General features: G+C 46.5%; 5 protein-coding genes across 5 annotated transcripts; 4 read left to right on the top strand and 1 right to left on the bottom strand.

The window, feature by feature from the left end:
* Positions 1-6,094: 6,094 nt before the first annotated feature.
* Positions 6,095-25,441, bottom strand: LOC135823095 (cathepsin O-like). Its single transcript, XM_065335929.1, has 12 exons — positions 25,174-25,441; positions 21,905-22,073; positions 20,771-20,891; positions 18,892-18,934; positions 17,701-17,714; positions 16,995-17,154; positions 16,454-16,530; positions 12,685-12,732; positions 11,921-12,021; positions 11,267-11,341; positions 10,459-10,551; positions 6,095-7,296 (listed from the first exon to the last, which is right to left on the bottom strand). Exons 1-12 carry the CDS (start codon positions 25,351-25,353, stop codon positions 7,262-7,264), a joined length of 1,116 nt encoding a protein of 371 aa, XP_065192001.1. The 5' UTR covers positions 25,354-25,441; the 3' UTR covers positions 6,095-7,261.
* An 8,465-nt stretch (positions 25,442-33,906) lies between these two features.
* On the top strand, positions 33,907-37,807 carry LOC135823088 (bifunctional albaflavenone monooxygenase/terpene synthase-like). The gene is made up of 3 exons (XM_065335917.1): positions 33,907-35,162; positions 36,055-36,255; positions 36,803-37,807. Exons 1-3 carry the CDS (start codon positions 34,139-34,141, stop codon positions 37,141-37,143), a joined length of 1,566 nt encoding a protein of 521 aa, XP_065191989.1. The 5' UTR covers positions 33,907-34,138; the 3' UTR covers positions 37,144-37,807.
* A 3,508-nt stretch (positions 37,808-41,315) lies between these two features.
* Positions 41,316-52,135, top strand: LOC135823079 (cyclooctat-9-en-7-ol 5-monooxygenase-like). Its single transcript, XM_065335913.1, has 3 exons — positions 41,316-42,824; positions 44,902-45,099; positions 50,794-52,135. Exons 1-3 carry the CDS (start codon positions 41,798-41,800, stop codon positions 51,132-51,134), a joined length of 1,566 nt encoding a protein of 521 aa, XP_065191985.1. The 5' UTR covers positions 41,316-41,797; the 3' UTR covers positions 51,135-52,135.
* An 882-nt stretch (positions 52,136-53,017) lies between these two features.
* LOC135823069 (uncharacterized) lies at positions 53,018-56,041 on the top strand. Its single transcript, XM_065335903.1, has 6 exons — positions 53,018-53,230; positions 53,707-53,779; positions 54,249-54,312; positions 54,632-54,744; positions 55,021-55,051; positions 55,538-56,041. The coding sequence occupies exons 1-6, from the start codon at positions 53,125-53,127 to the stop codon at positions 55,619-55,621; spliced, it is 471 nt and encodes a 156-aa protein (XP_065191975.1). The 5' UTR covers positions 53,018-53,124; the 3' UTR covers positions 55,622-56,041.
* Positions 56,042-58,872: 2,831 nt separating this feature from the next.
* LOC135823061 (uncharacterized) lies at positions 58,873-65,416 on the top strand. The gene is made up of 6 exons (XM_065335893.1): positions 58,873-59,131; positions 60,437-60,509; positions 61,985-62,048; positions 63,444-63,556; positions 64,517-64,547; positions 64,992-65,416. The coding sequence occupies exons 1-6, from the start codon at positions 59,026-59,028 to the stop codon at positions 65,064-65,066; spliced, it is 462 nt and encodes a 153-aa protein (XP_065191965.1). The 5' UTR covers positions 58,873-59,025; the 3' UTR covers positions 65,067-65,416.
* The last annotated feature ends 5,388 nt before the right edge of the window (positions 65,417-70,804 follow it).

Genomic DNA, 70,804 nt, shown 5'->3' with positions numbered 1-70,804 from the left:
ACCCTGCACTCACAAGAGAGCGAGCGCGCTTCAATGCTGCCAAGCTCTCCCGTACCTCTTTGATGGAAGCCTCCAGGTGTAAACTCTGGCCTTGAAATGGTCGATCATCCGAGGAACTGCAGCCTTGCTGTACGCCACCGCTTTCATCATCCGGTGAATCTTGACTTGCGAAAAGGTCTCCTTCGGTGCCCTGCTGTGCAGAGGGGGCTGCCTCATCCTTGTCAGTGCCATTGATGCCTGCTTATGTTATACGTCGCTTGTTGGCAAATCGTCTGTCTGGTCTCTATGACTGTTGGAAGCAGTCTCGTCCATAATTTCTGGCTTGTTTGAGCCAGTAGCAGCGTGATCCATAGCTTCTGCTTTGTTCTTGCCCGTATAGATAATAATAATTATTATCATAGTATCGAATTTGACTCGGAGGCACTGGCTTTTCGTACACGCCGTCACCATCAAAACGAAATTGAAAAGTTGAAATGAAAGGAAGTGGCTGCAGTGATGCTGGTGGCAGCGGTGGTGGTGGTGGCAGTGGCGGCAACGTTGCCGTGCGCTGCTTCCTGGATTCTGACCTGGGTGCGTGATGATGAGGCTTACCAGCGCTACTGCTACTCCTACTGCTACCTCTCGAGTACCTCCGGCAAGGACGGCGGCGGAGCTTTGGTGCAGCTGACTTGGCCCGGCGCCCCCTGTTTTAGAGCATTACTTTCCAGTACCGCTGCCGCCGCCGAACCCTGCTCATCTGGTGGGCCAGGCCAATCCTCGCGCCTTGAACGAGCGCTTGACGAGGTCGGCTCCGGAGATGTGCTCCACGCGCAACCAGTCCTCCGGCTTGGACCGCCGGCATTCACCTGCTCCCTGCCGGGTCCACCGGCTACGCTACGGCCACAAGAGCGCCATTGGCATTGTCGACAGGTTGAATCGTCCGAAGACGAGCCGTCATCAGAGTCCATAATAGCGCTCCGGGCTTTGCCAATGCCGACCAGAAAATTCGGAAACCGCGTTGCCAGCGCGCCCAGATAATAATATCAACACTGTCCCCAACAGCAAAGCCAAAGTATCGACGAAAGGAGGTCTTGCATGTGCCCAGAATTTGCAGCACTCAGACTGTGTCAATGTCACTCACACACAAGATGAAGTGTCAGTGTCTGCGTCGTTGCCCAAAATATGCCTTTTCGGGTGGGGAACAAACAGACGAACTGACACATGCTGCCAAGGCTACATGCCCAGCAGCCATGGTCAACGTGTATTATGCATGTCGTGCACCATGTGGTTACAGCGGCTACAGACGGACCAAATGTCTGTTACAGTGTGGGTGATGTGGTGTCGTATACATTATTGTATGTGCCACTGTGCGGTTGTGCAAGCCAGTGGTGGTGTACGTGTACGCGTGTGTGTGTGTGTGTGTGTGTGTGTGTATGTGTGTGTGTATGCACATGTGTGTGTGTGTGTTAGCCCTTTCCCAAAGATGCTCGCCACGTTTGCTGCAACTTTCCGTTGTTTTGGAAGAAATCGCAACTAACTAATTACTTACTCAGTACTTTCGCAACTTTATTTGCGAGACTTGGTCTAGATCGTTTGGCATCCATGTATTGCAAGAAATTACTGTATCTGACGTGGCGCTGTTTGGAAGGCCGCTGTAGTGTCACATTAAGTCAAATGTTCGAGCATTTAAATAATGATCTTGCAACGCGCAGCCTTGTATCACGCACTCTTTTAAAGTTGCCCATGCTCAGAACTGCCTTTGCCCGTCATGGTGCTTCCTTCCAATGGCAATGTGCTAAGCTGTGGAATGATCTACACCCTCTAGCTCGCTGTGTGGATAACTCCACCCGTTTTAAGAAACTGTTACCCCAATGCCTTGCTTTTCACGCTAGTACTTATGACTTTCAGCTATGCAAAATGCGAACATGATCACCTATACAATAGTCTATAATCATATCTTTTTGCATCTCTCCCTCGAGTGGGTCTATTGTTATTAGGCAATTGTCTGTTATAGTTAGGGTCCAGCGGATAATGCCGGCATTATATTTGGCATTATAAGTAGTGTTGAAACGAGCGTATCTATAACAAACGAGCGATCAGTTCCACTAACGAGCAAGCTATCGAGCGAGCTAACGAGTTTCATTGATGTGGCAAATATGATTTTTTGAATAATTTTTTTCTAAGTTCGATTTTTTCAGCTGGTTCAAATTATCACCGCCGGCATTTGGGGTTGCTGCTGCTTCACTTCGGACTGCTGTTTGGTGTCGAGGTGTCTTTTCAGCGCAGTCGTCGAGTAGCCTTTGTAAGAATAGACCGTTTTGCAAAGATTGCAAGTAGTCTTCGCTGCATCGCGGGAGAAAACTTCCAAACGACTGAGCGTAATAATTTTACTTTCACTCGAATGGAGAGGTGACCGAAGCATATCCTGTGACAGGTCAGCAGATGCGGAACAAGACATCAGTAGAGTCCACCAAAGCTGCAACTACAACAGAAACAACTCAAGTGTCGTGCAGGCATACAGTCACTGTAACTGCGAGTGATTTTCACTTTGCGCGGGACTGGACTCTCGATCGACCAGGGAGTCGTAAAATATTTTACGACTCCCCGGTCGACATGTACTGCCATGTGTACGGAGTACGGTGTACATGTACGGTGTTCATTAGTGCAAACGAGCTGGCCGCACAAACGAGCCGAGTTTCTGGCGAGCGAGCTAACGAGTATCCGGTGAGATCGTTTCAACACTAATTATAAGACTATTCGAGCATCGGAGCATTATGGAGCATTAGAAAGGAACAAAACGAGCATTATGTGAGGTTTGAGCGGCATAACGAGTTTCATAGTGGATAATATCGGGAAATCTCAGGTTTTTTGGCAACAATCGGCTACAATCATGATCATGAGATGTTGTCTGATGATTGGTTTTTGCCATGAAACTCTGAGTAACAACGAAACAGCCCTATTTTTCTCCTTGTGTGTACCTCATGCGTACTGCGCTCCGCCCATTCCGGGCATTTGAACACTATGCATTGTACCGGCGCATGACTTTGTGATTATTAATGTTATTTAAATTTTGAATAGGGCAATCCCCCACAGGCCTAAGGCCTTTTTACAGGGTACCCTATGTGATCACTGATTGGATAGTGTGTAGACACGTAACACGAAGAGTCCATAACCCTGTGTTTTTTTTTGTTTTTTTTTGTTTTTTTTTATTTACTTGAAAAGCACATAACCACCAGGAAAGCTGACAAAGAAAAAAGAGTAAGAAAAGACAGATAATAAGAGAGCTGAGAGAGAGAGAGAGAGTTGGGGTACGGTTAGGGGAGGACGAGACATTGAATGGTGGTCGCCACAGTCACAGATAGTAGCAGTGCTGGTGAGGCTACAGGCACTCCACTGACCATTAGGTCTCAGTATCGCCATGCCGGTAACGCACCAAGAGACAAAAACGGAAGAAAATCTGAAGCGCAATACATGAATGGTAATTACAATATAGGTAATAGGGAGAGTGGTGACCAAGAGAGGACAGTATAGACCGTTAGTATGGGGTGCTTCAATGCACATCCCCAAACCGAGAGGTGCGATCTGGAGAGAACAGTGAGACGATCAACATGATGGGCTTCAAAGCACGTCCCAAGACCATGGCTGGTCTGAAATGTGTTTGTTGACACCTTTTTTAAAAGCTGTGAGTGGAGAGTGATTGGCCAGACGGGGAAAGACGTCCTGTGTGGGTTATGGACTCTTGGTAACACCTTTAGCACTAACTCTACATAACTATTGCTGCATAAGAACGTTATGATTGTAGCGATGTGGTCAGGTAAATGTATACAAGCCATTTGTGAAGCATGCCCAACCGAGGCGCTAGGCCGAGGCAGTTCAAGTGGCACAAATCCGGAGAAATTATTTACGAGGTTTCTTTTACTTTTAGAATAATGGAGAGCTATGGAGGAGACATACGCGAAGTGAATATCAAACAGACGAAGAAGAGTTTTCTAGTTGTGCCAGAGGCTCTGGCGATAGCATCTCTAGCGATACTGAAGTAGACACTGATGCATTGCTATATTTGGACCAGGATGAAGGAGCGGCTATACAGAAAGAGCTCGTTCCAAAAGAACTGTCTTTGCTGAGTCCAGCTCAGGAGGCTCGAAAAGAACTAGATCTTCTCATGGACTCAGTACCAAGTCGATTGCTCAGCAGCGCCTGTCTTACTTTCCTCATGAAGCACGTACAGTTAGTTGTGGATGGTTGTAATGCCAGGCCTACAGTCAAATGCTATCAGAAAGGAAGAGTATTGTGGCAAGCCATACGTCTACACACCATCTCAAGGACTCGGAAGATATGAGTCACAAGCAAAGGATGTAAAGTGGCAAAATAACTTCTGACCACGTGTTTTCAGGATTTCCGCAAATTGGAGGGCTCTCCATCTGAGATCGGATCTCAGGAGCTGGCCTCACGTCTGGTGTTTCAGATGAAGACATCATTCACAGAGTGGACGCAGTGACAGCTTGTCTGCAGGCAGGAATACTATTTGCCAAGATTAACTTCATCCCAACAATGAATGACTACCTGCAATAATGGTTTCATCTCTCACTACATGAATAATTAGGGGAGGGATTTGATACACCGACTATTCTGCCACAACCCTGCATCAAAGTTGGAATGGAGAGCAATCAATGGAGAAGCGATCATGTCTTATAGTGCTAAGAAGTGGTGGAGCTCGTGAGAGATAAGGTGGTAACTTCAGATGCAGATCGACGATATGCATAATTTCCTGGAAGTTTGACAATGTGCAGACTTTCTTCCATTTTTGTCCCAAACCAAGAGCATTATATCCCTTGCTGAAGAATTATAATCAGCATTATAAGGCAGTTTCTGGAGCATTATGGTTTAATAGCATTATACGAACATTTTCGGAGCATTATCCGCTGGACCCTAGTTATAGTCACCACTATAAATAAATAAAATCAATCAATCAAAGCCACAGACTGTACATGTCGGACCAATGCATTTTCGTTCATTTCTCGCGTGCCTTCAGACTAGCCATTGGCAGACTATGCTCGGCCAATCGTCAAATCATATGCTTTTGATTATGCCACAATTATGCCAACAAATTAATATGCTGAATTATGCTGAATTATGCTCGGTTCCACTATGTATTCACGCTGTACATAGAGGATTGAGAAACCACGCCGCACACACGGCCATGCCCTAAGCATAATTTTTGTCTAAACCAAAAGATTATGGCGACCGTACACGTTGGAATACGTATATTATGCAGGAGCATAATTTTTTGACGAAATCCCAAGATTTTGCCAAATATTATGCCGGCATAATCCGCCAAGGGCTAGGCAGCGCTCATACGGTAAGACGGCAAACTCCCACCAGGATTGCAAATCTTTTTGAAATGGACTAATTATTTTTATTTGTAGAAGAGAAAAGGACATAATTTATTATGGATATTTTTATTTTATTACTATTTTATTATCAAATTTTTGATAGGGCAATCCCCGGGCCCGACAGGCCTACAATTTCAAAAGGCCTTCTTAGAGGGTACCCTAGAAATGAAAGTACTGAATTACAGTATAGGTGCATCGAAGAGCATAAGCGGAGTGTATTCGAGCGGTCGGAGCCAATGAAAGCAACTTGAAAAGAGACCAAAACGAGTTTTAGCTTGTGGTAGAGTGACAGATGAAGGTACCTAGAAATAATGACTACCACCGGTGTATCCCAGGGCAACATGCAATATGAAGGAAAAGCTGAGAACTTGGACAGAGAAATATGAACATGGTCATGAGAAAATGGGTAGGACCAAGAGTATATAAGCCCCCCAAGAGTGTGCAACTCTGCATATGGGGTCTCCGACGGCGAAAACTCACATCACGTGTCTCCGGTATGTTTCGTACTACGTACAACTAAGGGTAGCGTAATCCGAAAATCTGCCGCGATAATGCTGGCGATTTGCATACGCGCAGCCCGAGTTTCTGCCAGGGAGTGTTTTATTATCACTCCGCTGCTCGCTAAAAACAAGCTGGAAACGTACGACTGCGACACTACACCACGTGATGTGAGTTTTCGGCATCGGCGCACCATAGACGCACCATAGAAAGGGTATCAGGAGTTGTTGTGGTTGTTGTTTTCTTTATTAGAATTCGCTAAAACCAAACGGTCACGGTCAGAACTGTCCAGTGACAAGGGAGCGAATGATGAGCGTCATAATCACTATGCATCAAAACATCTCGGGGCAAGATGAGACAGACTAGAAGGAGGGTTTGCACAACACTAGTACATAGAGGGGAGTACGAGAAGAAAGGCACAGCAGATGTCTAAGCAAGAAAGCAATCAACGCCAGAGATGTTTTTGTGCACCAAAAACAGAGAGAGAGAGAGAGAGAGAGAGAGAGAGAGAGAGAGAGATAGAGATAGAGAGAGAGAGAGAGAGAGAGAGAGAGAGAGAGAGAGAGAGATAGAGAGAGAGAGAGAGAGAGAGAGAGAGAAAGAGAGAGAGAGAGAGAGAGAGAGAGAGAGAGAGAGAGAGAGAGAGAGAGAGAGAGAGAGGGAGAGAGAGAGAGAGAGAGAGAGAGAGAGAGAGAGTTGCACACTCTGGGGGGTGGGGGGGGGGTATAATTATACTCTTGGTAACTTATGACCAAACTGCTAGTATCGGTGCAGCATATTGGCAGAAAAAAATGTGCGTTGAAAACTTTAGATAAATAGAGCACTCTGACAGTATATCGACAATAGTAGTAAGGTGAAGCTCAACACTGTTCAAGTGGAAAGTTGCATTCTGCGATTGCAAGCCACCCGGCGATACATGCAACCGTAGGCATGACGGTCGGTAATCCCATGTGATGCCGAATATCATCAACCCTGATTTCTATGCATGCCAGAGAACACTTAGGGAGCAGGTCAGGTGTAGAAGCAGGTCAGGTGTAGATGGCAAACGTATGCTATCATAATAGTAAACCCACAGGGAGACACTTGGCATGCGCGACACAGTAGCATCGCTAAACTTCCTTCCAGTTTGTGTGTGTGTGTGTGTGTGTGTGTGTGCGCGCGTATAATATGTATGTGTGTGTGTGTATGAATGTGTATGTGTGTGTGTGTGTGTGTGTGTGTGTGTGTGTGTGTGTGTGTGTGTGTGTGTGTGTGTGTGTGTGTGTGTGTGTATGTGTTCATTGATCAGATGGACTGACCAATGGTGCCAAAATCTTTTAAAGACCAGCATGGGCGACTCGTGGCTAGCAAGTTGTCTTGATAGCGAACTATTCAGCGGCGGCATTATAGGTTCAAACTTGGACATACGCCGGCGAGCTTTCCAAGCCTACGCAGGGCACACACAGGGCACACATGGTACACACAGGGTACACACACCGGGCACGCAGGCAAACTTGTTGAGTGGTGTACAGTCGACACCACTTATAACAAACTCGTATTAATATAGCGAATTTTGTGATATAGCGAGCTGTTGTCCATGCCGTGACCCATACAATATTGACCCTTTGTTACTTACGAACTGTTTTCGTTTATAACGAACCATTTCTTGTAGGGCCGTGTGAGAAGTTCAAGAACCAAGTGCACTCATACAGTCATGGGCCACATGGCTGTCGTGACGTCTTGTTCCGATGGCATGAGTGCATTGCTCTTAGAGCGAACTTTGGCTATAAAGACCTACATTGTAGAATGCAATTCTTCTGCAGCACAATGGTGTTGGTTACAATTATCAGGAGTTGTCTGCACAAACTACACAAGAAATCAACGAGTGCGGCATGGCAGTTGCTGTGTAGCCGGCACAGACCGACAGACACTGGGCTGTGCCGCCGCCACACTGGTGCATGCTGCTAGCTTGCCCGTGTGCATTCGTTTAGGCACAACAGTGTACACCGAGTGTACTACTACTGTACTAGGCTGAGCAAACTGGCCACAGTTGCATGTATGTGCACATGTATACATCTAGCTACTGAAAGTTGAAACTGGATCGGTATAACGACCTGGCATAAAGCGGCAAATGCAGTGTTAGAACTAATTTTATTGCCCAAGTCTTTACTCCTCATGCAAGTGTGTTGTTCCCATTCAAGCAATAGGTTACGAAAAGTGACACTGAGAAAAGTGATTGGTACTGATTCCTTTTAGGTATTAGCTCCAATTCCAAAATTGTCCAGTCGTCCTACTTTCCCTGCCAAGTACGATGATGTAGAGGCAATGCAATATTGCAGGGGCGTAGGAAGGGTTTTGGAAGTGGTACGACCGAAGGTCGGTGCGGCCAAAGGCCGTGTTGGAGGGGGTGCGGGGACCTCCCCCGGGAAAATTTACAAAAAGACACAAAATCCTGCGTTCTGGGACTGTTCAGTGTGCAGTCGAGTCGAGTACAGTATACTTGCAGTAGTACTGTACTCAGTACTACTGCAGATGCATGGCAGATCTACGAGTACAAGTCTAGAAAAAGGTCAAAGTCTGATGCATATGCATCGATGGATCCTGATTTTTTTATTACGGTTTTGCACGTTCCGGACGGACCACACTTTTCGAAAAGTGGTACGGCCATAGTCGTACCAGTCGTAGCGGGTGCTACCCCCCTGTATTGCAACCTGTAACCGAGTCGCATGCTGACCACATCTCCCGTGAATTCAATGAACATAGCATGGCCACACAGTATCTAGATATAGCTTGTGCATGTGTGCATGTGTGCACGTGTGCACGTGTGCATGTGTGCATGGTCAGAATCATCGATCCGTAAGAAAATAATGCAAACGTATTGCTATCTAGGACGCAAGTAAGACTCGAATGGAGAACCAAGGATTAAATTATTTTCAAAAGAAAGGACCAAATTGGTACATGTTATCCGTAGATGGTGATGAAAGACGAAGGACCACGGCACAGGACGGCCACAGCCACGGCTCACTTCGAGAACTTCCGTCACCATCTCGCCAAAGCTAACATTCTTAGTTTGCTGTGATGTTTAGCTTGTTTTCGTCTTGAGTGCGCTCACCTTCCCCTTTCTCATGTTATTTCATAACTTAGAACCTTCCAAGTTGGAAGGCTGTTGGTTTGCGCATCCAAGACGTGATAGAGCTTATCCGATCAGGTTGTTGAATGCCGGTCAGTATCACATCAGTCAGTATTGTGCTAGCTGTTGCACCTTCTGACTACACAACATCTTACAACAGCTTGCTTATGGGGTATTAGCTGTTGCACCATCTCACTACACAACATCTTACAACAGCTTGCTTATGGGGTATTAGCTGTTGCACCTTCTCACTACACAACATCTTACAACAGCTTGCTTATGGGGTATTAGCTGTGCTAGTACTCGTTAGCAACAATCCGAACTAGCGCATACACCGCGCTGCATTACTCTGTGCTGCCTTCAAGACTGACGTCATGCGCTTTGCTTTGCTGCGTAATCACAAATGGCACTCAGCCCGTTTTGCTCAAAAGAAAACAAATCTTGCTTGCCCTGTTGTGTTCCTCCAGACAGCAGATCGTGCTTCCGCAGTGTTGCTTTTCCCACCATCCCTCCCTATCCAGCTTATTCACACAATCATTATGATTATCGTACACACTGATCGGGTCCACTCTCACAACTGGTGTTATCTAGCTATTTGCTGCAGCTCTGCCTTGAGCTATATTACATCCATTTAGCATTGCAGCTCTACGTTGAGCTAACAGCAGCTCTACTTTGAGCTAACAGCAGCTCTACCTTGAGCTAACAGCAGCTCTACTTTGAGCTAACAGCAGCTCTACTTTGAGTTAACAGCAGCTCTACTTTGAGCTAACCGCAGCTCTACTTTGAGCTAACCACAGCTGACTTTGAGCTAACAGCAGCTCTACTTTGAGCTAACAGCAGCTCTACTTTGAGCTAATAGCAGCTCTACTTTGAGCTAACAGCAGCTCTACTTTGAGCTAACAGCAGCTCTACTTTGAGCTTCAAACCAGTCGTTTCGAAACCAGCACCCCTCAATCCAAAGATGCCGCTTTGTTGACTTGTCACGGTGTGAGGGACGGTGTGAGGGACGGTGTGAGGGACGGTGTGAGGGACGGTGTGAGGGACGGTGTGAAGGACGGTGTGAGGGACGGTGTGAGCCGGGACGGGGGCTTATAGCTGTTAGTGTTAGTGTTGGACACAAACTACGGATAACATGTAACATTTTGGTCCTTTCTTTTAAATCTAGGAAATAATTCAGTGTTTGGATCTACATGTACATAACCGGGTGGTATTCACCATGCCAAAACAGAGGTTGCTGTGTTCGTTGGCACTGTGAAGGCTGCGCTCTCTGCTGTACAGTGTAGCATGGCAGTGCATGCTCTGCATGATACACTGTCAACTGAAATCTGTGAGCAAGGCAATCAAAGTGGGTGCTAGCTGCTAGGATCCCAGATTCCAATGTAACCTCACGTCACCGTCACAGACTGAGTATCGGTCCGCAGAGACTGAGGGGATATGAATTGGGGTGTTCTCAGCGGCTGCAGCAGGCGGAACTCTTACCGCACAGGTCCTTGTTCATTTCTATGTAGAGATAGCCGTTGTGACCCCAGCTACCACCCCATGTATTTCGCACTATCCAGTACGGTATAGGGCCTGCAGTGCACACACACACGCACACACGCACACACACACACACACACACACACACACACACACACACACACACACACACACACACACACACACACATACACACACACACACACACACACACACACACACACACACACACACACACACACACAGTCATAGCCGTGAATGCATTGTAACCAACATACACCGGCATCACCACATCAGACATTGCTGCTCAATGAAATCTGGTTGCACGAGTCAAGTATGCGCTGGGCGCTGTGCAAACCTAGGCCTGCGAACACTAGGATGTTCACTGATGCCGCCGGGACTGGCAGAGTTGACTCCCCAGATCGAATTTCGTTTGGCAGCACTGTAGTTATCAGTGTGTGGCCATCGTCATCATGCACACCTCACAATCCCCTCACACTCTCGGCCACAGCACACACCTGCGTCCATGAATCATGGGCCCGGCCGGTACCAAGTCGACCATAATATTCTGCAGTGTTAACACTACCCTGTCCCAGCCTGCCTGCACTGTGGATGAGAAGCAACAATGCAAACACAGTGCCCCGCTTAGGAATTGCGGTTTGACCCTGCATGGATGAGAAGCAACGATGCAAACACAGTGCCCCGCTTAGGAATTGCGGTTTGACTATGAATGAAGATGGTGGTGCATTCTACACTCAGTGCGGATGTATAGCGACAGATTAACACACAGCTGGTACACTACGCATACCTGTCGTATCATATCCCACTATAACAACGGCATGATCTAGAGACTGGGCAGTGCAGTGGTGCTGGATTATTCCGCCTAAAGACACATAACACACCAATCATTCCATACATGCACACACGACATTCCTTGTGATTTCAGAGACTGGTGGATAACCAGTGATCAACAGTAACATACTCATTCGATTCGTTAGAGGCCCTCTCGAAACATAGTACCCTCCCCCTCTCCCCTCTGTCTCCCTCCCTCCCCCCCCCCCCCCCCCCCGCCTCCCCCCCTCCCTCCCTGGTGTGCTGGCAGATGTGCTGGCAGGTGTGCTGGCATGTGTTTACACGGCAATTGAGTAACCTAGGAAGTAGCACATGGAAGCAGTTATCATTGCCAGTATCAAAAAGATGATCATCCGACATGGCAATGGTCCATCTATGGTAGCTAGGTGATGGTGATAATAGCACAAAATGATACAGTCATGAAACAAAAGTAGAATACAAGCCGGTCCAATGTTTCAATGTAGTCTCAGTGCTCCCCCACCCCCCCCCCCCCCCCCCACCCACCCACCCACTCTATTACTCCACGGAAGGATTCATATAAACAGCTGCAGATCTACTGGCACACCGGTATGAATCAGATGAGCAGCAGCAGCAGCAGGAGCATTCTCACCTTCATAGTCCTGCCAGCTGGCTGCATCCACAACAATGGCAACTGGTCCATAGTAGTATACTGCTCTCATAAGAAGACCTGACTCCGTTGCCAATGATATGCTGCAAAGCCGCATCAGTCATCCACACAAGCTAACCGGAATCAATGCCTTTGCGACTGCTTTGATGCAGCAGTGAGTCACATATGCATGTACACATCGGGCCGAACTCATATACGCCTCTGGCATGCATACATACATGCATACCGTTAAAACGTACTACAACGACTAGCAATACTATTGAAGTGCATACATACGAGCCCGTAGACAATCACTTAACAAAGACATACTGTAAATATACAAATTTTCGGCAGCTATTTAATTTCGGCTATATTCGGCACCGACCCAAAACGCCTAAATTAAAACGCCGATGAAATTTTTCACAGCATCTGTTGCACTATACCATGCCCTCTACCCCACGCCGAAAATAAATCGCCGCCGAAATGTCACAAATTGTGAGGTGCCGAAATTTTGCAGCGCCGAAATTTTGTATATTTACAGTAGCCACACACTGTATGTGCACACTCACCTACAACTCAGTGACCCGCTCTCACTGCCGCATATACTTGTACATACAGGTGCATGCCTATGCAAGCATGCACGCGCACACACACACACACACACACACACACACACACGCGCGCGCATGCACGCACACACACACGCACACACACGCGCATGCACGCACACACAGGGACGCATCACCACACAATATCAAGAATCTTACTTGAGTATGGACTGGTAGCTAGTCAATGTAACTGGGGATTTTGTCTCCCTAAAATCATCAGTGAAACAACAAGAACATACAATCTCAGTCAATGTATTCAGCCATCATGGTTGCTACCGTCTAGACCAACCAATCTGCCTACAAGTAATTTGAATTCCAACCGCCTTTCGGACCGGGCAAAGACTGAGTGGCCTGATTTCCGAGGGGTCTGATTATTGAAAATTACTATAGTGCGTTTCAAAAGTATAGACCTCTAGACTTTTTCGAATAATTCAATTTGGTTTGAGCTTTTTGAGAAATTTCTTCGGAATATTGCTCAGGCAGCTCACGCAATTTTTCGCATGTAAATTTCTAAGCGATTGGATAACAGACGCCCAATTTCGAAAATATTATGCACAAAGTGACCACAGATTTTATGTGGTATAGATGCTGGCCTAACGGTTTTTTGAAACCAGAGGTCTGGACTTTTGAAACGCACTATTAATCGACTATACAAGTACATTTCGGCCTCGCTTACACGACAGCGATTGAAAAATGTTTTCATCGAGTCCGTGTTTGAAACGTTTTTTGCTGTGTACACGAAAACAATAAGCGTTTTAGATGTTTACATTCCAACGCGTTGTCGGCGCGCAATGGTCACGTGCAATAAGTTGGCTTGGCAACGGCATGTTTAGAGCGGGAAATCCGGTACCCACTCGCACTTTTTCTTATTTCCCGCCACACCATTCTGGCATTTCCATGGCAACAAAACGTTTTTGCCATGTACACGAGAAGGAAACGGAACGAAAACGATTGAAAAATACGTTGAAGGCCGTTTTTGTTTTGAAACGTTTTTGAAACGTTTTTCAGCGTTGTCGTGTAAACGCTCTTGTCAAAATCTGTGGAAGCGAGTTCTTTTGAAAACGTTTTTCAATCGTTGTCGTGTAAACGAGGCCTTACTCCGTTTAATGAGGTGGTGGGAAAGCGAGCCAGAGGTTACACTTTAAAGGGGGAAATAGGAAGAGGTTTCTTGATGCATACCTGATGAAGGCAATTTTGCCGAAACGTAAAAGATCAGTGATTGGTAAAAGAGTTCGATATTTGCACAGTGAATGGGAAGAGAGCGAGTCTGCTCTAGAAACATCTTGCTATGAATGAAGCTGTAGGAAGCCTCGCCACTGCTACTAAGGGAGAAATGGACGCTTTTGTGGTGTACCAAGTAAACGTTTTACCAACACGGTGACTGAACAATGATATGTGTTAGTTAGGACCACAATGATATGTGTTAGTTAGGACCACAATGACATGATGACATGGTTTTTCTAGCATATTTCCCAGTAAACCATCATAGCACCACCCAGGGCATACCCAGCAGTACCGACAACAGCAGTGGCATCCGTTGTGAATTATGAATTCTGGACTCTCTACCTTCTAATGTGCTACTCTTCAGAAAGAAGGAAAACATCTTATTTCACCAGGGCTGCAGTTCATTCAACTGTAACATTCTGCTTAGATTCAGCAATAAGAACGCGTTTTTTGCAAATATGCTCCATTTCTGTGGTTTCGGAGAAGCCATATATTTTACGGGTCACAGTGGGCGGGGGAGATGGGGAGGGTGGGGCAGGGCCCGGGAGGGGAGAGGGTCATCCCAGCCTATCCAAGTTTTACTGTACATGGTATTGCCAAGACAGCCTTGCCATGCCTTGCCATGCCTTGCCATGCCTTGCCATGCCTTGCCATGCCTTGCCATGCCTTGCCATGCCTTGCCATGCCTTGCCATGCCTTGCCATGCCTTGCCATGCCTTGCCATGCCTTGCCATGCCTTGCCATGCCTTGCCATGCCTTGCCATGCCTTGCCATGCCTTGCCATGCCTTGCCATGCCTTGCCATGCCTTGCCATGCCTTGCCATGCCTTGCCATGCCTTGCCATGCCTTGCCATGCCTTGCCATGCCTTGCCATGCTTGCTGGGCCGCATGTGCTGGGTGTGAGGTATAGTAGTAGTAGTACAGTAGGTATCGGTTATAGCGTGGGTGTTTGAAAAACGACTTTCTATTCTTATTTCCGATATTTCTTACACACGATAAATCAAGTGTGACATATCATGTGCATGTGCGCAGAGGCAGGAAGATCATCGTACATACAAGGTAGTGCTACTGTGCATGCGGCTGGTCACAGTCACATAGGCTTACCATGTGGCTATGCAACATGAGTTACATGACCACAATAGTTGAACCTGTAGCACTACAACCCAACGCGAGTCAGATCAGAACGGCTTTGGACGGATGTTATTACTACAGGCGATATACTTTGTACTGATCTGGCATGGTTCGCTACACAAATTCCATTCTTAGGACCGATATATTCTACTGTACGATAAAATTGCTTGTAAGAATAAATGTGCACATGAAATCCATGTTATGATTATGAAAACATGAGAGTTCATTCTTGTAGGCAGTATATTCTTTTACACGACCACGCTATAATCGATACGCACTGTAGTAGTAGCAGTAGTATTCTTTTATTTTTCATCGGAAGCCTCAACAGTGATGAACACAACTCTTAAGAGGGCCGATAACAGAGTAGAGGGGTGTGGGGTGAGAAAAATAATAATAAGAGATGTCTAAACGAAACTAAACTTTTACTTGGAACAATAAAGGAGCAAACTCATTCCTAATAAAGCAGCAGTCAGCAGTAAGCAGTAAACACAGGTATACAATACAAGCAATGCAGATCAATGAGGTCATTGGCTGAAAAGAAGATCAAAATACTTCTGAAAAGACGCTGCGTCTTTTAGCATGGTCTTAATGGGATAAAGGCAAGAATTAAAGAGATGTTAAAATGAAATTAAACTAGGAACGCAGTAAACACAGTTATACAATACAAGCGATGCACATCAATGAGGGCGTTTGCTGAAAAGAAGATCAAAATACGTCTGCAGGGATGAATTTACTGTCATATTTTTGCATAGCAGTTTCTGCTATACGAAATCACAATTGTGTAGCAGTCTTTGATTTTGATTAGCATTTTCCTTTGAAGGTTGGGAGTTTACCACATTGTCCTTCTTGAGACGGCCTGAAAGCCCATTTGCACAAAAACGACTGAAGCATACATGTACATGCGCACCCAGATTGAGAGTACCTGCACCACATACATTGCACTGTATGCATGTTACTTGACAGCGCAGGCTAGGCATGGATAGTCTGTATGTATCGCAATTTTCTGCGAGTCACGGTGACTTTTGAGTAGCAGTACTGAGATCGATTTTGCATCGCAAACTGCGATGCGATACAGGATAAATTCATCCCTGGTCTGTATAGTGTGAGGCGGAGTGTGAAGCTGGGTGTGAGTGCCAGCATGAAAATAACTTGCTGCATTGCTGCCACCCCCCCCCCCCCCCCCCCAAGACACCGGCTCAGGGACGGAACAGAACAGTTCATAATAGTACATTGCATACATTTTACAGCGCAAGAATCACAGTTTGCACTCGTGCCAGTCAAAATGCCGTAGAACGGGTACTGATATTGGGGACGTAAAACTGTGTGCAATTTTGCGAGATGCTACTCTTCACAAGCTTTGAAATTCTCAAGCCAGTCTCAATTTCTAAAATGCGTACATGTCTTGGTACATGTCTTGGTACATGTCTTGGTACATGTCTTGGTACATGTCTTGGTACATGTCTTGGTACATGTCTTGGTACATGTCTTGGTACATGTCTTGGTACATGTCTTGTTGCAATTGCTATTCGTTTTACAGTGCACATACATACGATTATGATATCAAAGTACTTACACCTCCCGGCAAGGCAACACTCCACCTTTGCTATCGTAATATGGATACTCCGCATCCAAGTCAACTTTCCGAGATCCCTAGACGGCAGCATTGATGCACAGGCAACACATACAGCACACAGCAGAAGCCAACAGACTCGTGATGGATAATAACACCGGCACAAGTCAGATGTGCTCCGTAAGGTGTATGCAGTGCAGGCATCACATTAATAATGCCGCACAAGTCACTATGTGGATTCAGATAACATCTATAGATTATCTACACTAAGGTTGCTATTACGTATGTATGTTGCGCATAATTCGAGGAATCCGTCTGCGTTATTCTGCGAGAACAGCTCAATGGACGCGTCCTTAACGGTCACAGCTGATAAAAAGTCGGTTGGCCGGCAACTTTTTCGCCGACCTGCCAACTCTATTGCAAGTGAGCGAAGATCTGCAGCAATGAATTCAACTGAATTCAGAGTGGCCTGACATGTCATTTTAGTATTGGAATTTTATGCATAATATCAAATCAAACCAAATCAAATTATATATATGTATACCTGAATGAGCCAGTTGTAGGCAGTTTCATATCGGCCACCGTTACAGCCGCTATTGCCAGTGCCAATGTTGCATGAGATGAGCTGCTGGACGCTGAGAGAGTAGAGACGAGAATACTTGATAGCCCAAGCACTCTCTATAGTTTCAATGGCAGCAAACGCCCTGTCATGGCAAACAGCACAAAATGCACACACCAATAAACAAACCGACAAACACACACACACACACGCGCACACACACACGCGCACACACACACACACACACACACACGCACACACACACACACACACGTCTACACACACACACAAACACACACACGCACACACACACACACGTCTACACACACACACACAAACACACACACGCACACACACGCACACACACACACACGCGTACACACACACACGTCTACACACACACACACACACACACACACACACACACACACACATCTATTATACTAATAAAAGGTGTGCTTGTGTTGAGGAGGGGGGGGGGGGGGGGGGGCTTCCATAGAATCTCAGTGGACAGATGCGAAGAACTCAAAACAAGCTTATTTTTTGTTTTTGTCTTATTGACGTGTGTCATGGTACTACATTTGCTGGTGAGTGTGTGGCCACGAGACAACACCAATGGAAAAGAGACAACACTAATGGAAAAGAGACAACACTAATGAAAAAGGAATGCAATCAACCCGGTGTCACCTACCAGCAACTTCCACACTGCCACATGCAATTCAGGTGAAGACGGACAAGTAGAGGAGAAAGTATCAGAAAAGTTGGACACACACATCATATCCGCATGGACGCACACAACCACCAACACGAGCGTGCGCACATGCATGCACACACACACACACACACACACACACACACACACACACACACGCACAGGAGTACATGTACATGGCTGTGGGAAATATGACTGTGACTATACGTATCCGGTCCTAGCAGACTGAGACGTATGGTAATGCTATATATATATATATATTTGACAAATGAATGCAGACCAGTACCAGTGCATAGACATGCTACGGAAATGTATGGACTGGACTCAGTAGGCAGTTTGGCCCCTATATATGGTTAGCCCCCTATATAGAGTTCATTGGTCCAAAATCCACTGCATGTATACACAGTTCAAACCTGGAATCAAGTGTAGACATCAGCTTGTAAGAATCAACTGTAAAGAGTTCACCTTATTAGCCCAAGCCTTACAAAAAGTTCAAAACTGGATTCCACTCGCTATAAAGGGCACAACCAACCATGCACGTCCTGTACAATGTACACCGCAGCCCAGATTAATATAATCAAATATACCCTACACACAGCTCAGCTGCTGGACAAAACTCTTGTTCACCTAACTTGTCAGACTGGAACTGTGCTGAACCTTTCTTGTTCTCAGATTTCTGCAGTTTCACCCAGCAATGTCTTCACAGATACACTATAACAAGTTACGCTTTCCGGATTGGATTTTGAACCGGCGTTTCCTCTTCCTCCTTGGTTGCCCCAATACAGATGACTTCCAGTAATTGCACAACAGAACTGGCAGCCATGACTAAAGTGAAGAAAAGGATGCGTTGCTGCGATGCAAATCGAAAAGGCGTTCTCTTTCGTACACTAGAATATATATACAAAACGTCTACAGGGGAGTACGTTAGTCAGGGGAGTACGTTATATAATTGTTGAACCGTCCACAGCCGGGCACTGGGTTTCTCGGTTTGCAGACCATGCAGCTCAACTGCAGCACAGCAGTGGACTTGCTGAACTGCCGTACAGGGGATTCTGGACCAGTAAACTCTATATAGGGTGCTGGACATCATATACTGCATGAGCCTTCTTCTGAGTCCAACATATGCCGGTGCTAACTTATATGATACTGCTGAATTTGATTGCTCCGTACCGACTTCTGGTTCTTGATTTCAGTCACCACGGATTGATTTCTCCTGCAGGTGGTGTAATCACAAAGATTGTGGACAACTTAAAAAAAAAGTGCCAGTGTAAGTGTCAATGCGGCGTGGGTCGATGAGTATAGCCATGAGCGGCCATGCTGTCCAGTTCAATATACAACGTAGCTAGTCATGCTGTCTGGCGTGTTATTCGACACGCCTGCTCAGATTGTCTGCGATACATTTGGAAGTGGCCGTCAGGTTGTCCAGCATATCAATGAACAAGGTTGCAATTGAGGCCATGGTCAATTGGTGGGTATGTGAAGAAGACGTGACCAGCCCTACAGTATGTACCGTATTTTCTGGAGCATTAGCCGCACTTTGAACGCATACAAAATTCAAAAATTGCCCCGTGCGGCTTAGAATCTGCAGAGTCATGAATGTAAAGCAAACCGACCAGCACTACAGCGCTCCACGGATATAATGTATGTATTGCGTCAATCGACCTCGGTTCATGTACCATTCTACTAGCATGGAGCTTCTACATGGTGTCAGTTCAGAGTGAAGGAGAAACTATGATACGTTTACTAGAACTTCCGTCGTGCTTCAAGTCTCAACTAAGCACTGGTAGTGGTAACATCTTGTATGCACACTGTCATCTAATAGACTGTATGCACTTCACCTAAATAGACTGATTTGATCATATAAAGTTCGGATAGCCAAAACATTCACAGTCTGCTGTGTGGCTTTTATAATTATTGGCTCCAAATGTCAACAGAAATATGAATTTTGGGCCCGAAAAAGGGGTGGGGTGTGTGTGTGTGGGGGGGGGGGGGGGGGGGGGGGAGAGGAGGGTGGTGCGGATTAGACCCTGGTGCAGCGAATGCTCTGGAAATACGGTACATGTACTAGTCGGCAGTCAGTAGTGTTACGATGCCGGGCCAAGATCAGTGTTCTATACTGGTCATCAAAGGCCACCACAGGGAAAATCCTGAGCTGCAACTCCTCAACTCAAAGTGAGTGCAACTACCACACTATCGAGTATCAACCCATACCGGCAGATCGGCTGCAATAGCGGCGCCACCATGACAAGTCTCACTGATACCATGTACCGTGCCACAGCCACACAGTGCCTCAAAGGTATAAACTGGCCGACTGGCCGGCTTCAGTAGGTAGATAGCACTGATATTGCTATACTCTATAGTACGGTGACTAAGGTACTGCTACATCTACTAGCCAGGATCATGATCAGGTTAAACTGAACAATAATCTCTGCCTTTTCCACACAAATCCCTATCTGGTAGGGCGCACTCGTCTGGTTTCGGGGGAAATGAGCACGTTCGATTGGGAATATAGGACAAAGAGAGCGGCATCTGAGCTTCCAAGAACCAAGACAACTAAGTCCAGCGCCCCGGAAGACCGCACGTAATGAAAGTTTGATTTATATATTGGCCATATTTCTTCAATCTGCAGACAAAACTGTTCCGTCCTTTGTGGACTCATCAGCGCAGCACAGAGGAAAAGAGACCGAACCTGATAGCAACGAAAAATATATTTTCCGAAGCCAGATATATTTCCCATGTATTCAGGCCTTGCCACCTCATCCCATTGTACCTGATGATTTCATGTGGCTCAGGCATTACCTTCTTCTACTTGATAATCAGTGTCATCAAGTGCTACTGGTATTAACAAATGAGAACGGAAGGGATGTTTCCAATCCACCCAGTCATCAGCTGAACAGCCATTGAGGAGATACCGGTGACAAATTACTTGTAGTGCAAGCCAGCCTGAACGCTACATACCGGCACGGCACATTCTAATCAGTGCTGCATTACAGCTAGACCGTTGGCACACGTACGCATGCATCACTTTGTAATACTGGGTGTCACTTACCAATCCCACTTGTCTGGGGGAGTGACCATATCGGCATGTTTGGACATGAACTCATCAGCTGTCAGTGCTGAGCTTCCAGCAAACTGGCTGACATTACCTCTGTGCATACACTGCTTGCTTGCTGAATGCACAGCAACCACCATCACCACCGCCGCCGGCACCATGGCATGTCATGATGGTTAGCACAGCAATGGAAACAAACACACACACACACACACACACACACACACACGTGCGCACACGAACACACACACACACACACACACACACACACACACACACACACACACACACACACACACACATGTAACAGTGAAACCTGTCTAAGGCGACCACTCAAGGGACGAGGAAAAGTGGTCGCCGTGGCCAGGTGGTCTTCTTATCGAGGTTCAATGGGTCATGTGACCATATCCACATGTGATACATCATGTTGATCATTGCATCACAGTGCACACACCTATGCTACTCTGGCACGACTCATGTGCCTGGGGTCCTCAGACCTGTCAAATGTTGTGCATGCACCATGTACATCTACACTTCCTGCACTGATGTGTAGATCTACCATGCCTGGTGCACCAAGCAATGCATACATTTACATGACTAGCAGTGAGACTAGAAAGATGAGAAACAAGGACATGCACTTTCATGAATTCAAAGCACCCGCCACAAAGACATTACCGCATAGCATGCACACACATGTGCAAGCGATACAGGAGAAGAGTGAATGATACTGTTCACTGTTAATGTGCGCTTGATTCCTTTGAGAAAAAAACGTTCTCTCTCTCTCTCTCTCTCTCTCTCTCTCTCTCTCTCTCTCTCTCTCTCTCTCTCTCTCCGAGGATCTCTCTTTCTCTTTGCAGAGCCAGTAATGCACGATACGATACCCTTTGGATAGACGACACCCAGGGTATATAATTTTCCAGCTACCTCAATATAGTTATCAGTGGTTGCTTAGATTAACTAACAGAAATCTGCAAAGAATAGAACTAACAAGGCTGTGCGTTACAAGATGACATCACTCCTGACAACATGACATCACTCCTGACAACATGACATCACTCCTGACAACATGACATCACTCCTGACAACATGATATCACTACGATGCACAAGAGGATATGCCTCCATTGCTTACCAATGAATTCCTGTGTTGATAAGTCTGAGAAGCTGTTAATACCATAGACAGGCCGGCCAGGTGATGAGCGGTGTCTGTCATTGATGACGATGGTGTCGTTGACTTGACTCAGTCTCTGGTTTTCCTCTTCACTCTGTGCATTCAACAATGCTACCCTGGTAAGGCTGGCCTGTGACAACATACACACACACACACAGACACACACAGACACACCTTTGACCTTTGACGCCCATCGCCAGAGGCGATGATAGCAATGCTACGGCAGAAGCCATAGCAACTTGTGCTGGGATTGCACCATTCAACAGCTTGCAAGAATTGACCGTCACTATTCAGCCTGGTCTACACCATACAGCTATTTGAAGTGACTTTTTCTGGCCAGTGAATCCCTATTTTTGGTCTTTTCATTTTTTTTCCCCGCACACACATCACACCACATACTCCGGCATGCACTGGCTGTTGGTAACCACCCAGGAGAATGAAGAAAAGTCAGGAAGAGTCTGAGAAAGAGAAGAAAGACGTGTGCAACCATAATCGTCGGGAATCGAACCCGCAACCTATCGATTGGAAATCGCTGCACATACCACTGCACCATATTGGACACACACAGACACAGACACAGACACAGACACACAGACACACAGACACACACACACACACACTGTACTGTACTGTACTGTACTTGTTGCTCACTGCCAAAACTGGTCACGTGAGTCCCCCCGGGAGAGGGGGAGAGACTCAAAAGGAATCTTGGAAAGATGACTCAATTGGCTATTGAACCGCCCAACGGCCGACACCCCCTGAAACCCCCAAGACTCTGGGTGGACTTGAAAATGATCCCACTTATGGGCTCACCACACCTTAGTAAGTGGGTGAGGACAAGGTGCAGAAAAAGGATTGACGGCATCAGGTATCCGTCCCGGGATCCAACTGCAGGTACCCCTGCCCCCAGTTAAGGTAATATTTGCTACTAGTGTGAAACACACACACACACACACACACACACACACACACACACACACACACACACACACACACACACACACACACACACACACACGCACCGGTCAGTCAGGTCACCGGCATGTGGGTAAAAACCAAGCAGAGTAAAGCTGGCAGCTCTCTCATTACTACTACTTTTGAATTCATTTGTTTGAGGGAAAGGTGCAAATGGGAAAAGTCTGAAGAAAAAATACTTCTTTTGAAGTATGATTTATGCAATTACGTTAGATAAAGCGAAAGGCACACCAACAACAATGACACAGTTGAAACGATGTTATGTTTAGAAACAAGCTGAATGCCCACGCTATGCTTTGCTTGTACCGAGGTTATCATTTGTGCTATTCAAACTGATAAACATGTCTTTGCAATACAAGAACATGAACCCCATACTCGTATTGCGAAGACGTTTCTATCAGTTCGAATAACACACATGATGACCTAGGTAAACACAAAAGCATAGGTAGGCCTTCAGCTGGGCAGCTCTCTTGTTCCTTTTTTAATTGTTTACCACACAAGCAAATTTAATCCACACATACTGTAAACCGATTGCTGTCTCCTCGCAGATTAAAGGTTCCGTAGAGTTTAGGGCGCTGAGTCGAATGGTGTTGGTCCCACGTCACTACGTTCAAGTGATATTTCGATTTGAATATGTGAATCTCGGGGGGTGCGTCATGACATCATGCGGCTGCCCCCCCCCCCCCCCCCCCCCCCCCGCAAAGTCATAGCATGCAGCTAGGTCAAAAAGGGGTGCGTGAAAGCAACAGTTACGCTACGGTCCTAGATGTTCTTCTTTTCTTAAAATATTTCCACGCATAACATTGGATTCGAACTCGTCCTACCGCCCTGCATGCATTCCCTCGATACACACCGCATGCACACACATTCTACCAAGTTGGTTCACGCTATAGTCCCACCGTTGAAAGCCCTATTTGAACATGGCAGCCAGCTGTCTTTGACAGTACGGTAATGGATATGTACGGGATAGCGCACCAGGCATGGCGCGTTGCGTGATTCTTGTTGACCCTACGGACCACACATACGAAATACCGTAAAAGCCCATGTAACTGTTATAGGCCCGGGGCGTAAAGAATAGCAGCCTCGACATCCTGGGCATATACAAGTGCACGGGTGTTATTGTTGGAACCGGGCGTATACTTGGAAAAAATGTTGAAATTCTCCCCTTGCTCAATAACTGCATCCAGTTCCTTTTTAGCTGAGTATGACACTATTAATAAAGTGTCCATGCTTCCATAAACCAGAAGCAGTGTTATGGTTCGGAAGAGCGATCCTGAAGCACATCCATCAGCAAAACATTAAGTACTCACTGGTACTGAGTATCGGTGCCTGTGCTGGTATTGAATGCCGGGATTGAACTGGTATTGCCGTCCAAACCTGGGCATGGGTGCTATCTTGAAACAAAAGTGTTGACTTCCCCTGACTGGGTTTGTACACAGATGGTGGGTGTAATTTTGAGTAGGCACATGCACAGGCTTTTACGGTAAAGCGCTGTGGACCCTGGCTAGCACCATGCACTACTAATCGAACCGTCTTCTGCATAGCTTCATGAATAAAAGCATTTCAACTACGCCATGGTTGTTGTTGTTGTTGTTGTTGCTGCGTCTTTTGCCATAATGACATACCATAATTATTCCTGTCTCGTCTTCCTTCTGGCTGCTTGTATTTCACTCAGGTGAGAAAGAACAAAAACTGGCTTGTTTCCTAGAATCCAATCCAATACACCGCACCACCACACTGCGCTCTTGGCTCCACGGATGAGCTCAGGAGGAGCGAAACAGCTGTCCGGAGGGTCATTGCCAATATCAATCTATATACCGGAATTGTCCTCGCTGTGGTGATGGTGATGTGAGTGCAGAGTTTGGATCGGCCAAGAGCGCAGTGTGGTGGTGTTGTGTATTGGATTGGATTCCATAATGCCCGGGTCGTCGCTACTTCTTCTTCTCAATCTGTTTCCTAGAAAGTTGCACACTTACATGTATAAGTCTATATTTGGTGGAAAAAGAGGAAAATACTGGGCCACAAGTTACGCGAGTCCACCAGCTTGGTAGCAGTCAGACGTGCCCAGCTTAGTACTCTTTTTCCTCTGAATTTATCCCCCTCAATTGATACCGGTAATGACTTAACGTGTACGTTTGTTTACGTACAGTGCGCCAGCTACGTTTAAAGTCATTTCAGCTATTACATGTACTGGGTAGCAGGCTGGCCCTCGAGTATCCCTGGCCTATACTCGTAGTACTGTGTTTTGCGCTTACTTTGAAATTGTTTAACCTCTTCACATACTCGTCGCTGCCAACTGCATAAGGCTTCTGATAATCCTGCATGTAGCGATGGAAAACATCCACTGACCACGATGAAGCTTGATCATGCAGAGCACCATTACCGCTGCTCGCTAGCAGCAAGACTATAGTCAACGTAGTTTGCAGGAAAGCCATTTCACCAAAATTAATAATAACAGAAAACTGTAAAAAATGAAAACGACAAGCTGGCTAGGCCGTACAATCCTACAAATGAAGTACAAAATGCACTGTCAACCGCTAGCGCTACTACTACTACTGAGTAGACCCAGGTGCTCGAAGTCCGTACACTTTTACAGTGTGTGTTTGCCGAGCTGAAACTCACACTAGCAATCATCACTTGCCAGAATCCTGCTCGTGGATGGAAGGTATCTTGTCCAAGTTTGTTCTGAGGCCAGGCTCGATTGAACCAGGCCATCTTTCGATCCAATCTGTTTCTCTGAAGTTCGCTGCTTTTTCATATCAAATTTTTGTGTCGCAGAGGGTACTCTAAGTCCGTACTGATCAGAGGTGACTCGAAATACACACATATTTCTGCTAATTGCTAACTTGCAATCCCTCGGTTACGACGAAAGCACCGAAGGGATATGTTTGGCATGTGCCTCCACCAGTATTTCTTGCAAAAGCGTAGTTTGTTGCCGAAATGCAAGCTGTTTTTAGTCGGCTCAGAGAAGAAGCAGCTGCGCTGTGAAAACCGCGGGAAAACAGTGGTGGAGATGCCAGGAGTGTCAACCTTTCTGCAAGGATTGGTGGTTCTCTGTAAATTCTTCTCCTCTGGTCATTGTCAGCTCTAAGCTGGCTCTTGATGATTGAGTGAAGGTCTGTTTGACGCTGTGTCCGTTCGAAATCGGTCTTGGCAAAGTTGATTTTTGCATGAAATGTAACCCAATTTGTATTTCGTATGGACACTCGAAAACCCACTCGCGTGGTATGGGACTTCTGCTTATCGTAGATCCCTGAAAATTGCTACGCGAGGAGAACATACCACACTGTCCCCTCCATAAAATATTTGAGTCGAATACAATAACAGAACATGAAATTATGGGCGTACGAACTTAGGATACCATGTACGGACTTCGAGCACCTGGGTCTACTACTACTAGTACCGCGGTACCGGTAGTACAGTAGATCTACTACATCATGTAGCGTGAGAATGTCAGAAAACAGTCTGTCGTAAAACTACTTATCGGTATGCACGTGACATTCACACTAGTGTAGATAGCGGCCGCGATAGTATCACTATTAATATAGCCATAATAGTCTATAGTCCATTCTATGGCGATACTCGCGACTCGGTATGCTTGAAAGTAAGTAAGTAATAGTTGTATGGCCGCAAGAAACCAACCCGCGATTCACACAACAAGCGAATAGCAATGATTTTGGTACTAATACATGCATGTAACTGATACCAGTACAGACTCTAAGTCTTGTTAGTTTGACAAAACAAGGTGGAGGACACTTAGCGGAAACAGTGGCCTTGCTACAAGTACAAGTAGCCCTTTCCCAAAGGTGCTCTTTTAATTCGCACTTAGTGTATTGTATTTGTATTGTATTTTATTATTTTACTTGGGCATTCCCAAAAGACCCTAAGGTCTTCTTACAGGGTACCCAAGATGAATGAAATTGTTAAATTAACTTAAGTTCCTGGCGAAATGAACTGGGGATATGATTTGTGCGAAGGGGTTCGGGAAGCGCATTAAAGCGGTCAGCACCAAGGAATGAAATAGATCTGTATCCAGCTTGAGCTTGCACAATGGGTAAGGAAAGGGAATAATTGACTTGGCCGCGGGTTACTCTATCTGTGTGAGCGCAGTCACGGCGAAGGGAGAACACGTCAGAGAGGAGTGAACTGCAGATATTGTGGATGCAACGGAACACGAAGAATATGGACTTAGTATGATATCGTTTGTCTAAGCTAATTATGTGGTATCGCTCAAGCAAGTATGATGTCCGCGTGAATGTGTCATGCTCAAATATTAGTGCTCTCTTACTTATGCGTAGCAGCTGATCTCTCACTTTGTCAGCGAGGCAGTGGACGTAGGCAGTGCTGGCGTACTCGAGCTTGCTCTGGACTACTGACAAGTATAACTGCCTTCTGGCCTGGACAGCAAGGTTCCTCCTTCCACGTCGAAAAGCACCTAGTTTCTTTCCGATGTCTTCCCTGAGGGAGTTAACGTGGGCACTGAAACTTAAAGTTGAATCGAGAGTCAGTCCTAGATACTTAACTTCGTCAGACGGGGCAATAACAGTCGAACCACAGACAATGCTCAGGTTAGGTGGAGGATGTGAGCGTCTGCTGTGGATCAGTAGTACATGTACTTGGCTCTTGCTGGAGTTCAGGAGCAGGCCGCGATCTGTGAGGTGCTGCTTCACCACTGAAAAATCTTCTTCTAAGTAAGACATGAGAGTTCGTGGACACTTTCCAGAGGCATACAGGGTGGTGTCGTCTGCATAAAGAAGGCATTGTGAACGCAATGGCAGAGTGGGGACAAGTCGAGTGTAGATGCTGAAGAGGGTAGGGCCGAGGACGGAACCCTGGGGAACGCCCCTACAGTTGTAGTGCAGGTTCTACAGTCACTTGTGGTTCCGTTCACTTCTACGCGTTGCTGTCGGTGAGACAGATACGACTTGAACCACTCAAGAGCATTTCCACGGATCTTCAGATTGTGAAGGTCATCTATTAGCGTTTGGTGGTGGACGCGGTCAAAGGCTTTGCTCATATCGAGCAGCAGTACAGCCGTATAGTCTCCGGTATCCATGCTTCTCTGCCAGTTATTGATGGCAAGTGTTAAAAGGTCCTCAGTACTGTGGTTCCGCCTGCGCAAACTGTTCATTTGGAATTGCTCCGGGTGTGATGTCCAGATGGTCGTGAAGCTGCTGGAGCACTAGCGATTCCAAGACTTTGGAGATAATGGGCAGTAGCGAGACTGGGAAATAGTTGGAACTGTCGTAGGGGTCGCCTTTCTTAAACACAGGACACACAGACGCTAGTTTGTAGGCTGACGGTACCTTTCTGCTAGACAATGACTGGTTGAAGATGGAAGTTAAGAAATTGGCCAGCTCGGCGGCATGGTGTTTCAAGTTGTAAGCTGGTATGCCATCTGATCCAGATGCTTTAGTGGTATTCAATCGTTAGAGAATCTTCGTTACTGCTGCTGTTGTAACGGGTTGGAACTCGAGAAGGCAGTTGTCTAAACAGTCGTCTGCCGGAGTGTCTGGGGTGGTAAGAGCAGCGCGGTGTTCATCATGGACGATATTGCCTAGGGTATCTGACAAAGATGAGAGGGAGGCTTTCGGTGTGGGGTGGGATTTTCTCCTTCCAGTTAGTTGATTCAGCACTGCCCATTGGAGTCTAGGATTTCCTGTAGCAGCACTGAACTTATCTTTGTAGTACACACTTTTCAGTTTGCGGTTTAGTAAAGTTCCTTGACGACGTATTGCACGATACTGCTGTCGGAGGCGGTCATCCATGGGGTGCTTTATTAAGGCGCGATGGGCTGAGCTTCATCGATGAAACATCTGTTTCAGCTCTGGGGTGACCCAGGGGTTAGTGCTTTTCGCGTCCCTCAAAATATGCTGAAAAAGTGCTCTTTTTTCAGTGAAGGATAGCGAGGATACATGTTCAGATATGAACCCAAGCTGAGAAATGAATACGCGCTCTTCCATTTATGGGTCCACGAAAGGCAAAACAGGAAGTAAAGTTCAAAAACCCCACTTTTTACAGAATTCGCATTTGATACCATTTGCCTCTGGTTTCGTCTGTGCTAGGGCTTGGCGGATAATGCCGGCAGAAAAATTGGCAGAATTCGGTACTTTTTCTGGTAAGTTTCATGCATGTTTGGTATGTGGATAAAGAAATGGAGCAGAATTCGAGGAATTGCCCGCCATAAGGTTTGTATGGTTCTGCCAATTTCGGTGCAAAAAAAGCAGAATCTGCCACCTTTTCGAGCATTATCCGCCAAGGCCTAGTCTGTGCTCTTTTCATCCTCTTACTAGTAGTTTTCAGTCCGCTATTGGGCGGCAGCACTCCAGCTCTGCTTTGCACTTCTCTTAAATAGACCTTGTTATAGTTCACACATGTTGTTAGTTTGACAGCATGAAACAAGGTGGAGGGCACTGTGTTCGGAAACAGTGACCTTACTACAACTATCCACGGTTGGCAGAGCCCCGGTCCGTTGGGTATTGAACCCGGTTCTGACCCTCACTATGCTACAACTTGTAGGGGAGTTTTTAGACTTCTCCTTACGTCAGTCGTGTATTCTTTGATCGCTCCTGGATGTCTTCCTGATAGTCATGTAGCTACTTTAACCTGAATTGTTTTTCTTAAATCTTTTTTTCTTCCAACCAACTTCTGCCCATGGCGTCTCTCTCAGCTCGTCAGCTGTCAACAGTCACTGTCACCACCATGACACTGTCGTGAGAAGGTGCTCTCTGTAGACGAGGTTGGTGATGTCCCGACGCGGCCATGGGTAGGCCTTCACCACGTCAGAACACCCCCGGCTACACGTTGGTTACCTCCACTAGTTCCGCTGGGAAATAACTTGTTTGTTGTTGATGTTGTCATGCAAACTAGTACTGGTCAAAAAACTTGAATTTCATCTACAAACCTGAACAACCACAAGTTCCTCAATTTTGCTACACGTTGGTTGCCTCCATTAGTACCGCTGGGAACTAACTCGTATGTTGTTGATGTTGTCACGTAAACTAGTACTGCTCAAAAGGAGAAGTCTAAAAACTCCCCTAGCATAATGAGGGTCAGAACCGGGTTCAACACCCATATGGTTCAGATGGTCCCAACGGACCGCGGGGCTCTGCTAACCGTGCGCGTGGATGGTTGTACTACTTGTAGTTAGCCCTTTCCCAAAGGTGCTCGCCCTTTTTTTCGGCCTTTTTGGCCCTTTTTGGAAAAGCCCGTTTCTTTCGCCCTTTATTGCGGTTTTGGTGAATATCGCCCTTTTTGAGCTTTTTTTAATAATAGCTGAAAAAGTGCTAAAATCTGTTTGCTCATGCATGCGGTCACAGTTTCCGAGTGCTCGATGTGGATGGGTCTTGGCACGCCACATTTTCGGGGGGGGGGGGGCAACAAGTTGGTGAAGCTTGTACCCGGTGTACAGAATGCTGTAAAAAGTTTTTTTTGACGTAATGATTACCAATGATCAAGTCAAAGGAAAAAGAAGTTAAAATATTGAACTAGTTTAGGAGTGGGTTTGCTCCCACACCGGAGCTCGCGCTATTCCGCCGACGACTTGACACTTGACTGACTCACGACTGCCATCCAGAGAACACGAGAAGTCCATCGAACCTTCGACTCGGCAAGCCTGCAAGAAAGCACCACTCCCTGCTCAATACACAGTGTTTCGGGGAATTCACCCCTCATCAGTTGAGCTTGAGTAGGCTGCTCCTAAACAAAATCATCGCCGAAGTCGCAACCTCTATTTCGTACTATTGAACAAGTATTGGGTTACTGTATTATAATAGTACAGACTACAGACTTGTTCATGTCTGAGAATCTACTACTAAACACACTGTACAATGTAGGTCTACATGATTGTAGTGCAGACTGCACGTGCATCCACCGCCAGGACCACCAGACATGTCAAGTACCGCAATAGTACTGTAGTAGTAATACTAGGAGAAGAGAAGAGAAGTAAGTATGAGTTCTTGGTTCGAAACGTTGGCAATAGAGCCTTTCAGGAGTAGCGCAGGAAGTATCTTGCCTTCTTGGCGCTTGGAAAGACATTTTTTAAGTGCGACTCAGACTCTATGTCTGAGGAATCATTCGAAAATGCTGACCAGTTCAAGCCTGAGCGTTGGTAAAATGATCTCACTGGTGGTGCCAAGCGTCCTGGAGCCGTCAACATACCGTTTGGCCTTGGCCAGTACAGATGTTTTGGTCAGCCACTTGCCCTGGTTGCACTGCGGACACTGGATGCTGTTTGGATACAGCGCTATCGCTTTGAGTTTGAGCTACTCTCGGAAGACATTGAGCGCACTTACCATGCAACATGCAGCCCGGGTACTAGTAACCTGCCAATCAGAATGTTCCCACGCTGTGTGGCATAGGTCATCCAGTGATCGTCACCTGCGAAGAGAACTAAATATTGTTACTTTACAAACTACTCTTTCAAGGTGCATGTACTCTGCTAACATCCTCTGCAATTACATTTTTCATGTTGTGTTCTCGAAATGATCGACGACAAGGGATGTACGACTGACTCCACATGCGAGACGCAGTATTGCTCCTGGCCTTTTATTTCTCTACCCAGTCCGCAGAGACGCAATTCGTCGATTCGTCACATTGAACAATTTGAAGTAAAAATAAAAGGGTCTTTTTGCACATCAATGATGACAATCCAATTGCCAAGTACATGTACTTGAAGAAGTCAAGTAGGCTAGGCTTGTGCTGAATGTGACAGACCGGTGACTGCTCCCAGGATGCCTGATGAGACTGGAGCATTCATGACCAACAGCAACAATACATGACCGTGATGCCCAGTCCTTCAGGTGATAACGTCAGCAGATTGCTCCTTTACAACTACTGTATCTCCCATTTTTATTGTACATTGTATCTCGCTAGTATTAAATCATCCGATGACATACATGCTTACAGTGTCCAATGACTGTGTATCCTAGACCCTCGCAGTATAACTAACTATTACAATGTACTTGTGGACTCTCATACTATTATTATTATTATTATTATTATTATTATTATTTCACAATCACGATGACATAGTGCCAATAAGCATGTGATGCGGGCGATTTTAACCAGCCATGGTGCTATACTATAATGTGTGTAGATGACCTGGTTAGACCATTGGTGCTGTCGTGGCTGCCACTGCCAGATCGACCTATACGAGGCGACGTGTTTTAAACAATCTCCAGCCCATGGTTGGGCGTTGGTTGGGCGTTGGCACAAACTGACAAAGCCTGTATAAACGGACAACACAATGTACAAAGAAGTCAGTTGCGGAAACCGGCATCATGTCAGGCCCAACGATAACAGGAGGTAACACTACTAGCAGTGAGGAAAGATGTAGCACTCACCCTACAATGTAGTCACACTCTCTTTGAAGGGCTAAAAGGAAAGCAAGCTCTAGTAATAGCAAGAGTTCATAACCCCAGTTATGTACTCTTGGTAATACATAGTATAAGGGAAAGAGTAGAGGCCGGGAGTTGGGTCACTTGGGAGCTAGGCCAGCGGCACGGGCAGGGAGCTGTGCTAAAGTCAGCAAAGAGTAAAGACTAAGTAAAGTAGTTACCACTAAGACAGTATTGATTCAATGAAGTATGGAAGCTAACGCTAAGGGTAAATGTAAGCAACAAAGCGGAACGGCAGAACAGCGGACTGGCAGCAGAGACAATAGATGATAGCTCCGTGTCTGTGGTAATGAATAATATACACGTAGGCCTTACGTCGAAGAGCGGCTGCGCGCGAGAGGTTGGCTTATCGTAATCAAATCATGCAAATGGAAAGGAAAGAATAGTGCATGCCCTATTGAACATACAGTGTACATGAGAAACTGTGGTAGAGGCACGCACGTGACAGGTAGTAACTGAGGTGCACACTGCACTGCATGTGATAGAGAATTACTCTTGTCTTGGTAGTACTAGTAGTAGTGCCTCCAGCTCCATTCTACCCCTCTCTGATCCCCTTCGCTCAGCCTTAAACCTTGTCTATCCATCCCAGTCATCGTACCTTATGCGATTATCAGTTCTCTCCATCTTCCTATTTCCACGGTGCACTGCTTTTACCATTGTTATGTCCTATATCAATCTCAAATTCTCCCCATCATCGTTTGCAAAGGTGCTTCCCTCTTAGATGCACTTGTTCTTTTCTCCTACGTATCGGCGCACATGAGTAACGATGAATCCGAGACCTTTGGTCGGAGGAGTTACTTTTGCCCCGGCCCCACTTCCATCCAATATACCACCGCCCCCGCTGTGCAGCATCTCAGGATGGTTCTTTGGTATTCAGTTTATTAAACAGGGTCACCACTGAGCCTGATACTAGTACTAATAGAGCAGTCTAGTCATTATCAGCGACAGGCTCCATCGCGAAAGAGATATGAAGAGGATGATGCATGAGGCCCGGGGTAGCAGCAATAACAATGTATTGTTAGTGTATTGACGTGTGTTGTCGTGTGGCAGTGACACTGTGCGTCAAAGTCGCTTTACAGGCCACGATGTCCATGGCCTATCGGTCAAAGCCACCTTGGCTTGCGCAATTCAGTGGTCATGCACAACCACAATGCTTCAGTGCACGGTGTAAAGTAGTTCGCACATCCACGTCGGTATCACCGGCTATATGTACATGTACAGTAGAGAGAGGGTCTACGTGTTGAGAAACACAACCAGCTTAGAACTTAGAGTCTAATACTAATACATGTAATAGAGAATTAGTATGGCCCTATGGGGTTTGCTGGGGCCAGGTCACCACCGGCCAGGTCACCACCGGCCAGGTCACCACCGGCCAGGTCACCACCAATAGGCACCATGCCTGATTCAGTGATTGTAAACAGGGTGGCAGATGCAGCGCCTAAGCCTAAGGCTAAAGTCGTAGACTACTACTACTAGTGAGTGCGTTTGATTATGGCCACGAATGGATTCACGAATCGATTCAAGTGCATAATAGAACGCAGCCAGTGTGTGTACCATTGGCATTACCGTGGCATAGCTGGAGCACTGCATGCATGCCATCCCTCCCTCTTTCAAAGTGGTCTATCGCCTCTACTGCCAGTACTGGTCAGACCAATGCTAGATTCTACATTGTGTATAACTAGTATAAGCCCACGTAGTTCGTGTAGTGCGCAGACAGGCAGTTCTGGATTCAGGATTCAGCAAACCACTCAAAAGGTTGTTGCGCCGATATCTTCCAGAACAATTTTATTTGGCGTGTATTTGAGATACAAGCTCATGTACGATGGCAATGCCGTTGGAGGTTCCTGTGGCAAAGGCGATCCTGTACGCATTGCTGCCTATCCTGATAGCGTGCTATTTTCTATTGAGAAAGGGGAAGACGTACGTAAACCTCCCTCCCATGGTGGAGAAGGGATACAGTAACTGGACTGGCCATGTCAGGTTTATCCTTGCAAAAGGCGACGAATTTGGTCTACCATGGATTCCAAACATGAAGAAGTTGGCTGATAGCTGCTCAAATGGTGTCATGGCTGTCTATAGCTTCGGCCCAAAGTGGCTGACGAGACCTACGTACCTTGTGAAGGATCCTGTGCTGATTTCATCCATGTTAACCAGCAGCAAAGTGAAACGGTTCTCGAACTTGATGGAGGCCAGCAAGGCCACAAGTGGAGACAAGCACATTACTGCACTAACAGGGGATGAACTCAAGCGTCACCGAAAACTATTGACCGCCTGTATTCTTGCAAAGAGACCTATGGCAAGATTTGTTGAGTTGTTGACAGCTGGCGTGTGTAAATACCTCGACACTCTGCCAACACCAACCGTTGGTCGTCCACTGGATTTGAACCTGGCGAAATCCAAAGCAGTTGGAATCCTAGTGGTCGAAGCCTTCTCAAACTTTTCATTTGGTATCAACATTTCATGTCACAGCGAGGACCCAGTTGACGTGGAGAGATGCAAGAAACTGCACTCAGCCTTGCAGTTCATGTTCAAGGTGACCGGTGAAAGACTGGTGGCAGGTCCACTAAACTTCTTCCTGAAAAGGGACATATGGACCAACTACAAGTTATGGAAATTAGGCACGTTCATCCGGAGAGAATTCATTCTGCCTGCTCTGCACCAGCGTAAGGAGGATATGTCCAGCGGTGTTCAAGTACCAGATGATGCCATGACAATGATGCTGGAATCTGGCGATACCGACGATGCGCCATTCTCAGAAGAGGAGATCTGTGATGAAGGAATGGTCATGGTGCAAGCCGGATATGAAGCAACAGCGTACACGTTCTTATGGCTGGTCTATCACCTTGGTGAGTACGAATGGGCCTTCATTAGTTATACAGGCCACCCTTTCATTAGTTAAGTTATACAGACCACTCCTTCATTAGTTATACAGGCCGCCCTTTCATTAGTTAATAATATAGTCATACAGGCCATCCCTTCATTAGTTATGCAGGCCGCAACCAGAACAGAGCCTTTTAACAGAGCCGTAACACCGGGAATCCAGGTGACCTGGCCAAATGGGATTCTTGACCAGAAACAGTATTGACACAATTCCCCCTGATTGTGCACAAATTGGGTCGGTCGACATTTTCGAAATAAGGTCCAGCTATGGCCGGTCCTGCCGGACCGGGTGCACCTATTATTTGTGTAGCAGTACTACTAGTGTACGCCTTGATCCAAGAGGGTTGTGGGAATGTGGTGTTTCTCAAGGCCGAGTCTCACACAAACCGTGAGATTTAATTTTAATTTTTAGTACTGTTATTCATTCCCGGAGCTATGCAAAAGGCGTGTTGTAGTAGCATCTGGCTTAGCCAGAGTCCCTCACCTCTGTTTCATACTATGTGCGTGGGTCCGGGTGGGAGATCTTTAACCACGCGACTGATCACGTAAGCAACCAACTGCAACCCTGCGGAGGCCTGGTGGGTATCATTTTGTCTATTCTGTGTGTACTAGTATGTGCCAGACTGCCAACTGTGATCGTATATTACTAGAGACCGCCTAGGAGAGACCGCCTTGACAATAACACGAAATAGCAATAGGATTTTTTTTACATCCCCTCTTTTCTTCTCTGTCTGCCTATTTTTTTCTTTTAACCTCTCTGTCAATATCTCTTTCTCTCTCTCTCCTCCTCCTCCTCCTCCTCCTCCTCCTCCTCTCCTCCTCCTCCTCCTCATCTCCTCCCCTCTCTCACTGCTCCAGGGCAACATCCAGAGCACCAAGAGCTCTGCTTCAAGGAGATTCGAGAAGTTCTGTCCAAGCATCCTCCAGGTTCTCATCTGACCAGTTCAGATATAGAGGAGCTGACTCACCTTCATTGTGTTATCAGTGAGTCCATGCGAATGCAGAGCATCAATGATAGCGCAGCAGCACGTGATACGGATGTCGATTTGGAACTGGGTCGTAAGTGCAACCCATCACCCTATTACAGAAGTTCTCATTGACGCTCAACATGTTGCTGCCCTCTAGATTTTAATGTATAACTCTTCGATTCTCCATCTCCAGCAACTGTCTCTTCACTGCAGTAATTCACACTTTACACTCCACTAAACAATTCGGCCTGGCCCATCACCATGACAGTCAGCACAGGTTGAATTGTTTCACCCTGATGATGGACTAGGCCAGACAATTTCGTGGAATTCAAATTCATTCATACTTCACAGTGAAGAGACCATTACTGGAGCCAGTGGCGAAGTGAAGAGTTATACACGTGCAAGTGGCTGCATTGTAGTCTACGGACAGTTAGAAAAGCCCGCTGGATTTCAAGTTGTGTTCCTTTCTAGGCCGAGTTCTGCAACAAGTTCATACACACATGCTGACTAATGTTAGTGACTTACTGTAATGTATATGTTACAATAATGCAAGTAGGCAATTCCAACCCACCAGACATGTCACTTCTTGTTTCGTAACACTAAGTCTTAGCGCACTGATTTGCATCTATCCTGTACAGCATATACAATCCCAGCCGGAAGTACTATCTTGGCCGTTGGAAAGTGCAACTCTTTGTCTGAGGAATCATTCGAAAATGCTGACCAGTTCAAGCCTGAGCGTTGGAAGAATGATCCCACTGGTGGTGCCAAGCGTCCTGGAGCCGTCAACATACCGTTTGGCCTTGGCCAGTACAGATGTTTTGGTCAGCCACTTGCCCTGGTTGCACTGCGGACACTGGCTGCTGTTTGGATACAGCGCTATCGCTTTGAGCTACTCTCGGAAGACATTGAGCGCACTTACCATGCAACATGCAGCCCGGGTAACTTGCCAATCAGAATGTTCCCACGCTGTGTGTCATAGGTCATCCAGTGATCGTCACCTCCGAAGAGAACTTTCCGATCTATTCGACTTCTAAAGTCAATGCAAACCTTTTTTGAAGTGACACATGTATAGTTCTACACATTGCAGCGGGAGAACTTACTCAAGGTATTCTGATAAAATCCTCCCCAATTTGATTCGGCATGTCTCTCTTCCTCTCTCCCTGTCATAATGCCGCCTTTGTGTGGAACTACACTGACTGTACCCACCTTCTCGATCACTTTGTCAACGCCATTGTCGTGCGTTTTCACTCTACGGCAACGTTGGTATGTGGTCACACCTTATATGTTCATGTATAGCCTCCCTATTGCTTTGCTTATGCAGAATTCCCTAATTCCCTAACTCCCAGCATTGAATCGGGGGGGGGGGGGGGGGGACCTCAACTCATATTAACGAAGCAGCATCAATACAGAAGGAACGGACACGATAATTTACCTTTTTAGCTGAGCTGATGCTTCATATACATGTACTTCACATACATGTACTGCTATTTCTGAACTCGATCTTCAGCACGTTCCTGTTGCCTGGTCAATAATTATATCAATCCCGCACAAGAAGGTTTTACTTGTATTAATTTTCTTGAAGTACATGCCCTGAAGGGGCAACTTCAAACACAGACCACCTACATGTATTTCAGATTAACACAGCCTTTCGCCTCTGTTGTGTGTGTATTTCAGATTACAGGTCTACTCTTGTTAGTAGACAACCCAGGCCGGGATTTTTACAGGTTTCTCTTATACTGAACCAGCTACTTGTAGCTCGATCGATATTTTCAGGTCATTGACTCGAAGTTGTCTTGTATCGGGTTCCAATGGAAAAGTTATATTAAAGTTATAACGGGTTGTCTTGTAATGAGGGAACATCATTTCTGAGGCGGATACAACATGAAAGATATAAAACAGCAGAAATTGTGCAGGTCCTGATTGTATTCGTAGCAAGTCCTGATAGTACGTGTAGATAAAACTAGAAAGACACAAATCCAGAGAACTTGCAACAGCAACATGACCTTCAACTTGATGCCCAGTCCTTCAAGTGATGGGGACGGATTGCTACTTACAACTCCCCTTTCAAGCCCTTCTTCCTAACTAGTTACTTCTCATGACGCGCACGAGACTCTCGTCTGCCTTCATAATTATCATCTTGTGACAGTGAACATATGTACAATCATGCACGTGTACAGTCCATTCATCAGAAGCAGTCCTGCTGGGCTTTTGAAAGTCCGATTTGGGTCGAATTGAGGATCAAATCCCCACTTTAAATCTCAAAAATCTGGGTTTGGGATTTGCTTCTCCATACATTTTGCCATGGTATACCTTTCCTAATTTTGTAAAACCTGGCTTAATCTCTATTTCCCTGTTCTTGGACTTTTCTGGCCTCAAATTAAATGGTCACACAATGCAGGATGCAGGACGTATAGTACTGTTGTTTTCACGATATCTACAACAACCGGTATGTGCGGAAGACACCAAAAAGTTAGTTAGGGTGCCAGTTTCCAATGTCAGGCAATGAATGGACTGTAGCCTGCCTAGTGTAGGTGAACTGGTCAGAAGATGAAGTCATTTAAGGTACTAGTACTCTTTTCGCGGCTGTATCTGGGCCGACCGCACAAGAAGAGGCATTACTTTGGTCCCACACAAGCAAATCACTCCAAATTTTCTCCACACACAGATGAAAGGGTAGTGATTGCAGCAGCAGAAAATATATTGTCATGCTTTGCGAGATCCTTGGAAAATGTAAATCAGAATGTACACATTCTGTCGATATGACGGGCTACACATTTTCTTAAAAAAATGTCCAGGAAAAGACTATTTGATGGGTCCAAATTTGTTGGATCCAAACCATCTAGGTCTGGGGAAGGGCACCTGGGTCAGCAGAAGTCCATCCAAAGGAACAAAGGACGCACAATACACCTTATAAAACAACGTATATAATACGCGACCGTGTTGCAACATTTGAGAGAGGGCAAAGATTGTTCTAGTTAAAGTGTTGCTCTTGAAAACACCCAGGTGCCCTAGGCCTGGGCATCACCTTTCCAAAAATGTATACTTTGGGGGGTGTCCAGACACTTTATCCAAGAGAAAACTTCAGAAAACACACTCGCAGTAGGCTAAAAACAGTGAAAAAAAGGGGTCCAAAACAGACAAAAATGCAGGCATAAGCTGTAATGTCAGCAACAAAACCTCACCAAACCAAGCTAAAATCCACCAGCCTCATATGTGACACCTTCTTGCTCTGTTCTTTGCTCTTCCCAGCCCTTTTTCTTTCTTCTCCTCTTCTTTCTTGTGCTTTTTTGCAATGCTGAACTGGCCACTTCGGCATGTGCAATGCGGTCCGTATCCTCCTTCTTCAGTGCCTTGATGGTGTTATGGCCAACAGAACACGACATTTCTCTTAAGAACTTGACAAGGGCTCATGGCACCATCATTGAAAGTGCATGTAGCAAGATTTGCAGCGAGCTCCACCAAACAGCGACCTGCATTGACTTCCTTCGGGCACATGCGCCACACGACACCATTGAATGCTTCTTTGGCATTTTGTGTGGCACCAAGCAAGCACCGTTTCAGAAGTGCCTGGTCTGCCAGTCTTCGGTAAACAGGCACCAGCAACTTGTAGATGGCCTCTGGCTTCGGGATTTTCTGCTAACAGCTGCTGGGCAGCGTAGTTGCGGCTTTTCTCGCCAACCGTGTGTGCAGCCTCAATTGCAGCTTGTTGGTGTTTCTGGAAGTTCGTCTTGTTGACAGGCTTGGGGAGGTCCATAATGGCACAGAATTTCTGGAGACCAGAGTGTCCTCGGCCAATGGGCCTGGCAGCTAAAACGGAGCATCGGTTGACGTCAAAAAATCTTGTTCTTATGGACGATGAAAACTTGACATTAGCACCAGGACATGATTCTGATGAACAGGATATGACCATGTGTGATCCTAAGCCTTGCTGTCTCTCCTTTTCCAAAATGATACCGCCAACTTTACAAACTGCACACACATTTCAGCAGAATCTCCTGCAGCTGCTCCAAGTCGAAAATACGTTTCCCGCACCAGTATGGGGCTCATCAGCCTCGAAACAATCACTGTCATCACTGCTGTCACTCGTGTCTGGGTTCGAGGTCAGTGAGGTATCAGACTCCGTTCCAACATCGCCATCGCTGTCTGATGTCTCCTGCTCCCACCAGGGTTTGCAGCCGACGAGCTTTGCAAATGAAGAGCTACGTCCAATATCTTCTGGCTCCGCTTCCACAGGAACAGGGTTAGGATCGGGAGCTGTTTCAGGCTTCTTTCCATAATATTTCTTCTTTTTGGCAACGTAGTATCTACCTTTCCATTTTTTTGTTTCCCATCTTCAAGCTCGATCAGCGAGTGCAGAATAGTTGCTGTTTGTGATGCAAAAAGCGCAAGGGAACCCAGTTTTTACGCTGGGTCGCCATTTTGTGCAGTCATGGTAACGAATATTTGAATTTTTGCCACGTGGCATGAGTACTCATTTTTGCTCTTCTGACAGCTAGCATGGTCACGCTGCAGTGCGTACATCGTACATACCCACGCACTTCACTGGCCTGTAACTCTGCAAAGACTGTGCCGATTCGCCTCAAATTTTGGATTCCACAGGTTCAGGGCCTTGTGCGTCCACTGAAAGAGTCAAAAAAGCCGATTTCTAAACTTCGATTTTTGACCCTACAAAGGAGTACTAGTACCTTAATTATCAGCGACATGCAGGCTCCGTCACGAAAGAGACATGAAGAGGATGATGCCTGGAGAACGACAACGGTGGTTTTGACCAGTCAGTCTAGCGCCTGTCGACATGTCGTCTTGCCTGGCGCCGGCCATGCGCTACTTCTAGTCTACATGACTGTATGGTGACAAGTAGGAATACTGCTAGTTCATTGCTACTTCTTTGTGTCTCGGACTTGGACTTGGAGTTGGACGTGTCCGTAGTGTTGACTGTTGACTACAGTCAGTAGTTAGTTGAGTGTTGTGGCACAGTCCTGACCAGGGAGTCGTAGATCTACTCCCTGGTCAGGACTCAGGCCCGTGATTCTATTTCTACTCCTCGTGACCAGACTGATGTAGTGATGATATGCAAGACGTTACTGTACTTGCTTGAATATGTACTACTTATACTACTTACTAGTTATAGAAAGAGTAATGTTAGTTAGATCTACTGGGCACAATCTAGAAGTAGAAAAAGAGTTGCGCTGATACTTATCGGCTTGTATTGTTCCATTGCCGCTGACGGTAGATGACCACACCTCATCACATGTACTCCACCGGCCTAACTGTGTGTACATGTAGCTGGAAGTGGAACACAGACTTTTTTTGTTTTGTTCCACTGATCACTGCAGTAGTGTACAGTACTCAGTAGTAATGAGACCAACTCAGTAGTAATGAGACCAAGACTAGCTGGGTCGTGCGCTGTGAGCAAAACAAGCAAAGCCGCGGCGCGGGTTTACGTCCTCTTGTCGTCTTGACTCTTGTTGTGCAGATATACATGTAATCCGCAACATTTCTATGTGGCGTGTATTTGAGATGTAAATCTACTTATCCAGTATTTGAGTAAACAATTAATCATCACTGCAATTGTTGCGGGACTTACGCCGTTCCGAGCTCAACCGCTGTTCACAGTGTTGGCCAGTCCGTGTACGATGGCAATGCCGTTGGAGGTTCCTGTGGCAAAGGCGGTCCTGTACGCATTGCTGCCTATCCTGATAGCGTGCTATTTTCTATTGAGAAAGGGGAAGACGTACGTAAACCTCCCTCCCATGGTGGAGAAGGGATACAGTAACTGGACTGGCCATATCCGGTTCATCATCGCCGATTATCATGGTTATGATCAGCCATGGCTGGCGAATATGAAGAAGTTGGCTGATAGCTGTTCGCATGGTGTTATGGCTGTTTACAGTCTTGGGCCGAAGTGGTTAGCACGACCAATGTACATCGTGAAAGATCCTGGCCTCATCTCCGCTCTTCTTACCAGTGGAAAAGCAAACCGATTTAGCAATCTCCAGGAAGTTCAGGTAGCCACCTCTGGAAGAATGAGCATGGGGGCGTTAGTTGGCAAGGAGTTAAAGCGCCACCGGAAAATTCTGACCTTGAGTATCCTGGCAAAGAGACCCATGGCACGGTTTGTGGAGATAATGACATCTGGAGTGTGCGAGTACCTCGACACTCTGCCAACACCAGCCAGAGACTGCCCACTGGATTTGGATTTGGCAGATCCAAAAGTGATTGGGATCTTGGTGGGCGAAGCCTTTGCTAATTTTTCCTTTGGCGTAGACATTTCAAGCCACAGCAAAGATCCGGCTAATGTTAAGTTATGCAGGGAGCTTGAGTCTGCTGTCCGCTTCCTGTTCAAAGTGATAGGTGAGCGCCTGACAGTTGCTGGCCCTCTCAAGCTCCTCTCCGATCTCAACTTTATCACAAACTTCAAGCTATGGAGAACAAGTCGGTTTCTCCGTAATGAATTCATTCTACCGGCAATGCGCAAGCGCAAGGAAGAACTAGCCAGCGGCGCTCAAGTACCAGATGATGCGATGACAATGATGCTGGAATCTGGCGATGCGGATAATGAGCCGTTTTCCGAGGAAGAGATCTGCGATGAAGGCGTGTTTATGCTGTCTTCAGGCTTTGAAGCAACTGCATTCTCCTTGCTATGGGCTATGTATCACCTAGGTAAGACCCACTTGCAGTAGTTTGTCCTGAAATTGTGTCAAACTGGATATTCCTGTTTATTGTGAGTTACACTGAGATGGCCATGGCATGGGAGATAATCACTGTTGATACGGATGTACACACACACACCAGGGGCGTGCTCGGCCCCCCAACTAGGGGGGTGCACGGGAGCCGAGGGGAGCCCCCCCCGGCAATTTTCTGCAATTTGTTTGCAACCTTTCTTGAATTTTAGAGCATATTTGCATACATTACAATTGCAATTACCCAGATTGAAAATTTTTGGGGGGTGCACGTGCCCCCCGTGCCCATCGCCGAGCACGCGCCTGCACACACACACACACACACACACACACACACACACACCTTGGACCTTGGACGCGCTGCCATATTCTGGCTATGCGGACCCCATGGGGGGTTGAGCAGGTTCGGAACAGTAGGGGCGATGACGGGATAGGTCCTGTGGTCTACTGAAACGCCGACCGCAATTGCAAACGATGCAGAAGGAGCTACGGTCTGTGTTGGTTGCTCTGGCCGAGCCACGGCTGCACTTGTGACGTTTCATGCCTTGGCGCGATAGCACACAGCGGTTGCAGCGGGCGCAGTGGAAGCTGCAGCGTTCGCAGGACATATTGTTTGTAACCGGTGACTCAAGTGTGTCAGAAGATGCCTCTGCTGGTGATGTTGCTGGCGAGCACTTGTGTCGGGCAAATCCACCCTTGCTCCGGAACCATCTGTCGCACTGATCGCAGTGACAGCTTCCTGGCTGTTGGCTTACGGGTAGGGCACGCATAGCTGTACACTTGTGTCGCTTCCTGTCACTTACACGACTGAAGGAGCGGTGACAAGTTTGGCACACAACCGGTGATGGTCGAGGTCTGTTCTGCTTGTCTGGCAGACAACGGTAAGCCTGGCGCCATTTGGAGCGAGAAGAGGTGGCCACTTCATACCAGTCGTCAAGTGGTTTGACGTCACTCCGAACACAGTCTCGCCACCTTTTCCGCGGACCATGGGCAGGTCTCTTGTTTGGAAACGAACCGAACAGTAGAGCCTTCGGGATGCGCTCATCCTCCATCCTTGCCACATGACCAAGCCACTCACGTCGACACACACACACACACACACACACACACACACACACACACACATACCAACAAAACTATTAGCCAGTAGCCTGCATTCAACCTTGTGAATACCGACCTTGGGTATATCAAAGCACGGATAACAACACAATCTTCGGACTTAGTGGTGATTTGAATGCCTACTCAGTTCAACCTCATGAATAACGACAACTCGCAAATTACAGCGCTTTCTCTTGGATGGTTGTGGGTAGTTATTCGCAAGGTTGGCTGTATAATGCAGCATCTGTAGCGACATTAAACGTTGCACAGTCTCTTTCTCTGCCTGCTGCATGTCAGCGCAGTGGTTGCATATCCTGTATCTGGTAAACCTGGCATGGTCATTTGTCAATCATTTATAGTCAGGGAGCGGCCTGCTGGTACTCCGCACGCTGGTGCACTGGTGGGTAGAGCAATAGTTGGCAGTATGATAGTGGCATGTCACTGTGCCGCTTGTAGCACTTGTGAATGAGTGTTTGAATGCACATGATGTGTCTTGGGACATGTGATACATTATGCAATGGCTGAATGCTTGTGACGTGTCATTTCTAATGGAAAACTGCACTACAGTCATCATGTACTGCACAAGTTAGTTTTTGGGTCTGCCCTCGTGGCATTGAGCACTTTTTTCAAGGATTTATCAGCACAGCCTGTGTTACATGTACTACTATGGTGTCTACCAGGTCACAGTCTTTCCACATCAAGCCATGTAGAGTCCGTGGAACACAAGTGTGCTATTGGCTTTAATTGTAAATAATTGTAAATAATAATTGTAAATAATTGTAAATAATTGTAAATAATTGTAAATAATTGTAAATAATTGTAAATAATTGTAAATAATTGTAAATAATTGTAAATGCCGCTGTACTTTAAAAGTCAGTAGGCTCATATCACTCCCCCGGGTAATATTGAATAGAAATCATTCTTCTGGTTTGACCACCCATTCCCCCTTGTCGTGCTAGGTCGGTACCCAGAGCAGCAGGAAATCTGCTACAAAGAAATCCAAGATGTCATGTCCAAGCGCCCACCTGGTTCCCTTCCAACCATATCAGACATTGAGGAGCTGTCTCATATGAGTTGCATCATCCAGGAGTCGATGCGCATGAAGAACATCACCGATGGTGCAGCACGTGACGTCAACGTTGACGTTGAACTGGGACGTAAGTTGCACTTTAGCGTCTTTTGCTTCTTTTTCACTCGGGCTCTATGCTCTGTACCACAGGGCACTGAAAACTAACTGAATAGCAATGTTGTGATCAGTCTACTGTGAAACCTTGTTATCAGTCTACCTATTGTTACGGTCCAGCATAGGAGAATGAAAGCACACATGCATGTGTGTATAGTCGGACATGTACAAAATAGAATGACATGAAGCAGTCTCCTCATTGTCCGAAGAACAGAGGAAACGGTTGTCCATACCTAGAGTTTCATGCCAAGGCAGTTTGAAAATGATCCTAAGTCAATGGTCTAGGAATGACCACTGTTCACCGTCTGTCTCACATGTATTTACAACCGGTATAAAAGAAGAAGAAGATGATATTTATTTGCTGATGGTAGGCATTATTCAAATTCTGAACGACGCTTCAAGCAGCTCCACTGTAACAAAATAGGTAGATAGCAACACTGGCCAACACTCACTTACACTGCATTTCACAAAGTTAGTCGCAAGTTTTGGTTCAACGTTTTGGTCACTCTGACCATCTTCAGGATGAAGTAAGCAAGGAAGCAAGGCAGACTTTAAACGCTAAAAAAGTCACATGCCACAAGGTCACAATAGTGAAGACTGTCCTCACATATGATGTGAAAGATGAGGGTGGTAATGTGTACAATTTGTGGGTGCTAAGGTTTCACAAGAATAACTCTCATACCATTAACTGACAAACGAAGAGACGTGGTCATCTCAATAATAGGCCTTATGCACATTGTACAGATGCACGAAATCCCGTATAATCTTGTAGAATCCCGTAGACCCGGTTGGGTGTTGAATGTGCAGGACCCTATTGTGTTTACTGCTATTTCCACTATGAAATGGGCCATGAAGGCATTTCATACGAAATCTTTTCCCGGCAGAGATCTAGCTAGTCGTTAGTTCAATGCCAAAGTGAAGAAGGCTTGAAAAGTGATCGTTTGCCATGAATTGTGAGGCTAAATGGGTCAAACGCGCATGTATAGCACACAATGAACACCCAACCGGGTATGTACACACCTACGGCCATAGTACAGAACTTCGTACATCTGTACAATGTGCATAAGGACTATTGGTGATGGGGAGGGGAGCTGGGTTTGTTTGTCAGTTAACGGTGTGAGAGTTATGGGCCTTGAACATACGGCATCCCGAGAGTTGAGGCGAGCAGGAAACTGCGACGAGCCTAACTCAGGAATGACAGGAGGATAACTCCGAAGAGCGCAGCATCAGGGGTCACCGATGTAGGATTTAATGTCGGCACAAGACGACGGCTGCAATGGCCAACCGGACAACAAAGAATTTGAGGCCAAAGAGAAAGATTTTATTTTCTTGCGCATGCTTATTGATTTGTGCGTATGACGGAAGCGTCAGGTTGCTACAAACGTCATGACATCAGAAGTCAAAATCTAGCGACAAATACCGACTTTTGGATCCACTCTGCCCATGGTGAAGAATGGGATATGGTGGGTGGGCTCCTCGCGTGTCGCACGTTGGTGTGAGTATTCTGTGCCAGGAGTGGGTTCCTGACCAGGAGAGTACAGTCCAGTCACCACTGGCGAATGTGTCACTATGCTGTGAAGGAACTTGAAACAGCCAAACGTGTATGGATCCATACACATCTGGATCCAAGGCTGCGTTCGTTTTGTCCACTTGGTAGAGTAGAGTAGAGTAGAGTAGAGCGGATGTTGGAAAAAGAAAAGACAGTAGATGGTAGTCTACGAATGCAGATCTACCTATTTCGGTAGAACATCAATTTTACTGTGCGATGTACAAAATTTTGCGAAAACCAGCTCTCATGGCCACATAAGTTCAGAAATACTGTACCTCTTCCAACTTCACTTCTACCAGCCTCAAATCTTGTAGAGCCGGCAGAGAAAAATAGCATCCACCGTTTGGGGTAGAAAAAACGAATACATCTACCGAAAGAAGTAGTTTCTAATTAAACCTGTAGGCTGTAGATCAACCCCCCCCCCCCCCCCCCCCCCCCCCGGCCCCCTCCCATTGGATCCAAAAGTCAGCGTTGCAACAACTCGGACTGGCTGTGACGTAGCACTTCCAAGCCCTATTCAGAACCTTTTCCCACTGTATTTGTTCAAGTCACACCTTGCTCCTCTTCTTCATGTGTGAATCTATATATATATAGTGTATACACTGCACGATCAGGTCCTCACCAGACATACATCATCGTTCGTTGCAACTCTGAGTTTCATGAAATAAATCAATCATCAGGCAATAGAAACAAACTGATACAGGGCAATTAGATCACTACAGGTTATATACCCAGTCACACAGCAAGCACGAAAGAAGGCACTAAGTATAAGGTGAGAATATTTCGCGCTAAAAAAGCAGGCTTCATGTGACAATGCTTGGGGCTATGTATTTGTACTGTCTGCAGGTGTTGGATATGGTGTCGGGTATGGTGCATGAATTGGCAGAGTATCATGCGGCAGGCTGTTCACGCGATGCTCATACGTAGGCAGGGTGTTACATTTGGCGTATTGGGTAGTGCTCATTCTAGGTGACTCCTTGGAAGTTCACGAGTCGGAACTTGTTTGCGTGCCTGCACTTTGCGACGGCTTCGCTCCTCTTGTTCAGTGCCAGGGTCTTATCTGCAATGAGGATTCTGGCCTTTTCAGTTGTGCAGAGTTTGCATCTTTTTGTTGCAGGGTTGTAGGAGCTGGCCTTGTCTTTGATCTGCCAGGTGAGGTGGTACTCTTCGTTGTTGTCCTTCTTCTGCCACAGGTGTTTCAACAATGCGGTTTTTGTTCGGTGTTTCTCGTGTCGGAAAGACATAGTGTGATCTTTGTACCGGAGCTTGAATGTTGTGTCTGCCGAGCCGATGTTCACCTTTTGTTCCTCCTGGCAGGTTACGGTGGCTTCGTAGACGATGTGTGTGGCTTGGCAGTGGCCATCCAGCGGGCATTCCGTTTTTTCTTGCAGTTACATGGTTTTTCTGGGCTTTTTTCCGTGAGGTGTTGTTTGTTGTGGCGTCTGATTTTGGCTGCGACGTTGGGGAGGCAGGAGTAGCTCACTTTGATGTTATTGCGATTAAATATCTTTTTTAGCTCACTGTTTCTGAAATGGCGGTCAATGAGCCTCAGGAATCCGGCGGCGACGTTCGTTTTCACGTTCCGGCTGAAGGTAGGGTTGAACCATATGACCTTTCGTTTTCTGTTCCGCTTTTTTCTTTCTTCTTTGTTTTGCTCCGTTGGTTCAGTGTACTGGATTTCTTCTGTATATCCACTGGCTGAGAGTGCTGCATTGTACATGGGGGCTGCTTGGTTGAATGCGTCGATGTCTGAGGAGTTGGTAGAGACACGTCTGCTGATAGCCGCCGGAAGCTGTTTTAGTATATTCGGTGGGTGGTTTGAGTGGGTATGGATGTATCTTCGTGTGTCGCCTGGCTTCCGGTGTGGTAGGTACCCTCCCGTGGCTAGGTTGAACGTGACATCGAGGAAATCCACCAGCTTAAGGTTGGAGTCGATGGTTACACGGAGTCCGTTTGCCGTGAAGACTGCGGTCAGTTTTTTCGAAGTCGCTCTGTAGTGCTATCGGATGCATTTTTTATGATGGCTAAGCCGTCATCACGATAGAGGCCAATTTGTGTTTTGGGAATGTGCTCTGCGAGCTGGTTCAGCAGGTAGGCTCCGACCAGTTCGCACACCTCCGCACCATCAAACGATCCCATCGTGACATCAAACATGGATCCGTTGCCCTTCTTGATCCATGCTTGGCCGTCCTTGAATATCACGGACTTTCTTGCATGCATAATAATGTTTCTTTCTTCATCTGTGATGACAGTGTACGTTGCTGCAAAGTCGAGGGCCTTCTTGAGGAGTGTTTCACCGATCGACGGATAATACTGGACAATGTCGAAACAAACAAGTGTGTGTCTGTTCTTGTCGTCTATTCCTTTGAACCAGTCGATGACAGATCTGGTACTTCTCCAGAGGTTGATTTCAGTTGCCACACGTACAGCGCTCACCATGCGGTCGAGGATCGCTTTGCTGAAGATACCCAGTTCCGATTTTGCCGGGTTGATGAGTCGGCAGGGCAGGTCGTTCTTGAATCGGTCCTTGTGATCTTTAAGTGTGATGAAAGCCTCTGATTTTGCCATAATGTCTACGCGGTCGCTGATGTTTAGCTTCTCTGCTAGCTGTTTTGCTTTGTTGTTGATTTCGGTGTCCGGTGCCTGCTTGTATGTGGCTGTGACGTTGTCTCTCAGGAGTTTTTCATACTGAGGCTTACTGACGGAGTATAAGTTCTTGGTTTTGTCCGCCTTCACAATGATGTCCTCCGTGTTCGTTAGCGTCTTTATGTCCTCCAGTGTGTCCTGGAAGTCGTCCTTTACCCGGCGAAACTTGATCTCTGCCACTAAGCTCAACAAGTCCTCTTCAAATGCCTTCATCTGTGGCACTTGCGGGGGTGCCTTCTGGGTGGGGAAGCCAAAGGTCTCGGCGCCTTGCGCCTTGTCCTTGCCATTCAGGAAGAAGTGGGCCTTCCAGCGCATGCGGCGGATGACGCTCTCGACCTTCTCCACTAGGCACTTTCGGTATGCGCTTGCTGAGGGGATGGGTATGTTGCCGAGCGAAAACCCTAAATCCGTCTTTCTCGGTGGGTCCATAGTTGCGACATATGGGAGAGAGGGCTCTATCTCGAGAGAGAGAGCCTCCAATATATCAGTAGGGGTGATCCCGTCCGACGCGAATAGTGCTCAATAGTACCGGGGTACTAGAGCCAATACACACCGCACGATCAGGTCCTCACCAGAGATACATACATCATTGCAACGAATGATGATGTATCTCTGGTGAGGACCTGATTGTGCGGTGTGTATTGGCTCTAGTACCCCGGTACTATTGAGCACTATTCGCGTCGGACGGGATCACCCCTACGGATATAATATTATTATAATATACATTGTGCTTTGTGTTTTCGTGGGTCGCGTGCTGTCCTTAGCACCGCTTTGCTGTTTTCGCCTTGCTGCTGCTTTCGGGACACCTGAAGTAGCTTCATTTTCTGCTACCATGAGCTGCTTCTTTCATTGTCTCATATCATCTACCAGAAGTAGTTACTGATGAATTCTGGAGAAAACCGGGTTTCTGTCAAAACGAATCGGTGTCCGTTGGTTGTGGATTGGTTGTGTTTCTATCAATACTTGTTTTACCGTACTTTCCCACATACAAGCGCATGCGCTTATGAGCTAAAATTTGCTGCAAAATAGATTTTTGCTGTGTAAACATGTCCGGGTAGAAGCATTTGCGCTTATAACTGCTATGTGCTATAACAGGTTGTCTGTGTCCTAGTCAATGGTGTTGTCACTATGCTTAGTGGTACTTCAGTATTTTCAGGTCCCTGATGTTTCAGCAATAGTGTTCACATACAAGCACATGCGCTTGTAATTTGGGGGGGGGGGGGGGCTTATGTCCGGACATAAGCGCATGCGCTTATATGTGCGGAAGTACGGTATGTACATCATTATTTTGTTGTGAAGAAGAGGTTGTTGCGACCTCGGCGATACTGGCACAATTCCATCGTTTGTTGTTATTCATGGTGGGGGTATATCAGTATTGCTGGGCTTGGTTTCCGTGGTCTCTCAATGAACTGCAGACCAATGCTATGCAGAGTTTCAAGCCATGTGCTGTTTTTACTCTGCCCAACACTGCAGCATACACAATCCCCGCCGGAAGTTCTCTACTCGCCCTCGGTAAGTGCAACGCGATGTCTGAGGAATCATTCGAAAATGCTGACCAGTTCAAGCCTGAGCGTTGGAAGAATGATCCCACCGGTGGTGCCAAGCGTCCTGGAGCCGTCAACATACCGTTTGGCCTTGGTCAGTACAAATGTTTTGGTCAGCCACTTGCCCTGGTTGCAATGAAGTCATTGCTTGCCGTGTGGATACAGCGCTATCGTATTGAACTACTCTCTGAAGACATAAAGCCCACTTACCGAGCCACCTTCAGCCCAACTGTCCTTCAAGTACGAATGCACCCACGGGGTACACTGTAAAGACGGCCGGCAGATCGGATAACATGTCTACCGTGAGAAGCCCCAGGAGCGTGCAATTTTTCTTCTGCATATAGGGCTCCCGGCGGCACAACGGACATCATGTGGTCCACTGATGCGATTAAACTTTGTGCTACGAGTTATATTTACAGGAGGTGTTAGAGTCTTTACATTCTGAACATATTACTCCCTTGCTTGCTGAAAATGTTCCGGATGCGTACAGTGAGAATACCCCACAAAAACATCATGACATTGAGCTTTCAGTGCCGCCACTCCTACCTCCTGGCAAATCCAGGTGAGTTGCACACCCTTCTGGCTTGCCTTGTGATGTTAGGCATTGTTAATGCATTGTTGATGCTGATTTGATTATCATGCCTTTCGTAAGTCTCACTCAGTTATTTCACCCCAGGCAGTGCATTTACACTTCTGTAAACTATTGATTTAGGCTACAGATGAGCAAGGGCTGAAACTTACCCAACTGTTCTGCTGTGACCTCTGTGACGCACAAGTGCCAATACATGTACTTATATTCCCGTTCATTGTTCATACGCAGGTATGTGTACAAGTCATGTACTTTTATCAGTGGTACGTGATGAAGAATCTTTTCTTGTTTTCTTTGATTTATTTTGGAAGGAAACTTTAAATTTAACCGGTTAAACTGTGGAATGAATATGCGGGCTCTGCTCCCCCCCCCCCCCCCCCCCCAATTCCAAGTTCTGATTTTTTCCATCATCGATCACTATTGCAACAATCTCCTCCATACGCTCTCTTTATTGATATTGATCACTATTACCAAGAATTAATGTGCCCCCCCCCCCCTCCCCCCTCCCCACACACACACACATTTACTGTTGTGTGACTCCACTATTTCAACATTTTAAAAGCATAACAACATAGAGCATCTTTCAAGATTTCTTTTGAATCTCTCTACCAAAGTAACCGTTGCATATCCCACGGGAAGACCCGCAAGACCAGTTTCTGGCAATGAGCAAGTACTCGTACAAGTGTGCATGGCTATGTGTGTGTGTGTGTGTGTGTGTGTGTGTGTGTGTGTGTGTGTATGAGCGTGTGTGCGTGTGCATACGTGTGTGTGGGGGGGGGGGGGGTGCGTGCGTGTGCATTGTGTTTGTGTCTGGCATAATCATGGCATAACCATGGCATAATCTTGCAGCGTATGACTCTGAGTATGTTGAGGTTGTCAGCTGCAGTTGAGACATCAGCTCCCTGCCAGTTCACCGACCATGGCGGCGGCGGCTACGCAGGTAGGATCTGTTAGTCGATCAATGTCATGGTCGTAGCACCGGAATTCAACTGATCTGGCCAATTCAGATACTTGAAGGGAAAGTGAACATAATTTCAATCAGGGACTGCCTGGTTTTCAACCCTAGATCTGCATGTACCGCAGTGCATGAGTTGAGTGTGTCGACCTTTTCGTAATCATTGAATGTCCCGTCCGGCCGCACCGGGTGCTACAGCCCTGGATTTTCACCTCGTGCTGCCAGGTAGAGTCTGCATGCAGCGTAGCCTCTACAGACTACATCATGTAGATCTACACGATCAATCATTGGATAAACCGAGCAGATTCATCGACGGAATCTTTATGACAGCAAACACCTGCCACCAGTGCCGGATCTGGGCCGTTTTTTTTATCATATCACGCGAGATCAACGGGCTAGGCTAGGCACGTGGTGATCACAGCCACGATTTGTGCACAATGGAACATACTGTGCCTAGTCTGCATGCATCAGCTAGCATTGCATTCTGTCATCAAAACGTCACATTTGGGGGTAAAGCAACAGCTTGTCTTGTCAGCTGACCTCCTTCACCGCTAAACGCGTTCAGCTCCTTCACAAGAGGAACTCCAACGAGAAACAAATCGTAAACACGTAAAAGGTATATATTTCTGAAACAAATCCAAAGGTCTTGCTTCACAAAGGCGATTTGCTGCTAGTGTTATCTTCGGTGCAGTCTTCACTATTCTTTTCCTGCAATCATGATCCGTGTTGCTCTGTTGCTGGCATTCGCCGCCAGTGCCTACTCTCATCTGTGTTTGCTGGCACCGCATCAGCGAGGAAGCAGTGCCGGATTCAACACACCCGGTAAGGCCTCAATGATTGGGAACATTACTGTCCCAGTGCTTGGGTAGATCCCATGCCATGGGTTTGCACGTCTACTACTAGTAGTGATGCCGTTCGTTATTCAGAGAAGAACTGAAGTCTCTCATTTGTGCCTTCGCCTTTCGGTTGGTAATGTGTTGCCCGATACATGTGATAGTCTTACATAATGGGTATCAGGTTGACGACACTGAGTCTACTGTGGAATGTGGGTGGGCTTTTCCTCTTCCACATAGTCATTGCCTTGATTAGCAGGCGAGTCTAAGGGATCAATGGTAACCATGTGTACCATTCCCTCTAAGCAGTCCACCTTCCACTAACCGACATGTGTACCCACTAAGCAGCCAGCGGCCGCCTTCCACTAAGCAAAATTTTGCTTAGTGGAAGGTGGACTGCTTAGAGGGAATAGTACAGATGGTTGCCATTGATCCCTGTCTCACAACCTTTACTGTGGTTTTCAGGTGCTGACAATTGCGGATTGACTGCTTCACCATGCGGAGGACGTCCTCTTGGAAGGCCCTCAGTTGCCCTGCCGTAAGTCACTCAGCCCAGGCAAGGCAATGCGATTTGAGAGTGTACACAGATCCACCAGGCTAGCAGGGATGCCAATCCTGGGGGCACAGAGTGCTTGGGTGTGTCTGTACATCCGTTTCCTCTGTGTGTGGATTTGGCTCATGTGTGAATCTGTCTGTACATTCACCATGGTTACTACTACAATCATGATACATGTACCACTGACCTGTATATATACAGTGTACAGTGTACTAGTACAGTAGTAGATCTACTGCAGTACTGGGCTACATGACATTCTACTGCAGTACTGGGCTACATGACATTCTACTGCAGTACTGGGCTACATGACATTGTACGAGTATGATGATGTGTTCAACTGTATGGCTGGTTGTGCTGTATGTCATGCACATCCCGCATGCCTATGGCTGGTTGTGCTGTATGTCATGCACATCCCGCATGCCTATGGCTGGTTGTGACTCTTGCGCTGTAGATCTGGTGAGAAGGTTAACATCACTATCCAGAAGAATCTCAACCACTTCAACGCTGACAAGCCTGTAAGTACAACTGTACATGCACTGTACATGCACTACATGCCGTATGCAGCAGAAACAATTGTCGAATGAACAGGAATACATTTCAATGGCTAGATTAAATCATGTGGTTTTACAATAAAGACCTGCCGAGCCATGCAATACTTTTGATAGCGATGTGAAAGTTGATATGTTATGAAATGACAACAATATACGTGCCTGTGTAAGATAGTCACGGTACAAAGAAGATCACTGGTATACATTTCGGGTCGGAACAATGTGGCATACACTTGGATGAAACCTTGACTTGTCGTCCCTGTCTCTGATCTCCATATCCCACCAGGGTCACTTTCTTGTGTCGTACGGCAGTGACGAGAAAATGCAGGCGATTGGCATGACCCCAGATACCAACACCAGCTCGCCATGGATCTATGAACTCTCCGTAGAGATTCCAAGGTAAACGATTAGGTTGAATGAGCTGTTACTGTTGATGCGGCTGCATGGATATCAGCATCAGTGAGCCGGTGAGAGGAGAAAGTGATCAGCTGATCATAAGTTTACATGCTGCAAGGTCTGGACACTCGAAGGACATTTAGATTTTCACCAATCATGGCTAAAATAGTGAACCTTTGTCACGGTCTTGTTCAGGTGATTCCATATCCGTGTGACTCTGTTCCTCAAGCGTTTCCTATTGTCGATGTTTGATTGGTTTTCTCTTGTCCTTTCTACTAGGACGGAGAAGCATGAGATGGGCATAATGCAAGTGAGTACCCTGTACATTGAACTTCCTACTACTGAAGGTTTTAAAATAATACTGCTGTATCAGTGTGTGACACTGTGCCCTTTAAACAATGGGTTTGAGCTGCTATTGATCATACAATTATGTACACGTATACCAAAGTCAATCTCCGGACAGCTAGTATGCCAATTTATTACTAAGTCTAGTCTTTTGTTTGTTTTCCTTGTACTTGGTTATGCCAAATGCGATGTCACTGTCCTGGAAATGGGTTCCAGGCACAGGAAATCATACCTTGTGATTTTCCTTCAAGCGGCTGTTCTGTAGCACTACAGATCTACAGACAACGAATATCTGCTTCTACCACGGACATGTTCTGCTTTTTCACATTTTCACTTCCTCTGTGTGTGTGTGTGTGTGTGTGTGTGTGTGTGTGTGTGTGTGTGTGTGTGTGTGTGTGTGTGTGTGTATGTGTGTGTGCATGTGTGTGTGTGTGTGTGTGCATGTGTTCAGGTGCAATATGTCACAAGCAACCCCAATGCCCCAGCAGTATTCTACCAATGTGCTGATGTGGCGGTTGTTCCACGTCATCATTAAATCCAGCGTGCCCTACCCTCCTCCGCTTCGCCATCAACTATCCAATCCATAACTGCTGGACAGTGATGTCATCTATACAGTTTGGTGCATACCTGGTAGTTCTGGTGGATGTGGGGGACCTTTCAAGTTTTCAATTCCAACACCTGTCTTTACAATCTTCAATGCTCTGACTGAATACAGGACACCCATTGCGTCATTCTCAGTACTCTGACTGAATACAGGACATTTATTACGTTATCTTCACTGCATCCTTTGCTGTGCAGAATTCCTGTGGGTAGTAGAATTATTGTAGTTTACTACTCGTCTAGTTGAATACGCTTACGTTTACACATCGTCACAAGTCTAGTCGGCTTCGGCAACTATCACACAGTGGATCAGAATACTATTCATTTGAGTCTGAATAAAAGTCTTACTTCTATAGTCCGAGCTGTCTAGTCCGTGGGTATTTTATCGCTAACCTGTCCCACGGCCAGACGGTGCACAATAGCGTTAGCAATGTGGCGCAGACTGTTCGCTTTTTGGGAAAGCTGTGATCTGAATCTGAGAATTATTGATGGTATAATAACTTAAAGGGGAAGTTAAGGCAAAAATTAAAATTTCACCAGTTGTAGTCTTCGGGTGCTGAGTCGAATGGTCTTGGTCCGAGAAAGCTGAGACGCTCCCTTCCTACTTGAATCCCAATCGAACTCGCGCACTTCCACCGAAACTGGGTGACTGCGCCCTACTAGATGGGGATTTGTATGCAAAATGTCACTAAAAGCGCCATTTCGTTCTTATAAAAGCATGGATGACCGCGATTGGCCCATATGTTGTAGTCTTTTGGATGCTGAGTCGACTGGTTTTGGTCCGAAAAGGCTGCGATGCAGCGTTCCTCCTTTATTCCCAATCGAACATGGTTGAACAAGTGGTCACGTGCTCCTGCGTACGCCAGTCACCTGGTCACCGTGCCTGCAGGGTACAACTTACTAGCCTGTTTGACCTTTTTTGGGTGCAGTCCTGTCACTCGAGTTGAACCTTGGTGTGAAAGTAGTTGCCTGCTGGCGTGGTGACCTGGTGATTTGGGCAACCAGGAGCACGTGACCGCTTGTTCAACCATGCTCGATTGGGAATAAAGGAGGAACGCTGCATCGCAGCCTTTTCGGACCAAAACCAGTCGACTCAGCGTCCAAAAGACTACAACATATGGGCCAATCGCGGTCATCCGTGCTTTTATAAGAACGAAATGGCGCTTTTAGTGACATTTTGCATACAAATCCCCATCTAGTAGGGCGCAGTCACCCAGTTTCGGTGGAAGTGCGCGAGTTCAATTGGGATTCAAGTAGGAAGGGAGCGTCTCAGCTTTCTCGGACCAAGACCATTCGACTCAGCACCCCGAAGACTACAACTGGTGAGATTTTAATTTTTGCCTTAACTTCCCCTTTAATCTTGCACACCAAAACCAAATCAGAACCAGTCAGCGAGCACTGGCTTGTCTGTACGTATTGGACTGTACAATGTACTACAGGTCTGCTCTCGATATAACAACTCTCACTTGTACATAAACCTCGCTAGTAAGTAAAAAAATCAGATCCCGCGCCGAAACAGCATCACTCCCACACAAATTTTGTTCTACACAACATAATCCTACATAACATAAACCTCGACATAACACACGCTACGGCGCGGTCCCCGACGTGCGCACTCTCGATACAACATAAATTCACGTGCACAGTACGATGAAGCGGTAGCTGTAGCTAGGCAGTTTAGTCCTACATAACGTAAACCTCGGCATAGCGCACCCTGTGGCGCGGTCCACGACGTGCGCACTCTCGATACAACGTAGATTCACGTGCGCGGTACGATCAAGCTGTAGCCGTAGCTAGCCAGTTAGTCCTATTGTGCATATATTCTGCGGCATTGATGGTATCTGATGTCGATGGTGGTACAGTGTGTAGATGTTTGCACGGTTAAACCCGCCTTGTAATACCCTTCATTTTGAGGTACATCTTGTATTTTACACACGGTTTTCTACATAACATAACTCTCAATATAACATAATATGTGCGTGGTCCCAGAGATTACGTTATATGGAGAGTAGACCTGTAGTAGCATAATAGTGCGGCATACTGCATACTGCGGATTATCAGGACTGGGTGAATTGTTGTAGTAGAGTGATCGGATTGACCTGCGTCTTTCAAAATGCTTTTTTTCAGTTCGTCATTGTACTCGTACACCCGAACAGCTTTCCATGTAAAGTTCCAATCAAACCTTCCTGAATCAGTAACTTGCTAAACAGGGCCGCTGTACACGGCCTCAGCCCTGGGTCGAATCAGGCTGCCGTGACCTCCATTTGATTCCCACTACGCTACTACATAACTATTGACTCATAAGTAAAATTAAACGTCCTCAGTTGTATGGACCAGTGCCAGTGGGATGCAGATGGCACTGATTTCAGTCACTAAGTCACAGTAAGTGTAGTATTCATCATGGTGATCTGGTGATTGTGTCGCCACCTAACTTTACTTTGTCACCACTGACAGCATGCCAAGCGCAGCTGTGCTTCATGATGATAGACGTCATAATAATAATGCTGACCATTGCCATCTTACCTGTCAAGTTACTACTTACTGTTAGTTGACCACTGTGACTGCAGTCTGCTGGAGCTCGCTACTGCACTATACAGTATACTCTATAGGCTAGCCTCTGCCATTACTTGTGCCAAGATTGATGTTCTTGTTGCTGTCCTGCTCAAGACGAATGCCTGTCTCAGCATGGCCGCGGAGGATCTCAGTAGGAACTACTCGTATGTAGATCTGCTACCGCCGTTCACATGGTTCATGCGATTCTTCTAAAGGCATTCTGTGTCATAATAAAATACACTTGGAGACTCCGTCTACATTAAATTTTTATAGTCTCCATGAGCTGCACGCTGGCATGGTATGTTCTGTTTTCACGTGACGCTCACGACATGAGTTGAGCAGTCCATGCATACTGCACTGGACTTGCGCATCTAGCCCAACACACAAATCTTGTGTTCGTTGACAAAGCGTGTGCATCAGCAGCTAGTCAGCAGATGCAACTCGCGACTTTCTATCGTCAGCTGACTGCCATTAGTGACAGTAGTGAGTCAGGGCCATTCCGTGACAAGCATTTTCTTCGTCGGATGTGGGGGCTGGGGTTGGGAGTGGGACCACTTTTTTAGGGGCCACAGCATAGTACATGTCTTTACTGTCACACTGACCTATACTCTGCTACAAATGGGACATCGAATTATTCGTAAACAAGTACTGACAGTCCGGTCCGCGAACCGAAAACAAACTAGCGTTACTTCACTTCACTGACTTGTGTTTGGAGGATTTTAGCTCAACAGTAGGTCGCGTTCTTTTCATTTCGCGCTTCAGTAAAGGTTGAACTAGGTACGAAATATGTTGCGCTTGTCCATTCTTTTGGCTTTGGCCGTGGGTGCCTACTCCCACCTGTGCCTTATCAACCCACACCAGCGTGGTTCTGCTGCGTCCATCAATAAACCAGGTAAGCCAATAAACCAGGTAAGCCATTGTTCAGGACTCAGTACTAGGTCTATGTACCAATCGTCAATGTTTCAGGGCTGCCTATTTCCAAAAAATGTCTCGACCTCTGGACAACCCTGGCCCAACTTTCCCCGGCCCCGTGTTGACCGTGGCCTGGGCTAGCTGCGGTGCATGCAATGCTCTACTTCGGCCCATGATTCGAGAATGAAATCGTTGAATTATTGTTTTGTCCATGTTGTGCACCCTACCCCCCCCCCCCCCCCCCCCCCCGTGCACCCTACCCCCCCCCCCCCCCCCCGTGCACCCTACCCCCCCCCCCCGTGCACCCTACCCCCCCCCCCCCCGCGCACCCTACCCCTTTGGCTAGACTGTGACCCAGTTGTGAGGCTACTCCATTTTGCCACTGCCGCTTATAGATACAGTATTGCTACTGTACAAAGTAGTCACGGTATGATTAACCTGTTTATCGGTGTTGCAGTACAAACACCCTAGCATAAAGAGGTTCTTCACCTCCTCGCTTTCTTACATCATGTACAACACGAAGTCTGTATTGGAATTGACTCAGTACTCGCATATTTACTTTGGGAAGCATGATCTAGATGAATATGGTCTGAAAAATTGACTCTCACCACGAGAAGCAGGGAGCACACGGCTTGATCACGGGCTAGCAATTCTCTACCACAAAGCTAAGGTGTCAGTGTTATCCCCACCGACTGTTATCCCCACCGACTGAATTGCTCAACACTTTCTTCAGGCTTTGATTGCATCATTTTCTGGACGAGCAAGAATAGTTAATGAAGGAAAATGTGCGAAGAGGAAAAATGTTCCATCTAGGCATTGTTGTTGTTCCAAGTTTCTTCTGTGAGAGGAGTCCGCAGGCAACTCAAACACAGCTTAGCAATGCCGGCGTCCAGGCAAGTGGTCCTTTGCACTGATTGAACACTAACTGGCACTACTCAGTAACTGACCACTACAGTGTATATTCTGGCTACTTTGGACAATGGACAGTAAGCCGCTCGCGCTTTGAAGAATGAGTTGCGAAGAACAGCCAGACTGTAGAACGTCTGGATCATTCCGGGTGCTCTGATCCCACATCTTCTCCTTAGGTACATGCTACGGCTCCTTGATGTACATATTGCAACGTGTATGTGCGTGTGCGTGCGTGCGTGTGCGTGCATGTGTGTGTATATGTGTGTGTGTGTGTGTGTACATGTATGTGTGTATGTGTGTGTATGTGTGTGCGTGTGCGTGTGTGTGTGCGTGTGTGTGTGCGCGTGCGCGCGTGTGTGTGTGTTTATTTGCTCAGGTGCTGATGACTGCGGCTTGACAACCGGTCCATGCGGTGGACGCCATGGTGGTCAGCCAATGGTGGCAGTGCCGTGAGTAGGAATTATCGTATTGTTGGATTTACACTGCATTGCCCAAGCATGAGGGCATGGATTTACACTGCATTGCCCAAGCATGAGGGCATGGATTTACACTGCATTGCCCAAGCATGAGGGCATGGATTTACACTGGATTGCCCAAGCATGAGGGCATGGATTTACACTGCATTGCCCAAGCATGAGGGCATGGATTTATACTGCATTGCCCAAGCATGAGGGCATGGATTTACACTGCATTGCCCATGCATGAGGGCATGGATTTACACTGCATTGCCCAAGCATGAGGGCATGGATTTACACTGCATTGCCCAAGCATGAGGGCAGTAGCAGCTGAAATCTATCTAAATGGGGGCCAACCCTGTGTGAGCAGATATTGGAGCTAGTACTACCAAGAGTACATAATCCTACAGAGTGCGCAACTTCACTGATCAGATCTGGGATGACGAAATCCGTGTTGCACATCATAGTGTGACACCGTGAGTAGGAGAAGTGCGGACGTGGTGGACCGCGTCGACAGAATAATAATATAATAATAATCTTTTTTTATTTCAGGATTACCCAAAGGCTAACGCCTATCTGGGGGATCTCCTATTTGTGTATGTACTAGTAACTTAGTTAAGGATGCGAGAGAAAGTGCGGAAAGTGAGTGTGAAATGTCTGTCCCAAATATGACGTACATCACGGATTACGCTGTCCCACAACCCCATCCCAGTTGCATACTCTGGGGGATTATGGACTCTTGGTAATACCCATGTGCAAGGACAATACTTCATTTCTCGTATCCCAAGTGGCTGTTATAAACATGTACACAGTAGGTACTTTTTCTTGTCCTCTCATGCATATTAGGTTGTCTTGTCCTCTCATGCATATTAGGTTGTCTTGTCCTCTCATGCATATTAGGGTACTACAACTTGTACTTGATGTACTTGGGTCTATAAAGGTCGGGTCAAAGGTCAAATGAAGTGCACCTCTAGTAAACTGTTTACCGGTGGATAGGTTCGAAGATCACATTGAGTGCAAGATTGTAATATTAGTTATCATATTACATGGGGAAATGAGCTTTCCCTACTGAGCAAAATCGTTGATTGGCTCAAGTGGAATATGATAATCCGAATGACTGTATACCTAAATGAATGTACTCATTCGTAGAGCTAGAGGCTTAAGATTTGCACGCTGGCACTAAAAGCAGCCCAGTGCCTCCAGAGATCTACTAGATCTACTGCCAGCACACTGTTGCTTGCTCTCAGCATCTATATGACTGAACCACTGAGTGGTCTCTTTTCTGGCTTTGCGCATTAGCATATTCACTGTAGAGAAAGACATTGGAGAAGTACTGGACCAAACTGATTGCCACTCCGATCTCTACTGCATCTGTTATGCAGTGTAGTGGATATGCCTTCTTTTAAATTGGGACTCGGAGAATTGGTGTTTGCCATTCAAACTTGTATCCTTCTGTTGTTTATACCTAGCTCTGGCGAGACTGTCAACATCACTTTCCAGAAGAACCTCAACCATTTCAATGCTGAGAAGCCGGTAAGGAAAGGACAGGCTACAAAATGCCGCATTTTAGATAATAAAACAAGACCATATTACATACTCTGCCACAGGGTCTCAACTGCATCGAAAAAGAAGGCTGCAAATGTTTCGCCCCATCACCATCATCAGGGGATTGATGACTGAGGAAGCGGAGGCAAACACCGAATATGAATACAAATAATAATGCTCTAGAGTCACACATCCTCAGGGGCACTCATATTATACTACTTGGTCCGGCTCATCGCAATTGTCGCTTATCCCTACGCACTTTTTGACAGGTAAAACCCAGTCCAATCACGATATCTAACTTACTTTTGCTTGGGAGATCGTGATGGCAAGATCAAAGGAGGCACCAAAGAAAAATGATCGCGACTAGCGCTTTGAATCGCGATGTATTCGACTTTTTTGGGAAGTAGGAATCTGGCCATTCACTGTCTGTGTTGCCAAAAGCCAAGCGCAGCGACCCCAAGACCGGAACTGTAGCAGGGGAAACTGACATCCTGGCCTGGAGAGCGTGACAGGCACGCATGCATGGCAGAGGAGTATGAGCGTCATGCTGAAGAAGAAAAGTGTTTTTGATGCGATGCGCCCGGCCGACGTGTTGGTTGTTCCTTCTCTAGCTTGGTGGACCTAGCAGCTGCATTACAAGAGTTATGGCCAGCGTATCCAGCGGAGCATATGACAGCTGTCTGGAGAGGCCTGTATCAGTGTTCCTTCAAGCACCGAAGTGACAGCCACAACTGTTTCTTTCCCATTGCTGCCATACGATAGGCTGAGAACGCAAGAGATGCTCTACCAGTCTACGCCAGCAGCTAGACACCAGGAAATGTCAGCTCATGTAACGGCGCGGCAGGGGGGGGGGGGGGGGGGAGATGCAGAGTTGGATGAACTCTGGACCTATATTACTAGTGTGAGTGCAAGAGCGCGCTTCTTCGCTGATTTATTTCGTGCATTTTGCTTACCTTGCTTCCTTTCTTCGACTTGCTTCACCTGATTCCATTGCTGAAATTTTTTCTTCTGGCGGAGAGTATTCATGTATCATGCTTCCTCACTATGCCTGTTGGAAATTTCACAGAGCGGTAAAAAAAACTCCTGTTCTTAGTGGCGATAGATAAGCGACGATTGCGATGAGCCGGACCAAGTAAGTTAATAGTCTCCACTTGCCAAGTGAGCAGAAAGAAAAGAGAGTGAAAGAAACATTACTAGTGTGTATATAGTCATGAGCGCGCAGTTTATAATCAAGTGTTTTCTTCAGGTTTTTAGACTTTTTTCCTTTTCACTTCAGACCGATGACTCATCTATTTCCTTCACTTTATCAGGAGAGTAGTAGAAGTCTTGTGGGAAAACAGAATTCATCTGAATGCTCCTGTTGTGTCATTTTCTCTGTCGCAGGGTCACTTTGCTTTTGCCTTTGGCACAGAGCAGAAGCTGGAGGCCATTGGTATGACTCCTGATACCAACACAAGCTCACCATGGCTGTACGAATTCCCCATTGACGTGCCAAAGTAAGAGAACTATGACTGAATATCAATTATGACAAATGGCAATGATAGTCAACGGGCTGTATGCCAGCACTAGTGATGGTCTTGGACAACTAGGTGTGACTAAAGGTCAAAGTTGTACTCTGAATTACATGTGCTTCTTTTTGTAGTCATATTTCTCTCTCTCTCTCTCTCTCTCTTTCTCTCTCTCTCTCTCTCTCTCTCTCTCTCTCTCTCTCTCTCTCTCTCTCTTTCTTTCTCTCTCTCTCTCTCTCTCTCTCTCTCTCTCTCTCTCTCTCTCTCTCTCTCTCTCTCTCTCTCTCTCTCTCTCCCTTTTCTGAGGTACTGTATGTGGGGCTCCGTTTATTGAGGTGCGTTGAAATTTATTCTCTCTATCTTATTATTTCTTTTCTATAATTTCCCCATATGAGTTCCTATCAGTTGCTGTGAACACCTTGAGTGGAGAGCGCTTGCTCGAGCGTTGAACCGGGTTCTTAATCCACCATACCCAGTTCGCAAGGCTGGGCGGGGTTGTGAGCAGGCTTTCATTTCATCTTTTCTTATTATTTCTTATTATTTCTGCTTTTCATCTCATTACAAAAATTCTGCGCTTTTTCTCCATCTGCGCATAAAATCTAGACTGACAACCTGCTTGTTAAATCATGCACCTGCTTTCAGGCGTAAAAACCCTGTTGTAGAGGTCTCAGTCCTCATTTGTTAGACTTACCTGTCTTTATAAATGTAACTTACTCTCTCTCTCTCTCTCTCTTCTTGTTCAGATTTGATTAGAGGTTGTCTGGGAAAAGTTAGATGCTGGCTGTGAATTGTATCACTCAAGTTGTGATCGGCTGCTATATTTTCCATGCCATGTTGTGACTTTAATTTAGTCATGGGCAGTGTATTTTGATATTCCCAATGTGGGCAGGTGCATTCCAGGGAGCTATGGTAAAGGCTGTGTCTGTTTTTCTTTTCTTTGTTCTGTAGGGTTGAGAAGCGTGAAACCGGTGTCCTTCAGGTGAGTTTGAAGGAGGGTTTTGGTGAAGGAAGATGATTGGAATACCAGGGGGGGGGGGGGGGGCACAGCCGGGGTAAGGAGGGGGTAGGGGGAGGACGGGTGGAGTGCCAAAACACTCCCATCAACATTCATTAAATTTTCCCGGCATGGCCCGAGAAAGACCGTGGTACATCGGCATCTGTGATGCAGGTGTGACTATGCAGAACACACTGGCTAGGTGTTTGCGCTGTACTCCCGGGAACTAGTCCCAGTCTCGAACTGCTACATTTGCCCGTATTTTCAGTAATGAGTTCATAGCCTACATATTGTCGGACTTCATTCATGGCATGTGAATGCCCCCCCCCCCTCTCTCTCTCTCTCCTAACTTTGTGTAAAATGATACTAAAATCCCTTCTTGTCATAATTCCTGCTGTCTGTACACAACTTGTTTTGTGGTTCTGGCAGGTTACATATGTCACCAGCAACCCCAATGCGCCTGCTGTCTTCTACCAGTGCGCTGATGTGGAGATCATTCCATGAACAGTAGTACTGTAGTACTGTGATTAGTTCCACTGTGATTATGGCTTTGCCGCTGCGCACATCTAGCTGCTGGGCAACCTTTCACGGCTTGTGTTTTTCGTGAAATTAGTAACAGGAATTTACTCATGATTCACATTGTGTCTCAGAATTGGAGTGTTGTGCCATTTTATCTGCTTTCTGTTTCTTCTTCGTCTTCTTCTTAGAGTGTAGAATTGAGTTAGCCACCATTTCACCGTTGTTGGCGTGAGTTTCCTGGAAGCGCTTTCACATGCATGGAAAGGATAACAATGACGTCAGTGTATTGTTGCTGGTGTATGGCAAACAGGAAAATGGTTGTGATTGAATGTGGATTCTGACGAGTTTCTGGTGGCCGGTTGGTCGGTGTAGGCAGGGACAAGAAAAGCGTATTCTTCTCTTTGGTGGTGGTGTTGCGTGTTCAGGGGGGGAGGGGGGGGGGGGCTGGAAGGATAAGCACTGACCAGAGTAATTTTCCTTGAATGATGTGACCGCAATGACTGAGGACCACAACTGCACAACTGTAAGGTGTGTATTAGCATTATAGAAGAGGGTCAGGACACAGTGGACTTCTGATGTAATGAATGCCATTGGGCAGTGGAATCAGTTCTTTGTAGCCGAAGGTTTAATTAAAAAAGAAATGCACTTAGACCATACAGAATTGCATGTGGCCTGTGACTGTATTTCAGGTGTTCCAGCCAAAGGAACTAGTACTTGACCGGAAATCAAAGGCCTGTGGGACTGCCCTATTCAAAATTTAATAATAATAATAATAACTTGATGAACAATTGACGAAAAGCCCCATTTTTGTACTAATTGGATTGGTCTACATTTTCGGGTCATGGCCGGACTGCGAGGCCAGACCGGGTGCTACGACCTTGTACAGGGCCGGAGAGGGGGGGGGGTGGCATGGTTCAAACCTGTATGTAATGCCCTACTCAGGCCAGTCCGGGTGCATAGTGTACTGTCTAGAATAGTCACTGCGGCTGGCAAACAGAGAGCTAGAGTTACAGAGCTAGAGCTAGAAAGGGAGGAGACTGTGATCATGTACTAATAAATGTACATGTATGGTCACGGATCCTGATTGCACTGTATACTCCGTTACTGGAGAATGTTGACCCATGATGCCAGTACATGTCCCCTCTTTGAAGGTGCAATGACTATACTGTGCTTGACTTGCAGATCCTCACCATATTATTGAGCTAACACTGAGAATTCCTCAGTATTACCCTTATGGCTTGTAATCTGAGACGATGGGGTCAATTACCCCTTTCCACCATGGCAATCACGAGCAGCCGTGGCTCTGCAACGAATCCACCCCGGATCGTGCTGTCAAAGTGATGTCTCGGCACAAGCTCTCCGCCCTCTCCGCTTATGTACAATACCCCCCCCCCCCCCATGCTCTCTTCATCGGGCGTATAAACATGATAAGCCACGACAAGACTATTGACATGTGAAGCGTACTTGAAGTACATGTACAGTAGTCACATGACTAGTTTTTGTATTCTGATATCAGTACTGTACTGTAGAGCATAGCCGCGACTGAACAATTCCCTGACTGGCCTGAGTCACTAGATGTAAGTGAGTTTAGATGTAAGTTACCTGTACGGAGTAATATGATAGAATTAGCACCCGATATAATCAGGTCAATAATTATAAAGCATGTAGACCTACCATGGAGAGCCGAGGTTTAAATTAAGGAGAAAGGACCAAAGGTTTACAAGTAACCAGTAGTTGTTCAACACTGGAAATTATAAGCTTGATACTGCCATAGTGATATTGATGTTGAATGTCGGTATCACAGCAGTCATTATTATCTGAACACCCCAAGGAAAATACTACAGTGAAACCTCGTTAGGAAGAACACTGACTGATAAGACAAATGTTTGCCTGAGAAGACCTAGTATTCGTACCTGTGTTGGATAAAACCCTGTGTATCCAGTATCCACTGGGTAAAACATATGGATAAGAAGAACTCCCGTTATTGCGAACAAATATCATCTTTCCCTTGATGTTCGTCCTAAACTAAAGAGGTTTGACTGTAGTATCAAGCAGTTATAATCATTCCAGTGCTAGCATGCTGGACAACTACAGCAGTACAGCAGTACAGCAGTACGGGTAACGTGTAAACATTTGCCTTCGGTGCTTCCTACCATGAATAATCATCATAATGCAGCCTACTGTAGTTTGGGTTTTGTTGCTCACACCCGCGATGTTGCGACATGTCGCGTTTTTCAGTGGCGTACCCAGGGGGGGGGGGGGGGGGGGGGGGTGCTTTGGGTGCTGAAGCACCCCCCTCAAAATGTTCGACATACATACATGTAGGCCAACTTGATTTACCCATGGTGCTAAAAGTACCATAACTTTGCAACCGATTGTCCGATTCACGCAAATGACAGCCCATTGGAAAGGTCTTGAGTGAGGCTATACATTGAGATGTGATTGAATTTGATATTGTAGTAAACTTCATTGTGAAATGGGGATGTTCATAAATCAGACTTTTGAACGCCATTTTTGATGGCACAATTATCAGATTTTTCTAACAGATTTTTTGCTTTCCACTCGCTGTCGTCACTAGTTGATCATGGCTCACCATGTTACATGTACTTTCATGTGGCAGGACAGAGGGTTATCCATATTGTCAGGGGCCTCGACTTATTCTATTCCGATTTTCCGGGAACACTCCGATCAGTTGTTCCGACAAACCGACTGAAAACGATTGTTCACGAAAGTGTACTAATCTGTTGTTTCGGGCCCTTGAAATCCTAAAAATGCTATGGCTCCTAAAGGGGTAGCTGCCCCCTTGCCATCCAGCCATTGAACACCTCAGACACTGCTTCTGATTTCTACCAACAGAAATGTGGCAGCCCTCTGCTACTATCCTGTTTGTGAAGCTACCACCATCCATTGCACTTGCTTTCTCTTAGATTCTCTATTACCTGATTCTATTTCTCCATACCTAAAGCAAGTGTACAAAAACTACTGGGAGCTTTTTCTGTGACTTCTGCCAGAAGTTGTTATGGTACCTTTGCCTTCTCGCCCCATTCAATATGTGAAGTATCGTAAGTTGTTCTAGTACTTCAAAGTACATTAGTCAAATTGAAAATGGATTCGTGATATTATGATCTAGCAAGAGTAGTGTACTCTTGGACATAGCTTACAGAGGAAGTACAGTCATGTTGTCCTCCAAATGGAGGGGTATATTTGGGATTGGGTGACTTCAAGGCCTCGTGGTTGCTCCATCCTACAGAAAAGTTCCTACATTTTCCCTCGACTTGGTAAATCATGGTAAGTAAACATCAAGATATCAACCATCCGTGTATCAAACGCACAGAAATAATGCATTATTCGGTTCTTTGGGAAAATGTTGGAGCACCCCCCCCCCCCCCTCATTCCGGATCCTGCGTACGCCCCTGTTCTTGGACCGTAGACTACACGCAGACTAATAAATTTTGTTCCTATAAAGTAACCCTGACTGTATAACTATAAGTAAAGAACGTGCAGTGCGACAAGTACTCGAAAAGAGGCGTTTCTCGGCTTCTGCAGCTTTGCCAGTCAAGGGCCGCGCAGCCTGGCGTCTTGAGTCACGACAAACGACAGATGCGTGCTTCTCACAAGAGCAGTCTGTGTGTGGCCTGTGAGGGCTCAGCGGATGCTCCACGCATTCCAGACTGCAAGGTATCGCGTGATTGCCACCTGGTGTGTGCTCCACCGCCACGAGTCAGTGACCATGCATCACCACTACCACCACCAATCCATTACTGGCAGTAGGCCTTAGCAGCACATGATCCATGCAGCAGTTGACAGCACTACCCCTACCCTAGCACTGGTGCACTGACTCCAACTAATTATTACGAAGTCTTATTGATTCGCTGACCTGAATTTCAGTAACAGAACGCAAAGACTTGGCTTGCTTGAGCTTAGTTGAGGAAATAAGGTGTGCAAGTAAAGTATTGTTATAAAGCCACATACTGTATGCCACTGACACCGTGCATTTATACTGCATGTTGCCAGTTCTACGACGGTCGTATGTACAGCATGTACATGTAGTGCCATTTCGGACGCTTGGTTGCATACCTATCACCAAGTGCTTTCAAAGTTTCAGCTTGGGATACTAGCGCTAGTAAAAAAAATCTCCTTGTCACACATGTACATGACTGTATCTATTACTGTATGCTACTCCTATTAGCTAAACTTCACTTTTACCATCATGTGTAGTGTAGTGTAGTGTAGTGTAGTGTAGTGTAGTGTAGTGTAGTGTAGTGTACATGTATCAGTGATGGGTTCAAATAATTGGCGCTAGGTCTGGCGCCCTGATCGTGCGTTTTGCGTCCATGGAAATAGCAGGTGACATTCAGATGTCAATTATAACAGTGCAATATGTGCATGCTGTAGAACAAGACACGCTCAAAAGGGATGGGCCGGGCCGGCTTATCATTGCGAATTATCTCTCCGAGGTATGATGAGCCTGGTCCGTCACGTCATGCTCTAGCGTAGGCTTACTAGAACAATCATGATTGTATGCCCATTAGTGGTATGATCAATATGTTACGCCTCTACTCGGCCACTGGCTCTGCACGACTTCAGACTAGGCCTGTCTAGGCTATGCCACTGCACTGCAGCAGGATCAGTGGGCGATGTCATGTGACACGGGTCGCACGAGCTGCTATTCGTCAAATTTCAGCCAGCCAATCACGGACCTCCCTGTCCGGGGCCGAGAGTGAAGCAGCTACTGAGCTAGAGTCTGGATACCTGAGTGTGATTAGTGGTGGTGGAGCCATGTGTCAACCGCTGGCAGTAAAAAAGTCACTCCTGTCTCTTCACTTTCTTGGGCATGCGTCGTAGACACTGCGTGAGAAGAGAGAAGTACGATTCAGCTGACTTGTGCATATGCCTCACTGCGACTGCAAGGAACAGCGCCATGCATAAAAAAAGTTGGGATATGACAGACATATTCTCGTGTCCGGAGGTCGGCCGTCGCGCAGGCGCACTGGATCCACGATCAGCTGGTTTGCCAGCCAATCAGAGGGTTGAAATCGCGCAAGCTTCCATCGCCTCCGGAGCTCCACCAGCAGAGCTAGAACACATGGCACTTGGCAGGCATGGGCGATCCAGCCAGCACTGCGACAGCATCGACGCGGCTCTAGTCTAGACAGCTGATTGACTCGGGTTACATCTGTTGCTCTCCTTACTACTATCTCACTGTGCGTGTGTGCTCTTCCTTGCTCGCGACGTGTTTTCTCTAGTCTTGGTAAGTATTGAGGACCCAGGCTGAGAGTATTCTTGTCTGGCTTGGGCCGCATCTCATCCAGTGCCCTGGGTGAAGACAACTAGACATCTTGGTGATCCCTCCGCGTGGCTAACCGATCTCTTCGTTTACTCCAATTGCAATCTGCAGTTCAATTTTCTTCTAATCCGAAATGGGTGACCGTCCTGACATCTCCGGAGTGGCCAGCTTCGACAAGACCAAGCTGAAGAAGACCGAGACGCAGGAGAAGAACCCACTGCCGACCAAGGAGAGTAAGTAGAGTCATGTTCACTGTGTTATCTCCTCTGCAACACGTGACTGTTCCTGCGATTGGAACTGCATGTACTGCTCCTCGGTGTGTTCTTCTCTTCAGTACTTACGCCACGTGTACTAACCGAGGGGCGTAGTCTTGTGCGCTAGGCAAAGTCTCGTCTGCTGCGTGAACGTGTACTAACCGAGGGGCGTAGTGTTGTGC

This window comes from Sycon ciliatum, chromosome 1 (assembly GCF_964019385.1).
Source record: "Sycon ciliatum chromosome 1, ocSycCili1.1, whole genome shotgun sequence".
NCBI lineage: Eukaryota > Metazoa > Porifera > Calcarea > Leucosolenida > Sycettidae > Sycon > Sycon ciliatum.
The sequence above is the reverse complement of the archived record's forward strand: the minus strand, read 5'-3'. Positions and strand labels throughout refer to the sequence as shown.

What these genes read in the sequence shown, in the direction of transcription:
- LOC135823095 (XM_065335929.1), bottom strand. Translation starts at nt 25,353, where the DNA reads ATGGCTTTCCTGCAAACTACGTTGACTATAGTCTTGCTGCTAGCGAGC. An exon ending in CCCCCAGACAAGTGGGATTG is followed by an intron (nt 18,935 to 20,770) that starts GTAAGTGACACC and finishes CACCACCTGCAG; the next exon opens with GAGAAATCAATCCGTGGTGA. An exon ending in CCTACAACTGGCTCATTCAG is followed by an intron (nt 16,531 to 16,994) that starts GTATACATATAT and finishes GCTGCCGTCTAG; the next exon opens with GGATCTCGGAAAGTTGACTT.
- LOC135823088 (XM_065335917.1), top strand. Translation starts at nt 34,139, where the DNA reads ATGGCAATGCCGTTGGAGGTTCCTGTGGCAAAGGCGATCCTGTACGCA. An exon ending in ATGGCTGGTCTATCACCTTG is followed by an intron (nt 35,163 to 36,054) that starts GTGAGTACGAAT and finishes TCACTGCTCCAG; the next exon opens with GGCAACATCCAGAGCACCAA. An exon ending in TGTCGATTTGGAACTGGGTC is followed by an intron (nt 36,256 to 36,802) that starts GTAAGTGCAACC and finishes TATCCTGTACAG; the next exon opens with CATATACAATCCCAGCCGGA.
- LOC135823079 (XM_065335913.1), top strand. Translation starts at nt 41,798, where the DNA reads ATGGCAATGCCGTTGGAGGTTCCTGTGGCAAAGGCGGTCCTGTACGCA. An exon ending in ATGGGCTATGTATCACCTAG is followed by an intron (nt 42,825 to 44,901) that starts GTAAGACCCACT and finishes TTGTCGTGCTAG; the next exon opens with GTCGGTACCCAGAGCAGCAG. An exon ending in CGTTGACGTTGAACTGGGAC is followed by an intron (nt 45,100 to 50,793) that starts GTAAGTTGCACT and finishes CCAACACTGCAG; the next exon opens with CATACACAATCCCCGCCGGA.
- LOC135823069 (XM_065335903.1), top strand. Translation starts at nt 53,125, where the DNA reads ATGATCCGTGTTGCTCTGTTGCTGGCATTCGCCGCCAGTGCCTACTCT. An exon ending in TGCCGGATTCAACACACCCG is followed by an intron (nt 53,231 to 53,706) that starts GTAAGGCCTCAA and finishes TGTGGTTTTCAG; the next exon opens with GTGCTGACAATTGCGGATTG. An exon ending in ACTTCAACGCTGACAAGCCT is followed by an intron (nt 54,313 to 54,631) that starts GTAAGTACAACT and finishes ATATCCCACCAG; the next exon opens with GGTCACTTTCTTGTGTCGTA.
- LOC135823061 (XM_065335893.1), top strand. Translation starts at nt 59,026, where the DNA reads ATGTTGCGCTTGTCCATTCTTTTGGCTTTGGCCGTGGGTGCCTACTCC. An exon ending in ATTTCAATGCTGAGAAGCCG is followed by an intron (nt 62,049 to 63,443) that starts GTAAGGAAAGGA and finishes TCTCTGTCGCAG; the next exon opens with GGTCACTTTGCTTTTGCCTT. An exon ending in TTCCCCATTGACGTGCCAAA is followed by an intron (nt 63,557 to 64,516) that starts GTAAGAGAACTA and finishes TTTGTTCTGTAG; the next exon opens with GGTTGAGAAGCGTGAAACCG.